The sequence below is a fragment of the Terrapene carolina genome, unplaced genomic scaffold (assembly GCF_002925995.2).
Source record: "Terrapene carolina triunguis isolate 2854851 unplaced genomic scaffold, T_m_triunguis-2.0 Scaffold67, whole genome shotgun sequence".
Classification (NCBI taxonomy): domain Eukaryota; kingdom Metazoa; phylum Chordata; order Testudines; family Emydidae; genus Terrapene; species Terrapene triunguis.
Window position 1 is genome coordinate 17,266,842 of NW_020664418.1, and position 51,603 is coordinate 17,318,444.

At 41.0% G+C, this 51,603-nt stretch overlaps 2 protein-coding genes across 2 annotated transcripts in view; both read right to left on the bottom strand.

Annotated features, from left to right (window-relative positions):
• Positions 1-2,051, bottom strand: part of HYKK (hydroxylysine kinase) — a 12,900-nt gene extending 10,849 nt beyond the window's left edge. Inside the window, exons 1-2 of the mRNA XM_026648543.1 lie at positions 1,953-2,051; positions 107-459 (exon numbers count right to left, since the gene is read on the bottom strand). Of these exons, the coding sequence (XP_026504328.1) occupies positions 107-452 (346 nt within the window). The 5' untranslated portion in view covers positions 453-459; positions 1,953-2,051. The remainder of the gene's footprint in view (positions 1-106; positions 460-1,952) is intronic.
• Positions 2,052-8,974: 6,923 nt separating this feature from the next.
• On the bottom strand, positions 8,975-48,586 carry IREB2 (iron responsive element binding protein 2). Its single transcript, XM_024218854.2, has 22 exons — positions 48,511-48,586; positions 46,112-46,201; positions 40,923-41,088; positions 39,338-39,475; positions 35,301-35,522; positions 32,785-32,854; positions 29,719-29,902; positions 28,638-28,777; positions 26,807-26,978; positions 25,141-25,241; positions 24,540-24,656; positions 22,142-22,301; positions 21,154-21,289; positions 20,397-20,481; positions 19,415-19,571; positions 18,847-18,971; positions 17,697-17,801; positions 17,272-17,414; positions 15,092-15,239; positions 14,885-15,007; positions 13,144-13,329; positions 8,975-12,536 (listed from the first exon to the last, which is right to left on the bottom strand). The coding sequence occupies exons 1-22, from the start codon at positions 48,527-48,529 to the stop codon at positions 12,426-12,428; spliced, it is 2,898 nt and encodes a 965-aa protein (XP_024074622.2). The 5' UTR covers positions 48,530-48,586; the 3' UTR covers positions 8,975-12,425.
• Positions 48,587-51,603: the final 3,017 nt, after the last annotated feature.

Consider the following 51,603-nt stretch of genomic DNA (forward strand, 5'->3'; position numbering starts at 1 on the left):
TTGCAATCATTGGGACAAATCCTTTGGGATACTCAGTGGTAGCTTGTTGTGGCACGAGGATGACAAAGCAGAGGGTAATTTTTTGGAGGATTTTGTAATCTCTCACCTAATGATTCTAGAGACATTATGTTACCATCTTTAGTAAGATGGGGCGTAGCTGAAGGAAACCCTTCAACATTCAAAAACATCATGATCTGGGTCTGCACTTCAATGAGTTCAGGATTCTGGCTATCTTCACAGTTGGTGATTTTGAGAACATACTCGTCAGCACAGTCTGCTGTTCCCTCACTTCTTGAAATGTGAACGTGAAAATTCTGATCATCATAGCTGGGGAGTGATCTGATCGCAGATACTTTTAATCCAAACACCCTTTCAACTAATTCAGTGGCTTCTTTTTCACTGAATGCTGGTTTAATTAATGTCTGGGATTCCTGGATGTTTCCAGAAGACATTGTGTATCTAGGAGAAAGCAGAGATTAGAAGATTTCAATTGTATTCTGCCATTTAATACGGGCATAAGTTAATGTAACAAAACAGACTCTTGGGTAGAAGGCTTCATACATTTATTAACGAGGGGGAAAAAAAGCTTCCGTGTTTAATGAAAATTTAACCATTCAGGATTCTCCATGTGCATTCTCTCTTTCTTCTCCAGCTTCTTATTTGTAACCTCACTTCATCCTTTGCAGCAGTTTCATGATAGGGCCTAATTTAAATATATATATATATATACACACACACACACACACAATTTTTGTTGAGAAATAAAACATAACAATGAACAACTTAGTGGATACTAGCTAATAAAATTCATAAGCACAAAATATAAAATATCACCAGTCAATGTCAAGGCCACCAGGCATATTGCTAATGTACCAACAATTTCCTAAGAAAAAAAGGGATCAAAATGCTATCCACGGCTCTTAAATTCAGATCCAAGATCAGATAACCCTTTCAACCAATGTTAAGTTGTAAAAAAATAAGTGTAATCCTTCTGCCAGAGGCTATCATTCAAAATTCAACTAAATATCAAGAAATATTCAGTGTCAATATATCAACAATACATTCAAAACAGCAGGACCATTAAAAACATCCAATCCATTCCCAAAAGGTTCCTTTCCATTTTTTCCAGTGCCAGTTGTCAGTTTTTCCGTTGAAAGTGCTAAGTCAACAATTCTCCTCAAAACCTCAGCAGAGCCTTGATGAACCTTGGACTCTGTTGAAGTCAGCAGCCCCATCCTTTACATTTTGATGTGGGATGGGACATACTACTACCCATGTGGGTACAGAGGGAGGGACAGGAGACTGAGTGCTTCTCAAGGGCCCATCCACAGCAACCAAACTATGCTCCCCAGTTACAAACTTATTAATGGCCCAATCTTGATATAAACCAGTTTGGTCTCGTGTAATAGACAGAACCAAACCCCGTTTTAGCTCCATTTCTGACCTGTGCCACAGCTCTGGCCTGTCTCCTATAGCCTACACGGGCTCTAGACCCCCTTGTTCTTACACCTGTTAACGTCCAAGCTTCTGCTTGTTCCATCTTTCAAACTGGTTCTTTCACCACGCTTTCCCGGGGGTGGGAAATCCGCGACCGCTGCCCTGCCAGCAGGGAATGCAGCTTTCACAGCAGCTAGGAAGTCTCAGCTCAGAATACAGCCTCTGATAGCAGAGTGCCCCACACCTTCCAAACGCTTCATCAGAGATATTAGGCAACCCAACAGTCTGGGTTACATCAAGTTTCCCAGCCTCCTAGCAGCAAACTGCATTGAAACGGATCGTAAAGAAACAGACACACTGGGCAGGACATTGCGTCGACTCTGATCCTGGCCCCTTACACACGACAAAGCCTTCCGCGTCTGTTTCAGAAAGACGCTGCGCCTCTCACAGCGCATCCACCCCGCACAGCCACCGCAAAGCGGACTGGCTCCGATTTCACCGGAACGGTTCCATACCGCACACAGCGCTCGGCTCCGCCGGTCGCCTCGGAAGCTTGGGGCCGGACGAGTCCCTCCAGTTCTACGGCTCTTCGCCAGGGGCGGACGTCTGATTGGCTGCTGGGTGTGTTCCGCCTTTGGACAAGAGGCAGCCTGGGTTAATTACCAGGGTTAGAGACCAGGCAAGGCGCGCTCTACGGGCTTGTCTACCTTAGGCACTGGACCGAGAGGGAGCGATCGAGCCAGCAGGGGGCGATTTATCCTGTCTAGTCTAGACACGATAAATCGACTGCTGAGCGCTCTCCTGTCCACTCTCCAGTACTCCACCAGGGCGAGAAGCGCAGCCGTTGACTTACTGCAGTGAAGACACCGCAGTGGGTAGATTTAAGTACGTCGGCTTCAGCTACGTTATTCATGAAGCTGAAGTTGCGTGACTTAGGGTGTCTTCACTACCAGATGGATCAGCAGGCAGCGATCGATCCAGCAGGGATCGATGTATCGTGTCTAGTCTAGACATGATAAATCGATCCCCGAGCGCTCTCCCGTTGACTCCTGTACTCCAGTGCTGCAAGGCGCGCAGGCAGAGTTGACAGGGGAGTGTCAGCAGTCGACTCACTATAGTGAAGACACTGCGGTAAGTCGATCTAAGTACGTCGACCTCAGCTACGTTATTCACATAGCTGAAGTTGTGTAACTTAGATCGAGTACCCCCCCCAGTGTAGACCAGGCCTTAGCTTGTCCCCCCCCCCCCCAGCGTAGACCAGGCCTAAATCCCATGGACTACATGAAGGCTGAATAACTCGTTGGCTGTAAAGGTGCTGGTGCAAGGCTCTATAAGGGAGGGGAATTGATCTAAGTTACGCAACTTCAGCTACGTGAATAACGTAGCTGAAGTCGCCGTAATTAGATCTACTCACCGCGGTTTCTTCACTGAGGTAAGTCGATGGCTGATGCTCTCCCGTCGACTGCGCCTCTCGCCCTGGTGGAGTACCGGAGTCAATGGGAGAGCACTTGGCGGTTGATTTATCGTGTCTAGACTAGACACGATAAATCAACCCCCGCTGGATCAATCGCTGCCCGTTGATCCAGCGGGTAATGTAGACAAATCTGCATTGCTACTGCTATCTGCGGGGGACAGCTGTCTGTACTATTGCAATGCCCTGTAACAAACATTACCAAGGCAGTTCATGGTCACAGGGAAGCAGTCGTCCTGAAAGTAGGGGAGGTGGACAGTACCAGTTCCTGTTCAAATGCTAAGCCAGCTCTGAACTGAGCTCCCAAGTAGAGGCAGGATTATCTTGTGGTTAAGGCAGTGGAGTGGGACTCAGGAGATCTGGCATCAGTTCCTGGCTCTGCTGCTGATTTTCTGTTTGATTGGGGCAGGTCACAATCAGGCTGTGGCTCAGTTCCCATCTATAAAATGGAGATAATAATCCTTTCTTGTGCATTGTCTATGTGGATTTTGAACTCTTTGGAGAAGGACTCACTCATACCTGTTTTTACAGCACCTAGCACAATGTGGCTGAAGCCTCTCTAGGCACTACTGCAGTACAAATCAGTCAAGGAAGATCTAGGTTGTCCTGGCTCATGTGTCAGTAGTTCTCTAACACACACAGTGAGTCTGTCTTTTCTACTCAGTGACATTGTGACGCATGGCTAAAAGGAGTTAAACATCCTGCAAAATAAATAACCCTCAAAAGACATGTGGGGAGATAATGTTTGTGATTTTGTGTATTTACATATGTATGAGTAGGGTCGACAATGTAATCAACAGTCCCTGAATATGCTGTATTCTGATAATTCAGAGGTAAAAAAAAAATCCTATTATTTCAATGAATTGTAAACACGGGATATCTTGGTATTCATCTCTCTTTGAAATGTGCTGTGAATGGTGGAGGAACAAGCAAATTGCTTTATGTTAATTCTAGGGCTGTCAAGTGATTAAAACAATTAATCGCGATTAATCACGCTGTTAAACAATAGAATACCATTTATTTTAAATATTTTGGATGTTTACTAAATTTTCAAATATATTAATTTCAATTACAACACAGAATCCAAAGTGTACAGTGCTCACTTTATATTTATTTTTGATTACAAACATTTGCACTGTAAAAAAAACAAAAAAAATGTATTTTTCAATTCACCTCATACAAGTACTGTAGTGAAATCTCTCTACCATGAAAGTTGAACTTACAAAAGTAGAATTATGTAAAATAAAAACTGCATTCAAAAATAAAACAATGTAAGACTTTAGAGCCTACAAGTCTACTCAGTCCTACTTCTTGGTTGGCCAATCACTCAGACAAACAAGGTTGGTTACAATTTGCAGGACATAATGCTGCCTGCTTCTTGTTTACGTCACCTGAAAGTGAGAACAGGCGTTTGCATGGCACTGTTGCAGCTGGCGTTGCAAGATATTTATGTGCCAGATGTGCTAAAGATTCATATGTCCCTTCATGCTTCAACCACCGACATGCTTCCATGCTGATGATGGGTTCTGCTTGATAATGATCCAAAGCAGTGTGGACTGACACATGTTCATTTTCATCATCTGAGTCAGATGCCACGAGCAGAAGGTTGATTTTCTTTTTTGTTGGTTTGGGTTCTGTAGTTTCCGCATCAGAGTGTTGCTCTTTTAAGACTTCTAAAAGCATGCTCCACACCTCGTCTCTCTCAGATTTTGGACGGCACTTCAGATTCTTAAACTTTGGGTCGAGTGCTGTAGCTATTTTTAGAAATCTCATATCGGTACCTTCTTTGCGTTTTGTCAAATCTGCTGTGAAAGTGTTCTTAAAACAAACATGTGCTGGGTCATCATCTGAGACTGCTATAACATGAAATATGTGCAGAATATGGGTAAAACAGAGCAGGAGACATACAATTCTCCCCCCAAGGAATACAGTCACAAATTTAATTGACACATTATTTTTTTAACAAGCATAATCAGCATGGAAGCATGTCCTCTGGAATTGTGGTTGAAGCATGAAGGGGCGTATGAATGTTTAGCATATCTGGCATGTAAATACCTTGCAACGCTGGCTACAAATGTGCCATGCGAACGCCTGTTCTCACTTTCAGGTGACATTGTAAATAAGAAGCAGGCAGCAGTATCTCCAGTCAATATAAACAAACTTGTTGTCTTAGCGACTGGCAGAATAAGAAGTAGGACTGAGTGGACTTGTAGGCTCTAAAGTTTTACATTGTTTTGTTTTTGAGTGCAGTTATGTAACCAAAAAAAAAAATCTGCATTTGTAAGTTACACTTTCATGATAAAGAGATTGCACTTCAGTACTTGTATGAGGTGAATTGAAAAATACTATTTCTATCACTTTTACAGTGCATATATTTGTAATAAAAAATAATATAAAATGAGCACTGTGCACTTTGTATTCTGTGTTGTAATTGAAATCAATATTGAAAATGTAGAAAAACATCCAAAAATATTTAATAAATTTCAATTGGTATTCTATTGTTATAAGTGCGATTAATCACAATTAATTTTTTTATCATGATAAAAAAATTTTAGTTAATCGCGTGAGTTAACTGTGATTAATTGACGGCCTAGTTAATTCATTTAGCTAAGTACCGGTGATGGACCTCCTTCAAAGTCATCCGAATTACCTTTTGTTCCCTGAGGAAATCCCAACTTGTCAAAAGACATGAAATTGTATAAAAGATACTTGGGTCCTGATTCTGTCATCTCAGATCTGCTCAGGCTTCGTCAGGGGAAGTTTCAGTCGAAAGACTGAGGTCCCAGTTACGCTGATACGCCCCGAATATGATATTTGGACATTGGACTATAACCTATGAACTAGTTCTGAAAGAACTCTTTGCAACGACGAAGCTCACCATCTTTGCTATGAATCTGCACCTCAATTGAACTGAACTCATGTCTGTATGTATATTGATCTTTTAACCATACTCTCTCTTTTGTTTTTTAATACATTTTAGTTTAGTTAATAAGAATTGGCTATAGTGTGTATTTGGGTAAGATCTGAAATATTCAATAACCTGGGAGGTAATGTGTCCGATCCTTTGGGATTGGTAGAACCTTTTCTTTTATATGATGAAATAAGATTTACAGAAATGTATATCATATTTGACGTGGGTACCTGGATGGAGGTCTGAGGCTGGATCACTTTAAGGCAGGGGTGGCCAACCTGAGCCTGAGAAGGAGCCAGAATTTACCAGTGTACATTGCCAAAGAGCCACAGTAATACATCAGCAGCCCCCCATCCGCTCCCCCCACTGCTCCCAGCGCCTCCCGCCCACCGGCTGCCGATGAGCGCCTCCTCCTCCCTCCCCACACCTCCCGATCAGCTGTTTCGTGGCATGCAGGAGACTGAGGGGGAGGGGGAGGAGTGAGGGCATGGCAGGCAGAGGGGAGGGGGCAGGAAGGGGTGGAGTGGGGGCAGGGCCTGTGGCAGAGCCAGCGGTTGAGCAGTGAGCACCCCCCGGCACATTGGGAAGTTGGCACCTGTAGCTCCAGCCCCGGAGTCGGTGCCTATACAAGGAGCCACATAGTAACTTCTGAAGACCGCATGTGGCTCTGAAGCCACAGGTTGGTCACCTCTGCTTTAAGGGAACTGTGTTGTTTGGACTTCTGAGTAACCAGTAAAGTAATAAAGAAGCTGTTTTATGCTGGCTTGGTAAATCTAAGTATTGGAATATCCACCAGCTTTATGAGGATTGTCTGCCCCATTCTTTGCAGTTCACCCTAATTGAGTGACCGTAGTTGGCTCCCCACTAGGACCCTGCTCACAGACATCATACATCAGTAGCTCATCATGGGTATGGAGTCTCCTAATTTTGTCAGTTATCAGATTCCTGAAAGACTCAGAGTTCATTTCCTTGATGTTAACATACAGGCAGGCAGTATGGGTTTACGGATATCAAATCCCTGTGTTGAATCCAGGGGAAATTCCCAGGCCAATTTTGAATTAGTCTGTGGCAAAAACAATATGAGGGTGAAAGCCTCGGATTTGGGAGATATGGGTTCAATTTCCTAAGCCCCTACAGACTTCTTATAATAGAACCTCGGGCAAGCTACTTAAGTCTCTCTCTGCCTGTTTCCGTTCTGTACAATGCGGATAACAGCACTTTCCTACCATCCAGCGGCATTAGGAGGACAACTACATTAAATATCATGATACTACAGTAATGGGGGCTATATACCTAACAGCCAGACTGAGGCACTTGCAGGTTCATCCCCTTTTCTAAACTGACTGAAGACTCTGGGGACTCAAAAGTCTGTTGCAAATCTGTTTCCTTAATCTTTCACCAGCCAGCTGGGGGCACGGATTAGTGTTCACATCGCACTCCCCATCAGTACCCAGCCAAGGCCGGGAAAGCTAATGATCCAACCAGCGGACCAAATTCAGTGATGTGTCCTGGTCACGTGCCACCTGAGGCATGTTGTGTATACGCTAAGACCAGTCACTTGTGATGTTGACAGCATAGAATATGGACTTAAATGATTACTAATACTGTACTTGCCAGTAATCTTGAGCCTACCTGAGGCCCAAATTTCTAAAAATGTCAGGCAGAATCCTGAGAATTTTGTGGAGTAACCCTAACAAGCCAGGAGCTAATTAAGTGGGTAGGAAGATAAACCAGCCACACTACTATGTGATAAGCAGCACTATGGCTAACTTTTTTTCTTTCTTATTATGTGCTCAGTAATTGAGGGTCTATGTAATAAGCAGATTGTTATATTTGATTCAAATCTTAATGATGTATTAGCAGGTAAAAAGAGATGTAATAAATATGATCCAGCTAGTAAGTGACCTACAATTGTGCCCTTTCACATTTGAAGAAGTTTCATTGCCAAAGCAACCTTAAACTATCATGTGTTACAAGTTGCTTGGATAATACTATTTTCAATAGGAATGTGATCAAGGTCAGATACCCAATTGATAATTAAAAGGTATTAAAATATATTTGTTTTATAGTTCTGTTACACTTTGCACATTAATACTGAGTTAAATTAATTTTTAAAACTTTATAAGCATCATTAATCATCTTTATTTTGCTTTCTGTAATTTCTTATAGTCTCAAATCCCCCCAGCCCAGGGATGAAAAAAGGCTAAAAAATGTAGAGCACTTTTAAAAATCCCAACTACAACTCCTGCTGACTACAGTGGAAGCAGAAATGCCAACACTGAGTGCTTGAAAATCATACCCTTTATGAACGAGGTTAACACAAGTCCCAAAGACAATTCTGTGAATTGGTATGGTGTCCCTATAACAAATCTGAAGCATCTTGTATATCTGGGATATGTCCTTTAGAGTGCCAAAGTGTTCAAATGCAGAGTACACATCTAGTCTAGTTCAAGTGACTGGTTAAATTTGACCCCACATATAGGTTTTGTGAAAACAAGCTTTAACAATACTTTAAAATTTTACTCACGTACCAGACTCTCTCCCTGAAGATGAGTATGTTTTTGCTTTTGAAATCTCAAAGGAAAACTTAAATAATAAAATAATAAAAAACATTCCCTGCAATGATTACAACCTCCATGATGCAGCATTGAGTTTGTGAGAACAAGAAAGTGAAGTTGATTAGAAACAAAAGTGAAAAGGACTCATAAGGAGAAATGCAAACACCCCCTCCAAATTACGAGCATGAATTTTCTGAAGTAAACCAGATTTTAAGAATTCTTTCTTTAGGTACTCTAAGATGTTATTTCTAATGTTAGGGGCATTTATTTTAAAATGTAGTTTTTAATCTGAGTTCCCTCCCTTTAATTTAGGAGAAGGAAAGATGAATCTCAGAGGTATTTGCCATAAGAGAGGGAGGGAAGCAGTCCTTTGCTTATTTTTTACTACTTCTGAGCTGTTCAGTTCACTGCAGACAGAGTACTCCATACACAAAAGTTGCAGTTTGCACTGCCAGTGATTTAATGTATAACAGTTCCCAAATTTTAAGAGAAATATCCTTGCCTCCTTTTTATAAGGAATTATGCTGGCATTTTAAACACATTATATGTGATTTGTTTTAAAACAGATGGTTGCATACAAGTAGTGTGATACAATTTTCTTTATTAAAAATAATTTACAACATCAGTAACATTTTATGCACAATTGTCAGCAAATGAACTTTGTCTCAAGATAATATTTCTATACAATACTTAACATTATTGAACTTAAAACTGTTATACTGTTTTGTTGGCTTTAAACAGCAGACACTGATTTGCAGTTGCTTAAATGTGATTAATATACATTTTGTTTCATGTCCCTATATTTATGTGTAAAATTTATAAACATCAACACTATCCCAAAGTTTGGGGGGAAAACATTTAGAAAAATCAAAATAAGGTTCTTTTCCAAATCAAACTGAAGAGAAAATTCTAAGTTAAATATGTCTAACACTTGAAGAGTCACTTTGTTACTTTTTCCCTCCTATGCTTTAAAATACAGGAAAGAGAGCTTATTGAACATTGTATTTTCTATGGTCAAAGCAGTCCTCTAATTGGACTGTATCCTGCCACTGCTGTGAGATGGATGTCATTTAATCGGGCTATCACATGTCAAACTACTAGATCCTAGCACTATGTCAAAATTAATTTGTTTCCCCTGCTGCTGTGTTGAGAGAGTGTTATGTAACGCCTGTGATCACATGCACGTGATGCGGGGACAGGGGAAGACAGCCAAGCAAGTTCCTTCATTTCTACAGCAGTTTGCTAATTTGTGACAAGCAAAACAGATAGGTGCATTTATGGTGCCATTTCTCTCAGCATTCACCATGCTTCAAACTTGTGGGCACTGAGGACCTGATCCAAAGTCAACTGAAGTCTATGAAAAGATTCCCATTGACTTCAATAGGCTTTGGATCGGCCCTAGTGAAATAGCAATGGCAGGACCTAAACTATGAAAACAAAGCTTACTTTGAAGCATTCATAATATTCTTTCACTGATTTTAAAGCATAAGAGCAGCAGAATTAAAGCAGTCACTACAGGACTGATATTGGAATGCCTCAACAGAATTTACTTGTTTTAATGTTGGAAAAACTGTAGGTTGATAAATGTCTCGTTAAATTGCATTTTCTGTCACAATATTGATTTACTTCTGGTGTGTCTTATATCACTTCTCTTGAGTATTTTACTGCTGCAGCAACAAGTGTTTTATTGCAAGACTGCAGACGTTGGGAGGTTGTGTGCTGAACTCAAGCAATGGTAGTTGGACAAGAGAGATGTTTAAACTAAACTCTTTTATGCCAGACAACAGGATTTCCACTTGCTCCCCAATAATGAACACACATTCCCCTTCACTTGAACCCAGAGAAAATATACCACTCAGCTGGAAAACAGAGTGAGATTAAGATAGGCCAGTTTTATACAATAAACAAGATTTGCTCCTCAATCACAACTGTCATTACAAACGTCCAAGATAGTGGATCTTTGAATACTTAATTCACACAGCAGTCATACAGCTGAGTAATTTTTGTCTTAAATGTATTAAATTAATTTACTAAGCAGTGGCAATTGTCAATGGTTTTTCTCTCTGCTAAAAGAAAGCACAGCTCAGCTGGTAAAGTGTAGTAAAAGATTACACAGGATTTTGGAATTTGTATAGAAAAACTTTCCTTCTTCAAAAAGCATATTACACACAAAGGTGTTTAAATGCCACTAGGGTTGTGACATAAAATGAAATAGCCAAGGAATTCAAAGTTCAGTTTGAGAGCTATGTTATCTCATGTCATGAAAATTACCACCACCTGAAAGTGCTACAAGTTTGCCAGTTTTAACCATGTCTTTTCAGGGCTTTGTCAAAACTGTAACATGGTTTAAACCGGATTTTTTTAAAATTACATTTTCATGTAAAAACTTGAAAGGTATTTTTATGCCCTATATTTTTTGACTGAAAGACCACTACAGTCTATTGCCTGAGTATACGTTAGTAATTTATATTAAAATGCAACCCCCTATCTATGCAATAAAGCTGAAATTGTTCTCTTAAGAGTTTTGATATACATGTTATTTGCAGTAGAAATCCTGAAGCATAATTATGGAAATAATTTACTGGGCATGTGCAGTGGACTAGCGAATATTTAATGATAATAAATGTTATTTCTCTCCCAAAAGGAACTATAAACCATAATAGATAATCACAAGCCAATTTTTAAAATATAATTTGAAAAGAGCTTCAAGAGGGAAAAAAATCTGAAATTCTGATTTATACAAGTGATTTAAAAATCGTTATAATTTAAAAGTTGTAAAATGTTTTTTTAAACTAATGAAACCAAATAAGTTCCTGTGCTGAGACAGTATATTTCCAATTGTAAACTCATGGAAAATAGGCTTTTATCATGGAAGTGCTGACACAACCAAAACTACAGCAGCTCAAATGGCAATGCCAAAACAGCTAGCTTTGGTTAGAAAACTGGGATCTTAAGCAGAGTTCTGGTGTCATGGGAAGAGAAGAGTATTCAGAGCACACATTAGAAGTTTTAAAAGACAATGTGGTTATCTCAGCCATGTAATGCTTTACAATGTAATTTAAGAGGAACAAAACATAGTAATTGTAGGCCACACTTAAAAGCAAAGAAGAAAATCTAAAAGCCTAGTACATTTTTTAAAAGTAGGTTTTCACAACTCAGCTTGTCAGTACTTTGGTTAGCGACATTGCAAACAGTACACATTAACTCCCAGTGTCACACAAGGGGGACAACCATGCTGCTCCAGTTACAGCAAAGATGGGCAAGCTGCCCACTTGAGGGACATAGGAACTTGCCCAAAGTTTCAGAGCTGCATCTTACTTCCATGAAATAGCATTTATTGCAGCCATCCTCATTTTTAAATACAGAGGTGTGGCCCATGGAGACTTCATATCCCCAGTGTACAATATTTCATCTTACTCTGAGTGATGTTTGATCTGGATCAGATGGAGCACACCATCTCCACAGTGAAGGTAAAGAGAGCCACGGCCTATGTTACAGAACTCTTTGGGCTTTGTGTGGACCTTCTTTGGTCAACCCACAATTTAAAGGATAATGAATTCAAATCTTCGGGTCTGTATTCTTAGCTACTACAATGGAAGAATCCATCTCTCTTGCCTCTAACTTTCCATACCATCTGCTACCCTTAAACCAACAAATAGCAGTACACAGATTTACAGGTGAAAACTAAGTGAAAACAACTGCAGGAAGAGTCTTCTTACAGAATAATCTTCAGCACAATTCAGTTTCGGATTTCACATCCTTTATTTACAAAATGGTGTGATAAAATATCCCCCCCATACTTACAGCTTTCTGTCACAAAACACGTATGTTGATTTTAGCAATGTTAATAGCACCATTCGAATATTATTTAAAATCAGGAAGGATCTTGTTGCGGTCACTACAATGATTCACAATCTTCTACATCCATGGACGAAATAACTTTGAGCGGACTGGGACTGTTTGCAGTTCCATACTATGGATTCCCGGGTTCACACAAGGCATTTTCAGAATTACCAGTTAAGCAAGGTATCCATATAGTCAGTAGCTACTATAAGAATCTTCGAGCCACATAGTTTAGAATTCCACCATGTTTATATATTGTTGTTTCCACATCATTTTCAAATGAGGCAATCACACTGAACACTTTGCCAGTGTTTGTCTTCAAAATAAAAAACAAGAACAATTAGTGTTAATTACTTTTAAAACTTGTCTCCAATTTTTGAACTCATACTCTACCCACAAACCATAAATGAGACAGACAAAAACTCAATTTGCATATGCCAACCATTCCAGATATTCGCATTGCTAAAGCCAGGATTAAGTTTTATATTAGTGCACAATTTTAGATAATTTTGGGGAGCATATTGTGCTGCATTCTCTGCTGGAAGTAGGAGTGATTTTCCTGTGGCTGTGCAAAGTGTGTCATTGTTGGCATTGAACACGATGTCTAGGTGGAAAGGAATCATGCAGACTGTTGCTTTAATCCAGGTTATGTGAGTGGGATTTGATTAAACTTTAATTGGCTTTTAACAAAGTTTCTGGGTTGGGGGAAAATAGAAGTGATTAGGGGCTGCACATGCAGACAAGTAACAGAACAAGAAGGCAACTATAATTATATGTACTTTCAAGATATTCTGGCAAATTATGTTCACTAGCAGTTTAAGCAGAAGGCAAGACTATGTTTGCTTTTTCAAGTAAATCAGCATATTACGTCATAATTCCAATTGTCTGCACCTTGAAATAGAGATGTTATATTTTAGAAATACCTTAATATCCAATGTGATTCCTGGAAACAGCTCTTGAGGAAATGATACAGAAAACTGTTCTTTGCCAGTAAGGCCCAAAACGTTTGCATTTTCCCCTGGAAGGAACTGAAGTGGAGCTATGCCAATTCCAATCAAATGACCTTTATGAATCTTCTCGTAGCTTTCAGCTATAATTGCCTTAACACCCTATAAAATGTAAATAAAATAATTGGTTTCCAATTTCAGTCCAGCAGTCTGCATAATAATGAAGTTTAATGAAAACAACCATTAAAATAAACACCAAATATTCTTCTGATCAACCCAGAGGCAGCGACTTCCAGACTCCTGTATCGTAAGCTGGTGGAAGTCTGGTTTATTGGACATGCCTTGTTATTGGCTCTGCAGTGTTAGCAAGGGTAAAATGCAGTAACAACTTATTTTTGGAACTAAAACAAGCAGATGGAAGTGAATAAACCCAGGAAGCAGACCAGTGCAATAAGGTGGTGTCATTTTTAGTTATTTTTCAGAACATTACTGAAACTGAAATCTATTAGTGGTGCAGGACCGAACACTGTTCACCAAGAGCTTCAGAGTCCACTGTTATTTTGTAGGAATTAGGGGGATCTTTTGACAGTTGAAGACAAAAGGAAACATTTCTCTGAGAGTTTAAAAAAATGTTTATCTGAAGCTGCTGAGATGCATGGAATTCTAGATGCTTTCCCAGAGAGATGGAGAATATAGATGGGCAGGGAGCAAGTGACACGGAAAGAGGTATATGATAAATGCAGTTTATCAGAATAGTCTGCAATGTATCCCATGGCTGTCACCACCACATGCACAAACTAAACAGAGAAAACCATCAAAAATGCAGAGCATTGGTAATGAGAGCATTAGTTTGTCTGGATGTTTTCCTTTCTTGAGGAAGAGTTGCACTTTTACAATATCAGCTGAAAATTGGTGGTGATCTAGCTCACTAGTGAAATTCAACTCCAAATAATGGTGCACAGCCTTTCCACTCACAAGACTGCAAAATGTGGATTGAATTTAAAAATGAAAATCAAACATTTAAAAAATATGAACATAATTTTTAAATAAAGCTTCCAGGGGGAAAAAAAGGGCAGCAAGTTCCTCTTTTTGCTTGAAAAACATTAACAGAGACTAAAATGGGAGAGCGATGATTCTGGGGAATTGACGGGAGAGAATGAAACTTTTAAAAGTTTAAACTAAATTTAAGAAACTACATAAAAGGTAAATGATAATTAATAGGCTAGCCAACCTCAATGTACTTTTTACCCTAGTTACTTATACTGCTGCCAAAGCAAGCACACAAAAATAACTGCCTGGTTCTTACCTTACCTACTACAAAACCTGACCTTCATTCCCACTAACCCCTATGAGAGCTGGGGGGGGGGGGGGTAATACAGAGCACCTCCACAGGACAGGGGACCTAGACCAATAGTATATGTGTGTGTGTGTCATTTATCTAGCTAAGTCTGGAATCTCTTATGTTGGATCCCCATTTTGTGGGTCAAACCTGATAAATTATACATTTCTGAAATTTAATAAGCTGGTCCTGTAACCACCTGTTCCCTTCTATGCAGATCCTACCAAGGAAAAATTACAGGGTATACATTTTCAAGCAAACAATATTTTGCAAATATTTAAATTTAAACTGAAGACAGCTTCTAACATGAATTGATGGTTAAAGACATCTTCTTAGAACAATACATTTGAAACTAACTTCATGAGAATATAACAGTACCAGTAAAAAAGGCCCCTTTGCAGTCCAGTCTCTTGAGCTACCCAGTCCATACTTCTTCCCTGCTAAAATAATCAAAGGAATGCCTTCTTTCTGGTACAACTCTGCTGCTTCAAACACATCTAGCTGCAGGAAAAAAGAAAGTGAAATCATTAGACAAGCTCTAATCCATAGCTCTTAATTGAGTCATTTGAACAAATACATGCTCACCGTTTGTCCTGATGGGAAATGAACTGTTTTTGGAGCTGGTTTTCCTATGAATTTATTCAAAAGCTTGATATTTGCAAAGGTACCTCTGGTCATCACAGCATCATTACCTCTTCGAGCTCCGTAAGAGTTGAATTCACGAGGTGTGAGGCTACAAATATCAGAAGACAGTATTTAATATTCAACAGAAAGTCTACTTGTATTGTTTTGGAGGGTTTTTACCATTAGGTGGTATAGAGCACTAGCTAATGAACGTTACAACTGTAACTGAACTGAGTTTTAAGTGGCTTTTTGGTGACAATCTAGAGGACTAATTTTCTAACAAATGTGGGTTAAGCAGTCTATAGAAGAAATCAACATGAGCAGTATCTGCAAGTTCTAGTCTCACGAGTTGGCAGTGAAGGTGAATTCATTTTTACTTCTACGGAGTACCCTTCATTTAGACTGAGGGAGATAGTCATGGGCAAATAGTGGGCACCGGAAGCCATTATTTTGAGATATTTGGCTGATAAACTGGGGTTTGTTGGTGCAGTACAGAACAATTAGTCCGTGTAAAGTGCTACCAAATGGAAGGTCTGATTCTGTGAGGAGCTCTGCACCTCCTGTGAAAAGCTGGGTACCCTCAGACTTCACTGGGAGTTAAGGGTGTTCAACATCTCACTGTATTGGGTCCAGAACTGTTCATTTATTTGAGAGATGAATCAACATCAAACCTTCAGCCAAATTCACATTCTTACAGGCGCAATTCAGTCTTTAAACGAGGCATGTTACAAACAAGCTGGTCTCTGATGTGTTCTGTGCGTCTATTTGCCAGTCTGCTCTCTTGGCCAAAGACAATAATTTTGCAACAGCAGTGGAGTAAGCAATTATCCCTATACTGTGTTCAATACCCATCAAGTGAAGTGAAAGCAACATTATCATTTCTTATGTAAAATCAATGGACAGAGACTAGAACATTAGCACAAGACTAGTGCTATCTGCTTTGTAAATTAACAATTCATCTATGTTTTGAGATGGATTTGGCAGCAGAGCATTATCCTTTTACAATGGTCTATCTCATCGATGTGATATTTTAAAATAGATTTCAGCTGTTCAGAAGGCAAAAGAAATTTCAAATACATTTCTGGGGATGGCCTACAATCACAGCAATGACAGATTACACTTTAACCAGGACATACACAATTAATTTCTCTAACGCATAATGGCATTTACAGAACAAAGCAATTTTTGATGATCAGTTATTTATATGGTAAATTAAGTTCCCCACTGAGACAAAAAATAAAGCAGATTCATTTACTTGATAAAATATACGTAAGGCCCTTCGTTTTCAGTTTTTATTTTATTTTTATTTAATTTTTCCTGGGAATTTGTTTATTACCACAACAACAAAAGCAGGTGAAAAATCAGTGCAAAAATATTATTTATTTTTCTGGGTAAATATAGGGGTTTATTTTGCTGGACAGAAAGACGGGGGGAAATTATTCAGTAGAATAATGCTTTGAATTCCGTTCATCAATGTGGTTTGCTGCAGGACTAAAACAGAACTCAAAACACATCACCTCTGAGTTTAAGAAAATAATACATCTCTTTATCCCCAAATAAAACTTTTCATTTGAATAAACAGTTTACTGTTGTAGGGTTAGAACTATTACCTATAAATATTTACATTTAATAATTGGGCCACACCATTTGCAGCGCACGCACTTGACTTCATCCTTTTCTCCTTTTGAATACTTCCTTGTGTTCTGAAACATATTCTGATAGATTTTTATTTTCTTTCCACTTTAGTGTGTCAAATCTTTAAACCGTTATCTGCTAACGGCTTGAAATGTGTACGTGGTGGGTGTGAGATTCATCAGTACATTCAGATGCGCACAAACTTCAGAGCTTGCGTGTGTGCCTGTTTTATTGTGTGTATCTTCTAGACTAATACATAGCCTTACTTCAACAGGCAGCTTTGCATATATATACAAACTAATGTATTATCGTAATACATATATCTCATGCAATGTATTGTATTTTCCTAATAAAACAAGGTTTTTAAAATATATTTGAAGATACAAAAGTAGGATGAAAATCAGAAAAAAATGAATAATACTTTTTGTAAAACCCAGGAGATTTTGAGTAAAAAAATTGGTTTAAACTGAAAATGAAGGAGCTTAAATATATGCTACGATCCATACCCTTTGTTTGTCAGATACTTAGCAGCGGCGCTATTCCTTGCAATGCTTCCAGCAGGTGATATGTGATCTGTAGTTACAGAATCTCCCAAATATAGCAAGACATGGGCATTTTCAATTGGTTGTAGTGAAACTGGCTCTTTGGCCTATTAGGGGGAGAAAAAAAGAAAAAAGAAAATACATACATTTCCCCCAGGATTCCTAGCACAAATCATATTTAAACTGGTTTGTTCATGACAAAAATGGAGCATCCATCCACAAGCTCCATTCATTCCAATGGGGTGAACACCAGTTAGAGACAGTTAGATATGGTTAATGCTACACAACTTGATCAGATACAACCAAAGCTTATTGAAACACAACTTTCCCCTTGGTTTAGTATTCAACACTTCCCAAAATATTATTTTAGATGGAACCACTGTACTTACAAGCTTATCAAAAAAAGAAGGACATCGGATATATGTGGACTTCAAATCCCATGGAAACAAAACTGACTCTGGTGCTTCCAGAAAATTCCATCGCTTATTGCCTTTCTACAAAAGGAAAGTATATTAGCCAATTAGACTATCAGGGAAACTGATTTACAATTATCTTATACAGTCTTAAAGCAAAAACTTTGATAACCGTTTTTTTTTCTGAGGTTGTACTATATTGTGGGAGATACCATCATAATGTAACGTATATACTCGATCATAAGCCGGTTCGTTTATAAGCTGACCCCCCCAACAGGGATAAGTAAAAATGGAAAATTTTTATGACCTGTTCATAAGCCGACCCTATAATTCAGGGGTCAGCAAACTTTGGCTCCCGGACCATCAGGATAAGTTGCTGGTGGGCCGAAATGGTTTGTTTACCTCGAGCATCCGCAGACACAGAGGTAAACCTAAGTAAACAAAGCGTCCCGGTGCGCCAGCTGCTTACCCTGACGGGCCTGGACAGCAACTGGTGGGGAAATTTTTTGGGGGGGAGAAGCTGGGGGTCAGGAAAGTAACCCGTGACCATCCCCCACATGACCCCCACCCCTAGCCCGGGACCCCCACACTCTCCCCATCCCATCCCTTCCCATCTTATCTGGGGAGGGCCAGGGGAGGATGTCTCTGGCCTGGCTGGAGCTGCTCCGGCGGGCCAGACTGGGCGGTGTGGCTGCAGCATGTTCCAGCGGGCTGGGATGGGCTGCTTCGGAGGCTGGGGGGAGAGCAGCGTGGCCAGAAGCGGAGAGACTCTGGCCCCGCCTCCTCCCTTCTGGCTCTGCTGGCTGTGCTGCCTCTCCTTGCTCCCTCTGTTGGGGGGAGGGGCTGTGTCCCACCTCTCCCTCTCTATACCCATTCATAAGCTGACCCCCTTCTCTGGTGCTTCCCTTTTTTACTAAAAAAAAATTCGGCTTATGAACAAGTATATACGGTACACTGTTTAAGAACCCCAGTATAATAGAATACAGGTGGCCATATCTTCGTCACTTAATCTTAGTTACGGTATCAGAACCCTCCATACAGGCTGCTGTTTCAACCAGAAAATACAGTAAAGCTATCCAGAAATGCACTGTTTTCTAATCTATTTAAAATGACAGACCTATCTTACCTCCATTTTTTCTTTCAGTTCTTTAAACATGGATGATATCACATACTCCTCCTCAACTTGCTGAAGTTCTTCTCGAGTGGGCCAAACATCATGCAGGTAGATATTTTTGCCATTAGGATCAATGCCTATGTAAAAGTTTTTTTTGTAAGCAAAAACAAACAAACAAAAAACCCCATATCTGTTGAGACTTTATTCAAAGATGCTACAGCTGATTAAAAAATAAGTTACCAGCTAAGTGATTTTTTATTTCTTAGCTGCTAGGAATGAAAAGCATGGTCATTCTTTGTCTAGTACTATAATAATGTAATGCTCTCTGCATGCTCAAATGCCAGTTAAATGAAACAAACGTTGTGAAAAACTAGGGAAATATCTAATTTCCCCCTTCTATCATGAGACAAAATATCTGAGTATAAATAAAAGAAGAGATGAAGTGGTCTAGGGCTGATAGTCCTGTTTCAAAACAGAAAATGCAAAAGTTGCTGCCATTTAAAAGGCAGACATTTTAAGCCAAAACACCCAAAGAAAACCTGGTACTATTCTGAAATATTAGATATAAAGAAATAGTTACCTAAAGGCTCAGTCTGGAAATCTATATTAACAGTGCCTGCTATAGCATAAGCAACTACTAAAGGTGGAGAAGCAAGGTAGTTGGCACGGACACAATCGCAGAGACGGCCTTCAAAGTTTTTGTTTCCAGACAAAACTCCACAAGCAACTAAATCACCCTGAAAGGTAGAAACAAATACATTTCTCAGCACTCCCCACAAACTTATAGGTGCATTAATGACAGTTTGCTTAGATTTCTGTTGTCTTAAAAAAAAAAAAAAAAAAGTTAAAGGCACCCTAAGTACTTATGGAAGCCCCTAAAGGGAAAGGTAATTTGCTCTCTACCACTATTATTCCCACTCTGTCTCCCCAGTCACAGAACTCACTCTTCGTCCTCTCAAGCCAGTCGGACTAGTTCTCCCCTCCTTTTTTCTCGTACTTCTTGTCATCCCAGGCTGATGCCTCTATTACTCCCTCATTGCTAACGGCAGCCTTAAGGACTCAGCAGCTTATAGCACTGACATGGCTAAAGGCAGCTTACCATTTAGCTGTCTAAAAGTTGCTCATGACTTTTTTTTAATATTCCAAAACACATTTGTGCTTCACAGAGTTACTAGATATACAATAAAGTGGCTCATTTCTGTATCACACCCCATTAACCTTGTTTTGCCAATGACAAGAAAATAGCAGAAACTCAGGTTAGTGTATGTATATATCATACACAATATGACTAACTCTTGCAAGAATACACAAACTTCATCTTACAGCTGAGATTTGTGTAGTATAAAGTTGTATTCACTACGACTTTCTTATTATTTCAGACACCAAATTAGTTACTTTATATACTTCATTTGGCATGCAAAGATGCATCTCCAAATGCACTGCAAAATTCCAGCCAAGGACAAAAGTATATTATTTTATACAGATTCTTTTATTTCCTGACCATTTGAGTATAAAAGAATCTGCTACATTGTATATGCCCTGTCATAATCTTTAAGCTGTACCTGTTTTATCGCATTCCGAATGGCTTCTGGCAAGGGAGCAGTGTTTCCAACACATGTTGAACATCCATATCCAACAACCTCAAACCTGTATTGAAAAATTGGAGTAAGTAGCACATTCAATTATTTAAAATGAGGGTTAGTGAAACATTTGAAGCTGAGGGAACTTTTTTTTTTTGTGGCTAACTGAGCATTTTATAGTGAGTACACTGAAAAGAGGTAATAATCCCATTACTTTTCATTTGTCTTGGTGAATTACAAAAAGTCAGGTCTCCAGAGTATCTCCTGATGTATTGCTATTATTTAGTGAAATGTAAGCAAGGACAGTAAAGCTCATGCATAAAACAAAGCTAATACACAGTGTGATTTGAGTCTGATTATTATTGCTACTGAGCAGTCAAAAGTATAGTAGGGGGTCTCAGACAAGCAAACCAGGACATGGTTCTTGTCCTGAAAAAATTACAATCCAAGCCTTCAGTCCTGTGGAGCTCTGTTAAAGAAAATAGGGTTCTGCTCAGGCACAGGAGATCACCTGCACCTTGTAAATTGTATGTGCAGGGGCCAAGGCCTTGATCCAACATACACTTATGTGTATGATTAATTTTAAGCATGCAAGTAGTCCCAAAGTCAATGGGACTATTCACATGCTTAAAGTTAGGCACCTTGCGGAACTGGGGCCAAATCTAAGGACTATACATAAATCCACTTACACATGCACCACTTTTCCCTGTGTCAGTATGAATAAAGAAGTTAAACTTACCCAAGTTTACTGAGGTATGGTAACACTCCACTTGAACTGAGGTAATGTGTAACCATCCCACTACCCGGAGATAAACTTGTTCTTATATAAGGTTTAACCATCAGTCCAGCTTCGACAGCTTTTCTGGCCAAAAGACCTAAACAAAACAATAGTTAAATAAGACTTGTGCATATTTATTGGAAGAGCAATTGGATTTATAACTACCAAGATGGTGTCAGGTAGGTAAATTACTGTGATGAGGGGAAAATAAGGGAAATCACAATTTACTGTTTCTTAAGGAAACTGTTTAAGAGTATATATTTGTAATATTCCTTAGACAAGTAATATAACAAAGTGGTTTTATCAATAATAAGAAGTCATACTTGTTTTCTTATTCAGATCAAGCAGATGCCCATTTTCTTGCCCTTACCTGACAGAAAATCTCTTCTCCATGTTTTAATGGATGCTCTAGTGGTTAGAGCATGGAAGGGTGGTCTGGTCTGGGTTCTATTTCAAGTTCTGTCACTAACTTTTCAATTCCTGCTGTTAAAGCTCAGCTAGCATCTGACTATAGGCTAAACTTCACCCTTTCATTCAGGGACCAAAACCTCTTGACACTATCAATGGTTATGTCGATATCCATAGCCTTTTGAAAGGAGCCCTAAACAGACTGTTTACTTTATGATCTGACATTACCAAATACAAACATATCAGAACTACCTCCAGAGGCATCTAGTTTTTATAGATGTCTGATAAGGCCACAGAAACTTTGAAATTACACAGCACTGTGTACAATAAAGGCCACTTCTCATTAACACAGTTCTCAATACATATAACAGGAATTCAGGCCTAAAAGTACAATGAACAGTGTAACTTTGAGCTAAAAGGTCTGGACACTGGGAATTCCCTGCACTGAGCATTTGCAGAATTGGGTCAAAACTGACGAAGACCATATAAACACCAGATTGCAATAGTGAACCAAAGTTAGTTGTCACCAGTCCCAACATACCTGCGGCAAGCATGACAGATGGATTGCAGTTATTTGTACAACTGATTACTGCAGCAATGACAACAGATCCATGAGACAATCTGTACTCATTTCCTTCATACTCAACAGGCACAATGTCATTTTGTTTCTCAGTAGCAATCTGAAACCCTTTAAAGCCAATCTAGATGACAAAATATATAACAAGTCAAGAACAGAGACAATTCAACAACTATAACAGATTCAACACTTAAACAGATACCTCATCATAGCACGATTATGTGAACCGTCACTTAAGACTCATGTACTCCATAAAAGTGCTTTTCAGTCATATGAGTGGAATGAAATCTAATAGGTTTTCAAAGAAGTCTTCAGAGATGAGTGCAAGGACTCATTTCCCTCAAATGAACAGTGATGCACTCATCCATATACCTTTATAACTGCCATTGTTAATAGTACAAAATGTGTGGCAATAAGTACCTATGTATCAAAAGCGGGATCAAATCTCTAGAGTATTTCCCCCCTTCTTTTAGGGGAATTCCCTTATTTAAAGGAAGAGGCATTCATTCAGGTATATGTAGTTTGCAAAATTAGAAATGCATGTATCATGTGGCAAGGCTCAAGACTATTTTAATATAAACCATAATAGGTCCATTAAAAACAATTCCTCCAGCATCATGTACAAGATATTCTACTCACTAAACCAGGGGTGGGCAAACTATGGCCCGCGGGCTGAATCCGGCCTGCGAGCCGTTTTAAGCCGGCCCACAAGCTCCCGCCGGGGAGCAGGGTCAGGGGCCGTACTACGTGGCTAGGTCCTGCTCCGTCCGGGGCGCTGAGTCGGGGGCTGGACCACGCGGTTCGGCCCCGCTCTGGCTCATACACGCTTCAATGGCTCCCTCCAGTGCTCCAATGGGAGCTGCAGGGTCGGTGCCTGTGGATGGGACAGCGTCCAGAGCTGCCTGGCCACACCTCTGCGTAGGAGCCGGAGAAGGGACATGCCACTGTTTCCGGGAGCCGCTTGAGGTAAGCACCGCTCGGAGCCTGCACCCCGAGCCTCTCCCCACCCCCCAACCCCCTGCCCCAGCCCTGATTCCCCTCCCGCTCTCCAAACCCCTCAATCCCAGCCCAGAGCACCCTCCTGCACCTCAAACCTCTCATCCCCAGTCCCTCCCCCGAGCCCGCATCCCTAACCAGAGCCCTCACCCCCTCCCACACCCCAACCCCAATTTTGTGAGCATTCATGGCCCACCATACAATTTCTATTCCCCGATGTGGCCCTCGGGCCAAAAATTTGCCCACCCCTGCTCTAAACCTAATTAATTACATTTCTTCAGCACTATTTTATAACGGTCTGAAATATAATAAAGATGAGTTAGTCAGACAGGAAGCTGTCAAACCAAGTTTGACTGGGAGAGGATTAAAGATAAACCGGGCCTGGGTCTGTAACATTTAATCTCCCAGAAGTCTTCATGGCCCACCCAGACACACCATTCCCAGTCAGTTCAAACAGCTTCCCTGCGATCATCTATTTTTTTTCACTATCGAGTCTTTGATTTTTCTCCCACATAAGGCAAGCCCACCACAGCTGATTGCTACACACTGTGGGTCTTATCCAAAGCCCACTGAAGCAGTAGACAGAGATTTCAATGGCCTTTGAATCCGACTCTATGCTACTTGCAATTCTACTTCTGACTCAGTGCTGTAACCAGCCCTTCTTGATCCCTGAACTTAACAGTAGATGTTAGGATTGAAAATTCAGCTCCCATTCAAAAGCACTGGAAATCGGAGGCTCAGGGTTGTTAAGGCATGTTCTTTTTTTTTTTCCTCTCTCCTTTTTTTCAAGTTTTGGTTAATTTAACAATTGATTAAAATCAACGGTTATATTAAGCCGGAATAAACTGAATTTACCTCCCAAAAATACTGAGAATCATCATTTCAATTTCAAACAATGAGGCTGATTTGGAGGGATTTTTAACTCATTCATAAGAAATGGCACTGTACAATAATTTTTGCCCCAATTTTGCTTTAAAATAGAAATTCCCAAAAAATCCCACTCATATGCATAACCAATTTAGCAATTAAAAATGACTTAAATGGACAAACTGTAGAAGTTTGGAACACCTGATTGCTTAACTTTTTCACTTTTCTACTTAGTAGATTCTTAGGTCCATAATATGAATTGAGGCTTTTTGCAATTTTTATTCAAATTTTCTACTGTTTGAGGCCCAGTAACATTCCTATGATGGTTAGCACACAGAGCTATGCCCAAGGGACACTCACTGAGGCAGTGAATATTCGTAAAATAAATGCTTCAGATTATGGACTATGACTTTATAAACTATTGTGTTCAGTATGAAAGCCAAAAAATGAGTTACAATAAATCTATCTACCAAACCACTAAAAGCAAAGTTGTACAAACCTTCTCATTTAAGCAGGCTTGGAAATCACTCTTCATATTAGTAATAGCCACTCTATCCTGTGGCCTCTTTGGCCCACTGACATATGGCGTTATAGAACTCAGATCTATTTGTATTATCTGGAAAAGAAAAAAAAAACCCAGTAACACGTGCTAGTAAACATTGCCCAATAGGTAACAGCACATTTAGCCCTAGTTTTTCAAGGCAACTGGGCCTATCCGGTTTAGTAATTTGAATATTCTGTGACGTTTTTCCATTGAAAAGTGAGGCTTCCATTTTTAAGATGGAGTATGACTAACAACCCTTTATCGTGAACAATCTGTGTGCTTTGACGCCAGCTGCCAAAATTTCTAATGAAGTCAGACTTATATGATACCCTGAAAGAGCTGGTTGACGAAAGAAATTCATCAGCCTTTCCTACACTTATTATAGTGCTTAAGGTTGTTGGGTTTTTTTTGTAAAGTATCTAACTATCCAAAGCTATGAGTTAAGATATTCATGTACAAATGTCAATTAAAAATGGCAACAATTACAATACAATAAAAATAATTTATGAATAATTAATACAAATAGTTGCAAAAGCAAAAGTCATTTTATAAATACCTGGGTATACTCAGGTTCCTCTGAAGAAATCTGTTCATTTCGAAATAACTTCACAGCTTTAAGATATGCTTCCATGGACTCAAGCTTGGCTTTGTCAAAACCTATGGAAAATATTTCCAGACATGGGAAAAGGTATGCTACTGAAAAAAAGCATAACTTACTTGTAACTAGGGTTCTCAGAAATAAATATTGTGACAAATTCACACAGAATCTGTGTGCCGCCCCATGGATTCCATGAATCAAGCACTATTGAAGAGCATGACAATTATGACTTTGCACTTTAATAACTGCCCTGAATATCAGTCTTCTTGCCATATAATCTTCAATATACATTCTACCTCTGTTCTATTAGCAGCTTGTTGAGCCGACAAAATCTAAAAGTGAAATACTTCAATCTTTTAAACAAGGACTGACAAGCTACACAAACTGAATAGCTTGCTGAAAGCATATGTACTATTAGTTCATAATTAAGAGCTCTTTTCATTTTTATCTGATCACCTCACTGCAGCCTAAGATGGAACTCAGAAAAAGAACATTCATTCAGCAGATACCCTTCTCATTATGACCTGGTTTCTGGGGAGCGTCAGCAGAAACTTCTTGATCCTTTGAGCCAAATTAGGCAAAAGGAGTGACTGAATTTCACTTTCATAGGAGGTGAAAAGGGAGAAACCAAAAGATAACTCAAAAACCAACTAAGATGAGACACACCAAAATAATCCTGCAAAAGACCATTCTCGGCAGGCTGAGTTTCCCAGCAGCCACCAAACTCTGTCTGAACTTGTTTTCAAATTGATATAAACCATTTTAAACATGGGTTAAAACCAATTTTGATTATATGTATTAAACGTGGTTTACTTGGTTGGTCTGAATCACATATAACTGATTCTCTAACACTGTTTCAAACACTGGTTAGATGAAGTAATGGTTTGTGAGGTCCATAGTGACAAGGCAAATCATGTTTAACCCATCCTGGCAGAAACCACTTTTAAATATATGCTCACAAATCTTTTCCCATAATATAAAAGGAAGATTTCATTAATTGTCAAGAGGAACCACTTTACCATGTTGCCATACCTGGCCTTATAGAATAACTCATGGAGGGGCGGGAAAATGGTCTGTCTTGACAAAGAAGACCTCTGCATGCTCAAGAATAAGTTGACCCTGAACAGTGATGGCAATGATCAGACTGATCAAAGCAGACATAATATAACCAGATTTGGTACAAGCTTCAGGGGCATGCCAGCTATCAATCTGTCAAGATTTATTTTAAAAAATTATTTCCTAGCTTAACTAGAAAAACCGTAATTAATTAAATGTAGTGCCATAAGGAAATTTACAAGCTAATAAGCTCCAAGACCCAATGGCCACTTCCACAGAAAAAGGTAGTCAATATTCATTAAAGCAATATAATTTTTATTAAATTTAAAATTCCATTGTGTCCATGAGGCTATTCATGGGAGGGATCTGCAAAGTAGCTCCCCATGACACAGAATGTTACTGCACAGCAGAACTCATTACATTATCTCCATCAAGCAGGTTATAATCCTGAAGAAAAATACTGTCCAAATGTAACGCATGATGCAATTTTAGATAAAAATACTTGCCATGTGAGTTTAAAATGCTAATATGCTGAATCATGTGTGTTTTACCTTAATTTCAGCCTTACCTGTATGCTTTAAGTGCTTTAGCGTCACATTATCAACAGGGAAAAAGCTCAGAATAGCACCATATTCAGGACACATATTTGCTATTGTGGTTCGGTCAGCTACAGACAGCTGAGAAACGCCAGTTCCAAAAAACTCAACAAATTTTCCAGCCACTCCTGCTTGCCTGAGTTGCTATTAAAAATGAAATACAGAACTATAAAACATCTGGAATAGAAGATATACTACAAGGAATGTTTGGTGCAACAGTTTGAAATTAGTAACAATTACTAATTTCACAAAATGAAATACAGCACAAAACTTCTTTATACCTAAATCATGTCCACAAACTTCAAAACTTTAACACTTAGACTGGACTCTGACAGAGGTAAAAACCCTCAAAATTTCTCTCCCCACCCACTCAGTTCTGCAGACTTTCAAGCAGTGAGTGTACCATGCTTTTTAAAGTGTTGCTAGGAGGATTCAGGAATTCACAAGGCAACATGTGGCTTTTCATTTGGTAGTCAAAGTGGTAAAGATTCAAAGGAAGGAATTTAAAGCTCTACTCTAAGCCCAGTGAATTAGTGACAGTGCTTTGTACTGTCATGAGGAAAGCCTAGTTAGACACTATTTCCCCCTCTCTTGTTCCCCAAGGTACCCTAGCTGTGAAGGCAGTGAAATTTTAGAGAACAGTGGATGGCAATGACAAGAATGGGATAACTGCTTGAGGGAAAAGATATTTGTAGAGGTCAGGATGAGAAGACAAATAACAAATATCTAAGCAGCAACACATGTTGCTGGAACAACTTTTGAAAATAAAACCACCACACTGGAACGAACAGACAGTTAAGAAAAGCGACACTACTGGTTTGTTGGGTGCAGTCACTGAAACTTAAGTGCTGCCTTATCCCTGATGGTCCCCCAATTTCCCTGGAATAACCCCCATTCATTTTGAGGCACTGTACACTGCCTCACTAATCCTTCCAGGATGCCAACACCTGTCCTCCTTAGGCTAGCGTAGCTGCTGGTGAACAGTGTGAAACATTACATCTCCTCATCTCTTGGAGCCAAGCATGCTGCATTCACAGCTAGGGTATCCTGGGAAACAAGAAACTGGGAACAGAAATCTAACAAGGCTTTTCTGTGTGATGGTGCAATCCACTATAACTAGTTTATTGGGCTTAGAGAGCAGGGACTCATTGATATTTACCCCCTCTTACACTTTCTGCTTTATAAGGAAAAAACTCCAAGTGCAGTGAAAAACTGAAAAATAGAAACTGATTAAATCTTGCTATGGATCTGACCAGAAAGGAAGCGTTCACCATACCGACATGAATCACTCTTGACACCATTTACCAGAGGCCACAAAGCCCAGGAGTGGAGATCCAGAGAGACAGGGCCGCATTCTCCTCTCACTACATTTCTGTTACACTACTGTAACTACTGACTTCAGTAAAGTTACTCCTGATTTATCCCAGGTTGAGAGCAAAAGCAGGGTTTTGCAGGAACACTTTGGAGCCAAGAGTCAAACAGGAGGGTTTTTCCACTGCAGAGACTGCGTAAGTGCTCTCACTAGGGAACACTGACATTAGTTACATTTATAAAATGTCTGTAAATACATAGTTATATGTAAGGCCTCTAAGGGACCATTGGTAAAAAGAAAATAAATATGACTTAAATGAGCAGATGCGCACTTAGGGGTTAATAGAGATCTTGCCGTTTCATATAGCTACAGTTAATGATGCTGCATCAGAGACTGTGAGTGTCTTTTATTTCACTTTCCAAGCACCTCGGGTAGAACTCCCACAATAACGAAATCTGCTTGATTTAGGATTAAACAAAATTCTAAATTACCTTAGTAATGCTTAGAACAACATCTATGGATGTAGCAAGTGGGCTGGCTAAGCCTGTCAGCTCACACCCAACTACCTCAGGCAAAGTGAGTGCAACTGGCATTCCCAGCATTACTGCTTCTGTTTCAATACCGCCAACACCTGGAGGGAGAATATTAAACTGTTTTTATTGTGCTAAGTAATTGACCTAATAAACATTTTGAAGTGCATATTAAAGTCTAATGAAGTTAAAGGCTATAATAATCTGTACAATAACACATCCTTACTTGTATCTGACTCCAACTGAAAGACAATATGTACAATACAAATGTCTTCTACTAAAAAGATTGGACATGAAAGAATCTTGCAAAACTACTGCTCAAATTATCACATTTTAATCCTGCTGGCCTTGTGTACCATATCTACTACTGATTTTATATAACAACTATACTAATATTTATCTGAATTTCATACTACACGTTCAAAAAACAGTATTTATCTGAACATTGAATTAATTTCCTTGTAATTTTTTTCTTTAAATTAGAAAAAAAGCTATTTATTTCTGGTGAAAGGTGTTGGATAGAAGTTTTCTATTCATCCAGAGAACACATGCAGCATGGACAATAGCCATGGAAGCTTCCCCACACTGCCATGCCAATGTGCGTCTAACTACAGTAACAAGAGCTTTGCAATATTATGATTTCCTTCAAATCCCTTCTCAGGATTACACAGTTCTTGACTGATTTCCAATGACAACATCAAAACGCTCATCTATGCATTATATAAATGTCTTAAAAACCCAACCGTTTAGGTTGTGAATCACTATTATCCTGGGAATGAAACTGGCCTTACTATATGGAATCTTTCTAGTTTCTTTTAGAAGAACTGCAAACAATTTTCCATTATTCGTATGTCATGAAACTCTATCTTCAAAATATGTTTCCCCTAAATAAAATTTCAAGTTCTGAAATGCTGTTAGGCTTGAAACAGAGAAATATCCAATATGAAAAAAGTATTAAATAGTAATTATTTTCCATTTAGATAGTAAAAAAAAAAACTTACAAATGCAATTGAAATTATCAAGTCATGTACAGAATACTTACCCCATCCCAAGATCCCCAAACCATTTACCATAGTTGTATGAGAATCTGTGCCAACTACACTGTCGGGATATAGGAAATCTTTAACTTCAAAAACAACTCTTGACAAATATTCCAAGTTCATTTGGTGTGCCATTCCTGTTCCAGGTGGAATTACAGCAACATTCCTAAAAACCTTTGAACCCCACTACATTTTTTTGAGAGAGAATAAAAAAAAGGTTATTGTGTTATATTTAAATCAACCAGGATGTTTTGCATTTGTAAAGGTGTACTAAACTCTGTTTAATGACATAAAGCCACATAACTTTAAAGAACACATAGTAAAGAATAAAAAAAATGAACATCATTGTACTTGCTCTTCACATACAATTGGCTGTTCAAGTAAGTTGGGAAATACGCAATTTCAGCATTTATACATGGTTCTGCTCTGAAAAGTGACTATGTAAAAATCCACACATCTGCTTCCTGTGGTTATACAGACACACATCTTCTGATATTCCTGGCTGTGGTTTTCACTCCTCCTGTTAGTACTGCAAAGCCATCACAGCTATGAGAGAATGACTTGGATTCTATTCCTTCCTGTTCATCAACAAAATTATTTACTAAATTCATAATCACTTATATGTACAAACCTAATGAAAGCAATGGGCTCACACAGATGTCACTGAACTGAGACAATTGGAAAGCACAAGTGTAACCAAGGGTAATACTTGGCCAGCAGAACCTTCAGTACTGATTATGTTTTATGAGATTGCAAAAAATACAGATTGATTCTCACAAACTTGGCTGAGATTGCAAAGCTGACACTTAGAAAAACATCTTTTTACTAGGACTGTCAAGCGATTAAAAAAATTAATCGTGATTAATCGCGCTGTTAAACAATAACAGAATACCATTTAAATATTTTTTGATGTTTTCTACATTTTCAAATATACTGATTTCAATTACAACATAGAATACAAAGTGTACAGTGCTCACTTTATGTTATTTATTACTACAAATATTTGCACTCTAAAAATGATAAACTAAAGAAATAGTATTTTTCAATTCATCTCATACAAGTACTGTAGTGCAATCTCTTTATCATGAAAGTGCAACTTACAAATGTAGAATTTTTTGTTACATAACTGCACTCAAAAACAAAACAATGTAAAACTTTAGAGCCTACAAATCCCCTCAGTCCTACTTCTTGATCAGCCAATCGTGAAGACAAACAAGTTTGCTGCTTCTTGTTTACAATGTCACCTGTTTACTTGTAAACTCAGATCACAAACATGGAAACCCAATTTTCAGAGTTACTTTTCAGAGTAGAACTGCACTTTAATTGTTAATTTCTTTCTTTCTTAGTTGGTTATGTGTTAAATTACAGTAAAAGCTGTTTTATCCAGCATGTTGGGGGAATGGGGGGTGCCAGTAAGTGAAAAATATGTGTTAACTAAGAGGGAGGGAGTTTGGGTACGGGAGGGGGCTCGGGGCAGCAGGTTGGGGTGCCGGATCCGGGGGGCGGTCACCTTGGGCAGCTCCCCCCAAGCAGCGACTTGTCCTGGCTACTCCTAGGCGGATACACAGCAGGTAGTTCTGCCCGCTGCCTCCGCCCGCAGGCACCGGCCCAGCAGTTCCCATTGGCTGCGGTTCCCAGCCAACAGGAACTGTGGAGCTAGCGCTCGGGGCGGAGCAGAGTGCAGAGCTGCCTGCTGCACCTCCACCTAGGAGTAGCCAGGACAAGTCTCCGCTTGGGGGGGAAGCCACCCAAGGTGACCATTCCCCCAGATCTGACACGTCCGAACCCCCTCCCGCACCCAAACTCCCTCCCCCAAAGCCCGCGCTCCGTACCCCCTCCTGCGCACCAGCCCCATTCCAACCGGACTATAAACCAGAATTTCAGTGAAGATCAGAAATGCCGGTTTATAGAGCTTTCCAGTTGGTGAAGTGCCAGATAAAACAGCTTTTACTGTAATTATATGTAATGGTATTACAGAAGAAAAATGTCCTAGCCAATCAGCAACATACATAGTTAGGTATCCTGTCTGTTGATTGAGTAGCAGCACAGCATGCTGCCTTATAGTGATCAGAGTTCAGGTCACAAATTCCTAGGCTAGCAGCAAGCACTACAGAAACACACTGAATCAGAGGAAGGGAGAAATGACTTACATCAGTAAAGCAACCCCACCACAACTGCTAGCTGGTTATCAGAGTGGCAATGACTTGTACCCAAACCCCATTCAGAAGTAGTCCCACTGATTTAAATGGGACTATTGGCTTAAACAGAGATTTGCAGGATCAGGGCTTTGTCTAGGGATAAGGCTGGTGTGAAACTCAGCTGTATTTAGGCTTTAAAATCTCTCATATATGGCACCTCTTTCCAATCCTCTTAAGGCTGATGATTGTTGATTCAATAGACAGTACCAACTTTTAAGTATATGGGCTCTATTGTCTATCTACTAAAAATTCCTATGACAATTTAGATGAAAACACTTTTGGACTGATGAAGCAGTTAACCTGTAGAGACGCAGACAGACAATCTGCAGCAGATAATTCTGAGGTGCTGAGTGCTCTCAACACACTTTCATTTCAATGGAAATTTAGGATGTTTTGCACCTCAAAGTATCAAGTCCTTAGTGTCTGGTCAGTTTCACTTTTGTTTCCAGTTAGCATCACTTCCGGTTCTCAGGTGTGAACACCATACTATTGATATTTGGGTTACAAACACTTGGGAAAAGTTTAAATCCAAATAAATCCAGTGTTTCAGTTAATATTAGCTTATTTACTATTTCTATTAATATTTTGTACCCTTCCTCCTTTAAAAAACCCACACACACCTTAATTAGGGCTCTACAATGCCTAAGAGTCATTACTTGGGCATTCTTCCAAAAAATTGTATCATGTTATGCACTAGCCAGCTGAACTAATATACACTCAAAAATTCTAACTTGAAAACCTGAAATTTTGAAAGTGATATAATAAATCCCCCTCTACCATCATGAACTGCCAAGGCCATTTGAAAGATTGACAAAACATCAAATCAAATGAAAAATATAATAAGAGGGCTGTAGAAAAAAAATGGCATACCTTAAAAAACTGAAGCCTCTCTCTATTTCTGCCAAATTCCACCTCTTGGTTTTTTAACACTGTTTCAGGCCTAGAAATTAATTAAAATTAATTGATAAACAATGGCATGTTTTGAATGATAAACAATGAGATTTGCTTTTTGCTTCTATTTGCTGGACCGCTCATTCATTGCTGCAAATAGCAGAATTCTTTTAAATCCTTTTAGACAAGACTGAGGCAATTTCTTCCAAACAAGGAAGTGAGGAAAGGAGAAGATGCCCTCTGAAAACAGCAGAGAAAAGGACTGGTCTTCTCATCACACACAGCATAAATGAGAGTTTTTAGCTCTAATTTGCCTGAAGCAAGTAACCTCAAAAAACACCCATCAGAAAAAGATACCTTCCCAGCATGTGAGGGACTACAATAACTGCACTGTCAAATAAGGAAGGTATTTCTTCTAACTGATATTCGTAGGAGTTGCTTACCTCAAGCAATTTGATGTTGAGAAAGAAATAAGATGTCTGATTTATATTATTGCTGGCAAGAGAATTGCTCATTTTCAACTCTGGTCCTCTAACTGCTGACTAGAAGACCAATAAGATACTGTATAATTTATTTGTAAATGTCTTCCAGGAACTGTATTCATTTACTTATATATAGGCGCTCATCACCACAGTGTCTAAACATAAACGCAGATGACTAACTTTTGTATGTGTTTGTAATGAAAAGCATCATTTTATTAAATGAGTGAAATTCGTTGCTGGATTGTGTTTTTATAGCTACTGCTTCTCTGGGAGCTTTTTTGTGAGAGAGAGTAATAAAAGCTCTTCTCTAAATGATATTTTAGGGCTGCATTTTACATCATGACCTTTCCCCCTTTCTCTTCTGCAATAGAGGAAGGTCATATGGTGTATTGTTTTACAAAGGTCTAAGGGATAGTCATCACTCAAACTGCAGCTTAATGAATGCCACTGCCGGTAGAAAAGGGTGTACTGGGATCAGCAACATCCAGATTGCAGAAAACATTTAACTTTTCTCATCACATTTCTATTTCTGTCTGGAAAAAGCAAAAGAGGATGGAAATAATTTTTTTAAAATAAAATTTGCAACACAATCAAAATACTGTATTGTTGTGGGTCTCCTCTTTGATATAGCATTGAAATTCTAGATATGTCAGCCACAGAAAGACAGATCTAGCCAATCTATCAGAGAAGATAGGTGGCAGTTGAAAGATGAGGGTTATTACATGTAATTGTCATAGATGGAGTGCTGCAAAAGGACCTATAAATAAATGAATCTTGGGAAAAGGCAAGCAGATGAGGCCTTTGTGGGGTGTCACATACAGCCAAGATGTAATGCTGCATTTCAACTCAGTGACAGATGGATTAGAGCAGTGGTCCCCAACCTTTCAGTGTGGGCGGGCGCCAGACAAGCAGCCGCCGAAATGCCGCCAAGAAGCGTCGCCGCTGAAATGCCGCCGACAAGCAGCGTCATCAAGAGGCGTCGCTGCCGAGGCAGCGGCATTTCGGCGGCGACGCTTCTTGTCGTTGCCGCTTCTCGGCGGCTGTTTGTCCGGCGGCTGCGCTCCTCGGCGGCGGGGCACAGTAGGCGGGCGCACATAGATGCCCCGGCGGGCGCCATGGCACCTGTGGGCACCGTGTTGGGGACCACTGGATTAGAAGTTATTTGTGGCCTGGGGTATGATATATAGACTGCTTTCTTAGCTAGTATGGGGATGTCCAATTCTTATCAGGAAAGAAAGGAGTTTAAACCTTCTGTAAATCATTTACATGAAATATAAAACAATAGGGACTTTCAGATTTAAACCAAAGTTTCAGCAGTGCCTTATTACATTAACTAATTTATAGAGCACTGTTCCTATGTATCACTGCCCTTACAAGGAAATGAGGCAAGTCTCCAGCTCAGATTCAAAAAGACAATCAACCACCAGATAAATGACCCTCTACAGAATGCTTTACCTAAGTTCTTCTCCTGTTTTAGGGTCAGTTCAAACACCTGTGGTGTTAGACATCATCCTAAATGCTCAGGCCTGTTTCTGGGTGGAGTGGACAAAGATGCAGAAAGGCATATTTAGCATAGAGCAGCATCTCTGTCAGCTGTTGCAGGCATTCTGGATGACAACCAAGAGGCCCCTTCAGTGCAGCTTAAGGTGCACTGCCTGCTTTGTGGAGGACAGACAGCTTACTTTTTTTGTATTTTGGAGGCAATATTTAAATTTTACAATTAACTCCAAAAAGCTAGCTGTAATTAGCCAACAGGCTTTCACAAGGCAGGCCAACACTTTAAAAGCTGTCCTGTTGCTCTGGGCACAAGCCTGCATCATCTGATAGCATGGTACAATTGTTCTGCTCAACCTTAAATTTAAACCAAAAGCACTGCAAACTAAAAGGAAGTGCTGAACTAGGAGACAGCACACAAAAAGGGCCTGCATTCCAGTCAGTCAAACACAACCATAATTCCCTCCAGCAAAAGAAGGATTTGACAATTAAATGCTGAGCAAAAACAGCATTTCATACTCAGGCACTGGTTGAAGATGAAATGGACAGAGGACAGGGGTATTCTCAATCTGCGCAGAAAATTTTCCTGAGTTACGACTTGATTCTCCAGCATCACATGGCCCTTTGCAGCCAGTCTGGCCCCTGCAAGGTACCTTCCGAGGCTGCAGTTTATGTGGCGAAACCTTTGCCAATGGCCTCTGTAAGTCACCACCTCCAGGATTCGGAGCATTCTGTATTGCACTGTATTTTAAACAGAAAATGAAACAAGTGCATAAAAACATTTTCCTACTGAAAAAATACCCCCAACAAATGACCAACTGTATCTAAAAGGTCACCATTTTATTACAACCCTGGTGAAAAGTAAAGTGTCACTGGGTAAGTTTAGTTAACCAAAGAATACAGCATGGTGACCACACAAAAATAAATTGTACTGACCTTTAGCTTCTCTAAAAGGAACTGTATTATCTGCCGTATAAACTACTTACTCACCTGATTGGTCTGCCAAACACCACATTTATTAACAGGACACAGATGGTCCTTGCACTGTTTACTCAAGATCTGAAGGGAAGGGATATGAGGAAAGTCTTGTCCCAGGGAAGGGTTGGGGATTGTGTTTGGTTTTACTCTCTATTGCAGCACAGTCGACATTTATTAGATCCCTGGGGAACTGTCTCTTGCTACAGTTTACTCAAGGCAGCAGTTGTGATATTTTATATTTAATTGTGTTTTGGAAATAAGGGTTCAAGCAATAAACACATTTTATTACTACAAATATAAAATTATTATACTTCCGGCTCAAGAAAATAATATAAGTACATACATAAAACACTGTAGGTAAACATTTTTAAAACCATCTACACGTTTACCATACTACACTCTATTTACACTACATTCAACCTTAACATGAACACACTGAAAAAACCCACTGTGAAAGATGATTGACTTTTTACCTCTAATGGTTACATTCAATAATTTGTCACATTGATAAATAGAGCTATCAATGTTTCTGCTGCTCTAAAATAAAAAGAACAAATTTCCATTGTCTAGTGGCAGGATACCATACCACCTCAAAGGGCATTTTGTGGCAATCTAAGCTCAGTTCACAATCCCTCAGCTAGCGGCAATTGGAAGCTATGCAGACGCAGCACGTGCAGCACCTTGGGGAAGGGCCTCATATCACACTTTAGCAGATGCTGACAGACTCCTGTGGACTTTCCAACAGTGAACTAGCAGAACTGGATATATCAGTACAAAGCAGCATGTTGAGATCTCTTGCCAACATCTGGCCTGATAATTTCAGACTTAACGAATCAGAATTTGGGCTGTTCCCTTCAAACACAAGGAAGGGTTAAAAAAAGAACTGGACTGCCGGAGAAGCAATATCACAAAATAATCTTAATTTCACAGCTATACAGTGGAACCCCGATTATCCGGTCTAATTGGGACCGCAGCCAGATCGGATAACAAAAAATCTGGATACACTGGAGAATGGGTGGCTAGGGCTCAGGCTGTCAGCCCTGGGGTAGCTGGGGCTCAGGCTGACAGTAGGAGTCCCAGCCACCTGGGGCTGACAGCCCGAGCCGCAGCCACTGTCAGCCTGGGGCGGCTGGTGATTTGGTTAATACCGAGAGCTGGATAATAGAGGCTCGGTTAACTTGGTTCTATTGTACTTTCTTGCTTTTCATTCTTCTAAATTACTATTGCCTAAATTGGAGTTGTGTATGTATTTCAAAGGTCCATGCAAATACCCAATATGCACAAGACTGTCTTTCACAGCAGTTCTGAACTTTTTCAATTCACCAGAGACTGAAATCACTATTAACCAGTTTAGACCAGTCAATATGCCCTTTGGGAGGCTACCTGCTTTGAAAGAAGAAAAGGAGCTGTAATCACATAGGGTATGTCTACACAGCAAAATCTGTGCATGGGCTAGTTTACCCAAGCTAGCTTCACTCCACCTAGCAGAGTAACAAACAGCAGTGAAGACAGTGCAGTACAGACTTCTGCATGGGTAGCACAAGCCTGGCACGGCCCCATGGTACATACTCTGCTTGCTACCCCTCACAGTGATGTCTTCCCCACTTCGTCATGCATCCGACGAAGTGGGCATTCACCCACGAAAGCTTATGCTCCAATACTTCTGTTAGTCTTAAAGGTGCCACAGGACTCTCTGTTGCTTTTTACAGATCCAGACTAACACGGCTACCCCTCTGATACTTCCCCACTATTGTTAGTCATGCTAGCTGGATTCAAGCTAGCTTGAGTAGGCTAGCACATGCACAGCTTTTGCTGTGTAGACATACTGTTACATGAGTGAGGCAAAAGGTAAGCGTGATTTAAAGATTTTCTTTTCCACGCTGTCAAAACTTCCAGACACAATCTCATGACATCACTGCCTCTGACCCCTCTTCTAGTCTCTCTGCATGCACCTCCTCAGGTATGAGGTCTTGTGCCTCTACCTGCCTGGGCTGGGATTTTGCGATTCTGCCAATCTCAGACCAGCCTTGGGTTACAGCCTGGCGTACCAATGTGATTTTTCAGCAGGTCCAACTGGGCTTGGCACCTGTAAGTCTGCCCCTCAGGAGGTATGACACGCAGTCAATACAGGGACCAGACAGCTTTCTGAGGGATCAGACAGTATTTCTTCATACAACGCAGTGTCAACCTGTGAAACTCTTTGCCATAGGATGTTGTGAAGGCCAAAACTGTAACAGGGTTCAAAAACGAACTAGGTAAATTCATGGAGAATAGGGTCATCAATGGCTATTAGCAGGATGGACAGGGATGCAAAATCATGCTCTGAAGCAACCCTAGCCTCTGTTTGCCAGAAGCCGGGAATGGGAAACAGGGGATGGATCACTTGTTCTTCAAAGTAGCCGCGATCCTGATAATAGCTAATTAGCTCTTCAAGTTCATCCGCATGGATTACTATGTGCAAGCCGCAGATCTGTGCTAGGCAGAACTCCTTTCCATCCACACAGGCAAAGCACACCTCCTTCCAGGTCCTGATGCTGTTGGCTTTGCCTGTTCTGTTCATTCCCTCTGAAGCACCTAGCATTGGCCACTGCCAGAAGACAGGATATTGGGCCGTATGGACCATTGGTCTGACCCAGTATGGCCGTTCTTATGTTCTTAAAACAAAGTACTGTTTGAACTAAACCCCCGGAGCGCCGGGCCGCCCAAACCCCCGCCCCCCCCCCCCCCCCCCCCCAGAGCACCGCCCAACCCCCCCGAGCGCCTCGCCGGGCCGCCCAAACCCCCGTCTCCCGAGCGCCGCGCCGGGCCGCCCAAACCCCCGGAACGCCAGGCCACTCAAACCCCTGCCCCCTGAGCACCGCGCCGCTGAAGCCCCCGCTCCCCCAGCACCGTGCCGCACCGCATCGCGCCGCCAAAACATCCCCCGCGCTGCCCGGCCGAAACAACAACATAAAAAAAAAAAAAAAAACCCTCAAGCGCCGCCCCGCCTAACAACAACAACAAAAAACCACTGCGAACGCCCCGCGCCACCCCAACATTGGCCGCCCCTTCTAGGGTGCCGCCCCAAGCACGTGCTTGGTCGGCTGGTGCCTGGAGCCGGCCCTGCTGTCAGCCTTTTGCTCCTGAACAGCTCCTGACAACTACTGTCCTCACAGCTTGAGAATGTCTTTTATCCCCCAAGAAGCCCTTTGTTTTAGGTTTCCATGCATCTACAATCTGTGATCCCCCACCCACCCAACAAACTGGTCCAAGGAGCATGATATGAGTTTAAGAGGGGGTTAGAAGCAAATGGGTCTAATATTGTTCCTCAAATGTGGGTAAATGAGTGGTTCTCTCAGACTATTGTCCTCTTTCCTACATATATGCAACTGAATTCACTTTATAATCATATAGCAAACCCCCTTACATCAAATGTATAGAACATATGATATTCATGAATTATTACATAGTAACTCCATGATGGTTGCATGGGCTACCTCTATGCTACCAAAGGAGCAGTGAACAAAGCACAATTGAGAACACTGATCACCCCCTGAAATTTAATCATTAAACAGAACTGGATTTTGTAGATTAAATACCATTTACTGAAGTCAATCTGCAAAGAATGGTCAACAGTGAGATCAGTTGGGCAGGCAGGATGGACTTTCATAGGATCTCCTCCAAGATTTTTCACTGCTTCCCTCATGGCGGCAAAATCCACCATTGCAGGAATTCCACTAACAAAGAAGAACAAAGAAATAGCACTTTACATGTATTATGATGCATTGACAATTCTGTAAAATAAAGCTAACTGTAGAAGCTTGTTTTTAATTCACCCTCCATAGCAGCTTATTTGAATACCATCTCGAAATGCTTGTTTTACTTTGTCTAACATGTTTTAAGGAATATTAAGTATTCATGTGCTTGGTTTGTTTAAATATATCTAAATAAAAACTGTGCGCCATCCTAACCCCAAGCATAACCACCAACACATTTCAAGACTGTGTCAAATAGGAATATGCAAATTCCTTGGCCAACTGATTACATTTGGTATTTGCCCTTTTGTCTTGTTATGCTCCTGAATTGTGAGGAAACCTTGGCATAATGGCCACTTCTGGATGTATGGTAGCTGTACACCATCACTTTGCTATACAAATGGATGCATATGCTATATTTTCTAATACTACTTTGCAATTTGTGTTTTTCACTTATATTATAGCAGTATTCATTTCAGGATCTAAAAGCACATTACAAAAGTGGTTAAGTACTGTCATCCCCATTTTACAGATAAACACTCTTTAAGGACAACATACAAAACTAAAGGAAAGGAAAAGAATACTGATATAAACTGAAATTTTATGAAAATCTTATGATTTGATTTGTTAACTAACAAATCACTTCCATATATTTTTATATTACTAGGATATTTCTTAGAGAGGTAAGTTGGGTGAACTAATATCTTTTATTGGACCAGCTTCTGTTTGTCAGAGAGATGAGCTTTTGAGCTTACACAGAGTTCTTCTCTATTCTGCATGGCTTCTTGACAAATAAATAACTACCTAGCTTGGCAAAATTAAATGTGCTTAGTTTAATATTCTGTAGCTGCTTAAGGATTACCCTTTTAGCCACCTCACATCAACAAATTTCAATAATCCATAGGTAACATTCTAACGGACAAATCCTGCTTTTCTTATTCATGTATGTAGTCCCATTGACTTCAGTAGGCTTATATGCACCAGTAAAAGACGCAGGATTTGACCTTAGGTTATCACAAGTAAGATTTCTAAGTATTTCATTGCATCATCACACAATCCTGCTACAGTTAAAGTGCCAAGCTGGTTCTTTGGCCCTTATTCCGCAAATTACTCCATGCAGACAGAAACCTTCACCCACATGGAGTCCCAGCAAAGTTCCATGTGGGCACAGGCATCTGCCTTCTTGGACCAACTTGCAGGATCACAGTACAGGATCAGAGGCTTTATTTACAATGTAGGAACATCACTGAAAGTGCACTAACAAACAAAAACTATGGATTTCCATTCACTAATGGAATGCTTAAACTCCACCTCATTTTGTTTTCAGGCCTGAGAAAAGATTGGTAACTTCACTGAGCACGGTGAACCAAGACAGATTTTGAAAACTTTGTTAGAAAAATGTAATAAAAAAAATATATATTTCACTTACGTAAAGTCTTGAAGAAGAACTCTGGCAGGATAGAAGGGCACTTCAACATTGTTCTGTTTTGTTTTCCAGTCTAAAATATTCATAGCATCTTCCTTTTTTACTAAGAAGCCATCACAGTTACGGACAGCAGCTTCCAACAGTACCCGTATGGAATAAGGCAGAATATCTGGTTACGGGAAAGTAAATGAATTAATCAAGGAAACACTTTTAGCCTATATATGTTTTAACTAATAGCACCTTACTATACTAAAGAGATTTGACAAATCAGGCAGTGAAATTCATTCCAACCCCATAACAGCACAGGAATACAATACAGTTACAAGGAAACACTAAATAAATCAATCAATGTGCATTTGTTCTCTATTATTATTTTATAGCACTCAGAAGGGTGCAACAATGTTTCACAGAAGAGAGGAGGACCTGGTCCTTAGTATAAAAGCTTATGAAAAAAATGGCCTTGATCCAAAAATGAGCTTTGAATATGTGAATCAAGGCAGAGCCCCACTGAAGTCAATGGGATACCACCCAAGTGTAGAGGTCCAATCGTACAGAGCTCATTGCAGGATCAGGACATTATTACAGATGGACCAAAATGTGTGAAAAGAACAGGAGTACTTGTGGCACCTTACAGACTAACAAATTTATTAGAGCATAAGCTTTCGTGGGCTACAACCCACTTCTTCGGATGCATATAGAGTGAAACATTGAGGAGATATATATACACACATACAGAGAGCATGAACAGGTGGGAGTTGTCTTACCAACTCTGAGAGGCCAATTAAGTAAGAGAAAAAAAACTTTTGAAGTGATAATCAAGATAGCCCAGTACAGACAGTTTGATAAGAAGCAAGTGTGAGAGTACTTACAAGAGGAGATAGATTCAATGTTTGTAATGGCTCAGCCATTCCCAATCCCTGTTTAACCCTGAGTTGATTGTGTCTAGTTTGCATATCAATTCCAGCTCAGCAGTCTCTCGTTGGAGTCTGTTTTTGAAGTTTTTCTGTTTTAAGATAGCCACCCGCAGGTCTGTCATAGAATGGCCAGACAGGTTAAAGTGTTCTCCCACTGGTTTTTGAGTATCTAAGGTGCCACAAGTACTCCTGTTCTTTTTGCGGATACAGACTAACACGGCTGCTACTCTGAAACCTGTCAAAATGTGTGAGAGTGACAAACAGTCAAGTTAGGATGAGGGCTACAGCAGTATGATTAGGAGAGTGCACATCTGGGAGGGTTGGGGATTTTGTTTTAAATATATAAAACAAACACTGAATAGTGAGTCACTTATTGTAGGCACTACAGAAGAGGTGAGTTTTCAAGGAAGATTTGAATGGAAGAGAATAATGGCTTGATTGAACAAAGAAGCAATGATACTCCATATATAGGGTGAAAGAAAGAGAAGGCATGGAGAGGCTGGTAGGAGAAATGACTGTAGGGAGGGCCAAGGCTGGTATCATCGACAAAGCAGAAGAGATGACACAATGAGATATGCTGCTAACTATTAATACAGATAATTTTTGGAATCCTAAACTTGACCATTTAATTACTTTGTGGTATCAAGTGAGAACTGACTTTAATACCAGAATATGGATCACTATGTGCAGTTTCCCCTTCGTTCACAGAAGAAGGTGACAGTAAGACAAGAAATAATCTCAGTGTGGGCTCTAAAAGTGGGAGAAAACTGGACCTAAACTGATTACTATAAAGTAACAGCAAAGTAAAAATTGGGAGAAGCTTTCAAGGAAGAGAAAACACAGGGGTGGAGACAGATTAAAAAAAAGAAAGGGCTGCCAGTCACCACTGAAGGCAGTAAAGGAGCTCTTAGGTACGATCATTCGCTCACAAACATCACTCCATTCAGCAATAATTCAGGTGATCAAATGAGAGTACAGTAATAGGAGTAAATATAAAGGATGCTAGGTAACTGGTCAAACAGGTTCACGTACTAGTGTTTGAGCTCTAGAGACCAAAGCTCAGATCTGAATGTTAACAAACAGATGAGTTTGGCAGTTTCAACCAAGTCCATGGACTTTGTCTGCCTATAAACTATTGCTTCAGGGTTTGGTGGCTTATGTTACATTAGATACATTGTACAAGGCAGTCACTGTAATTCTCTAATTAGATGATTCATATAAAAAGCAAATTGTACAGAAATCTGACTAAAATAAATGTGGTGTAATGTCAGCACTAAGTGTGTTTAATATTCAAATTACAAGAACAAAATGAACTTATATCCCTGTCAGTTGTGTTCGTCCCTTTAATGAAGAATAAAGGCATTCCAATACACTACCATATTGGAAGTGGGGGAAGGATAGCTCAGTGGTTTGGGCATTACCCTGCTAAACCCAGCGTTGTGAGCTCAATCCTTGAGGGGGGCCACTTAGGGATCTGGGGCAAAAATCTGTCTGGGGATTGGTCCTGCTTTGAGCAGGGGGTTGGACTAGATGACCTCCTGAGGTTTCTTCCAACCTTGATATTCTAGGAGATATATATATATATATATATATATATATATACACACAAACAGAGAGAGAGAGAGAGTGTGTGCTCATTCAAGAGCTGTCCAGAAAAGGTGTCTCAGTCACCTAGCTACAATTTTTTTCATAACTGAATATCTCTGCTCCCACTTTAAATATTAAGACAATCAGACTCTCTATAGCAATTTGGAACCAAAGAAATCAATTGCACTTTTAAACTGCAGGACAGAGGAGTCACAAAGGAGATCCAGGATGGATGACCCGGTAAGATGCAGGTGATAGGATTTCTACCAGAATGCTGTCTCAGGGCTCGGCTTTGGAATTCTCTCTTCCATAACAGTCTCTGGCTGTTTTAATGCGTTTGATAACTTTGAAGGCACCTATATTTGCTGGAAGAGAGGGTTTTCTCCCTCTCACAACTCAGCACTCTGAGGGTACGTCTATACTTACCTCCGGGTCCGGCGGTAAGCAATCGATCTTCTGGGATCGATCCCGGAAGTGCTCGCCGTCGACGCTGGTACTCCTGCTCCGCGAGAGGAGTACGCGGAGTCGACGGGGGAGCCTGCCTACCGCGTCTGGACCCGCGGTAAGTTCGAACTAAGGTACTTCGACTTCAGCTACGTTATTAACGTAGCTGAAGTTGCGTATCTTAGTTCGAAGTGGGGGGTTAGTGTGGACCAGGCCTGACTGTTGGAGAGAGTCACTATTCGTCTACTCCTCCACAGTCTCCATTTACACAGTCCTTTGCCCTAAATTGCTCCAGTGATTTCTGCTGTTCCTCATAGCTTTCCAAAGCATTCAGACAGAAAGTGAAATAATTCTGTTCAATTACACTGCTGTCCTTAAGGTTCTGAAAAGCACAGGTGAAACTGACTGGTTTTCTTAATTCTACTCTACTGAGGCTGCTTGAAAAGCTATGAGTAGAGACAGAGGAGCTGTCTGTCTGACGTTCACATTTATGTTTATCTTCACATCTTTGCTGCCATTCGAACTAGAGGTTTTTTTGTTTTGTTTTTTTGGAATTGCTGAAGAGGAGAGATATGGGATAGCAAGAAACAGTGCAAAAGAGATAAGGCTAACAGCGGTAGTCCTACTGAACAGAACTGGGCTTTAGGAAAGTCATCAGCAACCAAGACTATTTGGACTAAGCTCACTCCCCTGACAAAGTTCACTCCACAAAATGCATGAAACCCGAGTGATGTATGTGTAGTTTTCTACTTATTAGATGAACAGCCTTGTGAGCCATTGCTGGAGAGAAGTCAACTGCATGTCAGGACAAAGGTGTATTTGAAGAACTCTATGAGAAAACTTTCATAAGGTCTGTCTGGCTCTAGCTAGTTGCATCATTTTCATGAACACCAAGTTCCCCCCATAAATTAAAATCAAGATGTGACACTTATGATAGTATTCTGCAATATCATGGACAAATCTTATGGAATTAAACCTTACTGAACTACATTTAACACCTTTAGGATCCACTGTATTGAAAATGCTGTTTGTGCACTCTCGTGGAATTGTATGAAAATTCTTTAGGAGGTGGAAGGATTAGTGCAATCTCTGGGAGATATCAGGAACGTCAAAGGACTTTTTGGAACAATACATGTGAAGTGAATTTCCTACGAAATACTTGGGGGTCAGAGTAATGCAAATGACCCACTATGAATCCATCCTTTTGAAGCTAAGCCCTCGGAGAGAAACCAATTGTCTACTGATTACCTGCTCCTGAAAACTTCAGTTCAAAGACCTTCAAACTGTATAAAGAGGGCCTAAATTTTTCACGTGTGCACTAGTTTTGAGCTGAGGCTGTTATGAACTTGTGACCACAAAAGAAACCTCTTTGGAGGGGTGCTGAAGGACTCACTTGCCAGAGCCCATACTAAAGACAGCTGGGCTGATCTCTGGTAAGCTTATTAGCATGCATGTAGGTTCTTTCATTTCTTTAATGTTTTCTCTGTAATGTTTATACCCAAAGAATAAATATTCTTGCATAGGAAGTGCTGTTTGGTAACTTATGACTGTGGAAACTGCACTGTTAACCATCTCTGAGAAAAAGGCAAAGCATGCAGTCTGACTTTGATGGTGAATACACAGTATAATCAAGGAACTTTTCAGGCAGGAAATACCCAGGAAGGAGGTCTCCACCCAGGAAAGACAACAGCGAGGGAGCCAGAAACCTGACAGTAGGTACCCTTGTTGGACCATGCATGGAAATCCAGATGCTTTTGGCCCTAAACTATGACTCAAGGAAACCCTCAAAGAAATATGAGATTGTCATTACAGTAAATGAGTCAATGATGCATAATTCTTCTGCATTTATGTGACCACCATGAATTCATTTCAGTAAAAACATTTATTTACATGTGAGGTAACACAGAGTTTATGTTTTTGTCACCGCTTGTTAATTCCATAACAGAAGTGGTGATTTTCTGTAGTGGAAATGTTTTTTTATTACTACATTAACTATTATGCCTGTAAAAGGCCAAGAAGTATCCCTCACTTTTCCCTTAGTAGAAAAGTTTGGTTAAGCATCATTCCTTTTATCTCACTTAAAGAAAGTTATTAATCAACTTAATAAAACAGCATGTTTAGGGTAAAATTACACGATTTCATACAAACCTACTAAAGACAATGTAATCACTCCTCCTGCATCACATAACTGGTGCATATTTACTAGTGGAACCATACTACTAAAAAGCTATTAAAAAGTAGTATTACCATACTTGGTGCCCCCAAGTTTAGAGATATTGTAGAACTTCTTCTCTGGATTGTCATTTAATGTTTCAATTAAGTACTGGAACGGGCATTCTGAAAAATAATGCAGCAAATTATTAAGTGGAAAGAAAGGATGGTGCAGTGGTTCAGGCAGTAGCCTGGGGCTCAAAAGAATGCAGTTCTATTCCCTGTTTCACCACAGATGTCCCTGAGTGACCTTGGACAAATCACTCAGGGCCAGATATTTCAGCACCTAAAGATGCAGATAGGTACCTAGTGGGATTTTCAAAATCTCTTAGGGAGTCAGGCACTCAATGGGAGTTAGACACCTAGGAACCTTTGCAAGTCCCACTAGGTACCTAAATACCACTAAAAAACTGCAAAAACAACGAGGAGTACTTGTGGCACCTTAGAGACTAACAAATGTATTTAGGTATAAGCTTTCGTGGGCTAAAACCCACTTCTGCATCTTTAGGTGCCTAAAAATCTGGCATCTAGTCTCAGTTCCCCATCTGCAAAATGATTATTCCCTACCTCCCAGGGGAGTTGTGAGGATAAGTACATTAAAGATTGTGAAGTACTATGGTAACAAGAGCCCGATAAGTACCTAAAGATAACAGACAGAAATGCACTTTATAACAGACCTTATTTAAAAAGTGAAGATAAAAAAAATCTGTAGAAAAGAACTGCATATTAATTTGAAATTGTTTTCGGAAGGAATACAAAAAGAATATTTATTGCCACTCAAATAATATTAACCTAAATGAACAATGTCAGTAATATCTCTTAGGAAGGCCTAAAGAACTCAATATAGTTTAAGAAATTCAAATTTGGTTTTAAAACAAAAGTTAAAACTGTGACACCACCCACTCCCAGTCTTACAAAAATCAATGGAACAACTCAGGTGAGTAAAGTTAAGTATACGCATAAGTTTTTGCAGGCAGAGGGCCTTTGTTGATTTTAAAAGACTGTATCAGCAATAGAAGCTTATCTTTTTTAGTAGGTTGCCTTGTTTTCACCTCCTACTTTGCTTACATTTTCATTGTAATGTAAATGCAGCATCATGGGCACTTTACAAATTATTTTGCTTTGATGGTAAGGCCCTGAATCTGCAAACATGCTCAAGTAATCCATTTATGGGCATAATGTTACTCATGTGCTTAAATGTTCGCAGGATAATGAACTTAAAGAGGAACCAGAAATGGTCAATAAAAATAACTGAAAGATTTGGAGATACTAGTTTTAAAAAAGTGAGTGAGATACTTGGTGAGATAGGGTATCTATTCACAAATATTTAAAGTGAGGCAGCTTAATAAATAGTAACAGCATGAACCTATCTATGCCCTTCAACCTTTTGAAGTAATGAACTACATAGGACTCAGTTATCTACATGGTGGGCTTTTGAATTAAAGGTTAAAAAACAAAGCCCTGTCTGATCTGTGCCTATCTATTGTAAAAGGTACCCAAGATGAGTACAAGTATGAGATCCGTTGTTTTCAACCCATTTCTGATCCATGACTTGGAAAAGAGCCCAATAAGGATTGAGAGACTTGGGTCACAGAAAGGCCTGTCTTGAGAAATTTGGGGCCCAGTACATCACATTCGCTGGGAGTCCTCCATTCCATTCATAACAGGTGTTTTGAGGGCCCTTCTCAGCTCAGGGTCCGGTATAGCTGACACCCTCCCCGCCCTAATTACAGGGCAGTTTTTTGGCCATTTCGCTGTGGGGGGCAGCTACTGGGGGGAGGGGGGGGGGAAGAGAGAGAAGTCAGCAGCACCGGGTCCCTGATCGGTAGCGGAGAGGTGTGCAGACAAGGAGGGGCACGGGGGGTGAAGGCTGAGAGCTCCCCTGGGATGGGGTGCGGGGCAGCAGCAGGGGCCGCTAAGCAGCACCGTTAGATCTATACGGAGCGGTGCCAGGAGCGAGGGGGCAGCTGCTCGCGATGCCGCTCAGTGGTGCCCACGGGCGGCTCTCCACGCCGCCTTGGGCCCTGCCCAGCGGAAAAGGGATTCACCCTGACTCGGCCGAGCCCCCCCGCCCGAGGACTGCGAGCCTGTCCGTGCAAGCCGGTGATAGCGGAAAGGGGCTGAACAAAGGACGGCAGATAGTGGAGGCGGCTGCGGGGGGGTGGCAGAGACGGCGTCGAAGGCGAACCCGGTCCGGGAGGGGGGATGATGAGACGATAAAGGCACCGGGGGGGGGGGAGAACCATCACTTCGGGGGGCACCTGCGAGCGGGGGTCGCGGACCCAGGCCGGGGGAGCTGGGGCCGAGGTGCAAGCCGGGCCGCTGACTGCGGGGGGGAGGGTCGCCCCAGACCAGGAACGCGGGGGCGCTGGGCAGAAGCCGGAGCCCTTCGGGAGAGGAATCGCCCCTCCCCGCCGAGCCCGGCTCGCACTGACCTGGCCTTGTAGGGTCCATCGCTGGCGACCATATTAACTCTACGTGGGGAGGGGGACGAGGAAGACTTGGGGAGGGGGGCCGCGGGGGCGGAGCCATCACCAAACATCGCGAGACTAACAATGAGTTCCGCCCGTCCGATTAGTTGACACAGCTCGCGCGAGACCTTGGGTCATAGCAATAAAGGAAAAACAGCGGGGATCTCGTGAGAATTAGCTGTGGGGGAGGATACCGTGCGCGGCCGCTCTCGCGACAGTTCCAGGCTCAATAAAGGTGGGGGTGGGGCTGGGGCTGCTTAGGGGAAGTGTTTTTACTAGTGGCTTGGGTGCCAGGCCAGGTCAGCCCAGCCTCAGTCTAGGCGTGAGCTCAGCTTCCGGCGACTCTTGTTCCATGCCCTGGGGCCGCGGCGAGACCGTGGTTGTGCTGGGCTACGCGGGAGCAGACTGTGGGTGACTGGGACTGTCCCACGGGGGCGGCCCCCAGGCACTGGTTGCGAGGCTCGGCGCTTCTGAACGCTGGGCTTCCTAGGGCAAGGGCTATGTGCCACCCTGAGCTGTGCCCCAGGCAGGGAGAGTTGGGGGCACAAGGGGTGGCTGGCCCTGAGGGCAGCACCCAGGTCCCATCCAGCTGGGCCATTCACAGGGGGCAGGTGGGTGCTCGGGTTCATTTCACGCTTGCCGTGAGCTTGGGGAAACTGCTTTTTAGTGCCCCTTCCGTTCTGGGTCCGGTTCTGTTCAATATCTTCATCAATCATTTAGATAATGGCACAGAGAGTACACTTATAAAATCCGTGACGGATACCAAAGTGCTTTGGAGGACAGGATTAAAATTCAAAATGATCTGGACAAACTGGAGAAATGGTCTGAAGAAAGTAGGCTGACATTCAATAAGGACAAATGCAAAGTACTCCACTTAGGAAGGCACAATCAGTTGCACACATACAAAATGGGAAATGACTGCCTAGGAAGGAGAACTGGAAAGTGATCTGTGGGTCATAGTGGATCACAAGCTAAATATGAGTCAACAGTGTAAAGCTGTTGCTTAAAAAAAAAAAACATTCTGGGCTGTGTTAGCAGGAGTGTTGTAAGCAAGACACAATAAGTAATTCTGTTCTACTCTGCATTGATTAGGCCTCAACTGGAATATTGTGCCCAGTTCTGGGTGCCACATTTCAGGAAAGATGTGGACAAATTGGAGAAAATCTGGAGTAGAGCAACAAAATGATTAAAGGTCTAGGAAACATGATCTATGAAGGAAGATTGAACAAATTGTGTTTGTTTAGTCTGGAGAAGAGAAGACTGAGAGGGGACATGATAACATTTTTCAAGTACATAAAAGGCTCTTACAAGGAAGAGGGAGAAAAATTGTTCTCCCTAACCTCTGAGGCTAAGACAAAAAGCAATTGGACAATTGAAGCAAGGGCAGTTTAGGTTGAACATTAAGAAAAACTTCCTAATTGTCAGGGTGGTTAAACACTGGAATAAATTGCCTAGGGAGGTTGTGGAATCCTGATCATTGGAGATTTTTAAGAGCAGGTTAGTAGGGGCCTGGACTAGATAACCTCTCGAGGTCCCTTCCAGTCTTATGATTCTATGATTCCCTTGTTCCTCTGACTGGATGTTTTATTGTTCCTCCAGCACTGAGCATGTTAGCAAACCAAAAAGCTCTGTGCCCTGCTGTCATCTGCTTGAAGAGTGATGCACAAACTATTGCAATGTGGTCCAAGCACCTGAGATCCCAGATCCGGAGCTGATGCTAAATACAAGTGAAATTGACTAGTCCATTCTCATTGGCCAAGCTGAATTGACTGCGAAAAGTAAACAGAATAGATAATAATTAGTAAATTAGGCTTCATTAATTCTGTAATTTAATAACAAGGTGGATTAGTAATGCAGCAGAGGAGAGGGTTTTTTTAATAAAGGGACACAGTCAGCTTGAAATCAAGTCAATAAACAAATTTAAAGTAGTTGGAGGTGTTACTTGTAAGGTCAGTAAGAATTGAAATTCAGACTGAAGAGTGAAATTTTTTAAAAAGTTGATAATTCATGTCCTCCCCACAGCTGTGCAATGTCCAAAATCAAATATTTGACCTTCCAGGTAGAAAAGATTGGGACAGATCTGTTTTTCCTGCAATAGCAGATATAAATTACACCTCCGTGCAACTGCCTGTCCTCTGTGCCCCAGGCAAAATTCAGGCAAAGGAGAGCAGGTCACTTGCACTGGTTGGGGTTTCCATCAGTATATGTAAGTTTCTTTACTTTTCACTGAGGGTCCTACCGAAGTCCTAGCAGCATGTGCTGCAGTTAGGATACACCCTTAGCTACTCTAGTTATGCCCCTCAATAACCAACGTTGCCCATTTTTTGGACATCCTCCCTGACCAACACTGCCCCCAGGCCATTTTGGGTCCTCGGGAGTATGCAAGAGTGTGAGTTCTTTGCACCATTGCAATCTTCCCCCAGTGAACTTTTTGTCAAGGAAGTCCCTGGACCTGCAGTTATGGAAGGTGGCCCACAGGAGACTATGTACCAGCTACTCCGTTGTTAGGTTGTCTGAACAAGATGATTCCTTGTGTTCCTTGTTTGCTGGGTTGTAGGGCACCCTGATGAAATGAACTAGGGTTACCATTCGTCCGGATTTACCCGGACATGTCCTCCTTTTTGTGTTAAAAATAGCGTCCGGGGGGGAATTTGTAAATCACTAAAAATGTCCGGGATTTCCCTCCCATGCAGAGCGAGGCGCGGCTGGGAGGGCTGCAGGAAATTCAGCCGCTCGCATGGGGCTCTGGCAGCCAGAGCCCTTCCCCCGCAGCTTGCCGGGCTGGACTCCGGAGCAGCTGTAGAGCTCCTCCTCCCCGCCCCCCCTCCCCCGCACTCTGAGCCGGCCGGCCTGCTCCTCCTCCTCTGCTGCCCAGCGCCCCGCTCCGGCAGCACTGGGTGGGGTGGGACCGGGTTGTGTGTTGCGCTGGGGAGCGCAGCCACGTGTCCGGCTCCGCACAGAGCCCAACACCATGTTCTGAGCGGCAGGGTAAGGGGGCCAGGGGGCAGGAGAAGGGGCAGGGAGATTTTGGAGGGGGCAGTCAAGAGATGGGGGGGG

Excerpts from the sequence above, each read along its gene's own strand:
- IREB2 (XM_024218854.2), bottom strand. Across the intron at positions 22,302-24,539 it reads AAGCCTGCTTAAATGAGAAG|ATTGGCTTTAAAGGGTTTCA; the intron begins GTTTGTACAACT and ends TTTGTCATCTAG. Across the intron at positions 18,972-19,414 it reads TTTCCAGACTGAGCCTTTAG|GCATTGATCCTAATGGCAAA; the intron begins GTAACTATTTCT and ends ACTTTTACATAG.